The 68,737-nt window shown below is 33.1% G+C and overlaps 1 protein-coding gene across 1 annotated transcript; it reads right to left on the bottom strand.

Moving 5' to 3' along the window:
* Positions 1-17,502: 17,502 nt before the first annotated feature.
* Positions 17,503-55,100, bottom strand: LOC132744278 (uncharacterized). The gene is made up of 19 exons (XM_060732937.1): positions 54,900-55,100; positions 48,452-48,677; positions 47,473-47,583; positions 46,725-46,898; positions 43,602-43,715; positions 41,540-41,665; positions 41,004-41,126; positions 36,835-36,957; positions 34,429-34,551; positions 33,197-33,319; positions 32,662-32,784; positions 31,134-31,255; positions 24,820-25,960; positions 22,926-24,458; positions 22,236-22,358; positions 21,226-21,348; positions 20,764-20,793; positions 20,270-20,345; positions 17,503-18,550 (listed from the first exon to the last, which is right to left on the bottom strand). Exons 1-19 carry the CDS (start codon positions 54,963-54,965, stop codon positions 18,394-18,396), a joined length of 4,737 nt encoding a protein of 1,578 aa, XP_060588920.1. The 5' UTR covers positions 54,966-55,100; the 3' UTR covers positions 17,503-18,393.
* Positions 55,101-68,737: the final 13,637 nt, after the last annotated feature.

Below are 68,737 nucleotides of genomic sequence, written 5' to 3'. Positions count from 1 at the left end.
GTAGTGGTTAAGGTGTCTGCCTTCAGTTTGTGAGGCTGAAGGTTCAAGCCCCCACAGGGAAGGTAATTGAAGTTTATGAATGTTTATCGTGGGACTCGTTCCTAAAAAGCCGCTTCTTGAGCTGCTAGGTAGTTAAAATAAATGGTTACCAATTTCTATCCGCCTTGCGCCTGGCATAGTGGTAGGAGTTGGGAGGTACATAGTATGCAAGCAATTTATAGGTGTCTCATAAGTCAGAAATGACTGGCCCTTACAGTAGTGGTGACACTATAATAAACAAGATATTTCCCCAATACCTTTTATATGGTATTTAACTTGTTTACAGAAAAAGGCAAGTCCTTGATGTAATACTATATTTATTGTGTCACGGTTCAGGGAAGAAAATGTGTTAGCCCCTTGATAGCTCAGTTAGTAAGAGCTCTGGTACGGTATTCCAAGGGTCCAAGGTATGAGTCCCGGTCGGGCTGCACATTCTTCTCACCCTGTGACATTTGGTACCCAATTTGAAGCTGTGAATGAATATAGCCCAGAGTTAAATTCACATTGCTTTGTAACCTGAGAAATTTGAGGATGAATTTAAACAAGATATGTTTGTAAAACATGTATGCCCCCTATCAGCAGCCAATTATTCATGTGATAAGGTAATTATGCATGACTTCTGACCCAGTGATCAAACAATTAATAAGGGTTATCTACTGGGGTATCTACTGGTCATGACCTTGACCTTTGACCCCTTGACCCAAAACTCAATAGGGGTCATCTGCTGGTCAAGACAAATCATCATACAAAGTTTGAAGTTCCTAGGCCTAAGCGTTTTTACTTAATTGATCAGAAACCGTTTTTACTTACAAGGTAAATGTGACCTTGACCTTTGACCCCTTGACCCCAAAATCAATAGGGGTCATTTGCTGGTCATGACTAATCACCATGCCAAGTTTGAAGTTCCTAGGCCTAAGGGTTCTTTTATTATTGATCCGAAACCGTTTTAACATACAAGGTCAATGTGACCTTGACCTTTGACCCCAAAATCAATAGGGGTCATCTGCTGATCATGACCAATCACTATGCCAAGTTTGAAGTTCCTAGGCCCAAGTGTTCTTTAGTTATTGATCAGAAACCCTTTTTACTTACAAGGTCAATGGAACCTTGACCTTTGACCCCTTGATCCCAAAATCGAAAGGGGTAATCTGCTGGTCATGAAAAATCACCATACCAAGTTTGAAGTTCCTAGGCCTAAGCGTTCTTAAGTTATTGATCAGAAACCGTTTTTACTTACAAGGTCGATGTGACCTTGACCTTTGACCCCTTGACCCAAAACTCAATAGGGGTCATCTGCTGGTCACCACCAATCATCATACAAAGTTTGAAGTTCCTAGGCCTAAGCGTTTTTAGTTAATTGATCAGAAACCGTTTTTACCTACAAGGTCAATGTTACATGACCTTTGACCCCTTGACCCTAAAAACAATAGGTCATCTGCTGGTCATGACCAATCACCATACCAAGTTTGAAGTTCCTAGGCCTTAGGGTTCTTAAGTTATTGATCGGAAAGCATTTTTACCTACAAGGTCAATGTGACCTTTCCCTTTAACCCCTTAACCCCAAAATCAGTAGGGGTCATCTGCTGGTCATGACCAATCACCATACCAAGTTTGAAGTTCCTAGGCCTAAGGGTTCTTTAGTTATTGATCGGAAACTGCTTTTACCTAAGAGGTCAATGTGACCTTGACCTTTGACCCCTTAACCCCAAAATCAATAGGGGTCATCTACTGATCATGACCAATCACCATACCAAGTTTGAAGTTCCTAGGCCTAAGGGTTCTTTAGTTATTGATCCGAAACTGTTTTTACCTAAGAGGTCAATGTGACCTTGACCTTTGACCCCTTGACCCCAAAATCAATAGGGGTCATCTACTGATCATGACCAATCACCATATCAAGTTTGTAGTCCCTAGGCCAAGGGTTCTTTCGTTATTGATCGGAAACCGTTTTTACCTACAAGGTCAATGTGACCTTGACCTTTAACCCCCTTAACTCCAAAATCAATAGGGGTCATCTACTGATCATGACCAATCACCATACCAAGTTTGAAGTCCCTAGGCCTAAGGGTTCTTTCGTTATTGATCGGAAACCGTTTTTACCTACAAGGTCAATGTGACCTTGACCTTTGACCACTTAAACCCAAAATCAATAGGGGTCATCTGCTGGTCATAACCAATCACCATACCAAGTTTGAAGTTCCTAGGCCTAAGAGTTCTTTTGTTATTGATCGGAAACCGTTTTTACCCAAGAGGTCAATGTGACCTTGACCTTTGACCCCTTGACCCCAAAATCGTTAGGGTCATCTACTGATCATGACCAATCACCATACCAAGTTTGAAGTTCCTAGGCCTTAGGTTCTTTACTTATTGATAAAAAACCGTTTTTGCTTACAAGGTCAATGTGACCTTGACCTTTGACCCCTTGACCCCAAAATCAATAGGGGTCATCTACTGATCATGACAAATCACCATACCAAGTTTGAAGTTCCTAGGCCTTAAGGTTCTTTAGTTATTGATCGGAAACCGTTTTTTGCTTACAAGGTCAATGTGACCTTGACCTTTGACCCCTTGACCCCAAAATCAATAGGGGTCATCTACTGATCATGACAAATCACCATACCAAGTTTGAAGTTCCTAGGCCTTAAGGTTCTTTAGTTATTGATCGGAAACCGTTTTTGCTTACAAAGTCAATGTGACCTTGACCTTTGACCCCTTGACCCCAAAATCAATAGGGGTCATCTACTGATCAATACAAATCACCATACCAAGTTTGAAGTTCCTAGGCCTTAAGGTTCTTTAGTTATTGATCGGAAACCGTTTTTGCTTACAAGGTCAATGTGACCTTGACCTTTGACCCCTTGACCCCAAAATCAATAGGGGTCATCTACTGATCATGACCAATCACCATACCAAGTTTGAAGTTCCTAGGCCTTAAGGTTCTTTAGTTATTGATCGGAAACCGTTTTTGCTTACAAGGTCAATGTGACCTTGACCTTTGACCCCTTGACCCCAAAATCAATAGGGGTCATCTACTTGTCATGACCAATCACCATACCAAGTTTGAAGTTCCTAGGCCTAAGGGTTCTTTAGTTATCACTCGGAAACCATTTGGTCTACGGACCGACGGACCGACGGACCGACGGACCGACAAGTGCAAAGCAATATACCCCCTTTTTTTCAAAAGGGGGCATAATAAAGTATCTCAATATCTTTTAAGAGAAAAAATGTGTAAAAGGCCGGATAGCTCATTCGGTAGAGACGTGGTATGTTATTCGAGGGTCCTAGGTTCGAGTCCCGATCAGGCTGCACAATATTTTGTTTTGTTTTGATGCTTTCTTCACTTCACTTTCCTCGCCCCCTTGACTGCAACAGAACAAAATAATGAAAAAATAGAGTCATCGATGGGTCACGCACAGGTGACAGTATGATAAAACGCCAAATTTAAGGCGATTGTACGCTAAATATGGGGCAACAAAAAGATTTTTTATTGTCACTGTTCAGAAATGTTCACTATTTAGGGGAGATGATGTGTAAGCGGCTTGATAACTCAGGTGGTAGAGATAGTGTACAGTATTCCGGGGGTCCTGGTTTTGAGTTCCGGTCAGGCTGCACATTTTTCTCACCCTGTGACATTTGGCGCCCAACGGGGGACCGTGACTGAAATTATTTAATTTATAGCTCAGAGTTTAATGAACATTACTCTGTAACTCAGTAAATTCGAGGATGAACTTAAATATAGCAGGGTAGTATTTTACGGTTCAGAACTGTTCACTATTTAGGAGAGATGATTTGTAAGCGGCTGGATAGCTTATATGACTAAGAGCCGCAGTACAGTATTCAGAGGGTCCCGGGTTCAAGTTCCGGTAAGGCTGCACATTTTTCTCACCCTGTGACACTTGGCACCCAACAGGGGACCATGACTGAATATTGCTCTGAGAGTTAAATTTACATTTCTCTGTAACTCTGTGAAATTGGAGGATGAATTGAGTATGTCATGGTTGAGAATTGTTCACTAATAACAGAGATGATGTGTAAGCGGCCGAATAGCTAAGTTGATAGAGCCATGGTACAGTATTCTGAGGGTCCCGGGTTCGAGTTTCATTCAGGCAGCAGATTTTTCTCACCCCCATGACACTTGGCGCCAAACGGGGGACCGTGACTGAATATAGCTCAGAGTTTATATTTATTTCTCTGTAACTCTGTGAAATTCAAGAATGAATTTAAATATAGCAGGGGTCAGAATTGTTCACTTTTTTGGGGAGATGATGTGTAAGCCGCCAGATAGTTAAGTTGGTAGAGAGCGGTATGGTATTCCGAGGGTCCCAGGTTCGATTTCTGCTCGGGCTGTACATTTTTCTCACCCATTGACACTTTGCGCCCAATGGGGGACTGTGACTGAATAATTATAAATTAGCTCAGAATTTAATTTACATTTCTCTGTAACTTTGGAAATTCGAGGAAAGAATTTCAATATAGCAGGGGAGTATGTCACAGTTCAGAAGTGTTCACTATTTAGGGTCCCGGGTTCGAGTTCCAGTCAGGCTGCACATTTCTCTCACCCTATGACACATGGGGAAAAAATGCGTCCCCTCTCATCTTTTTATCTTTTTTGTGTTGTTGCGGTTGAAGGGCCTATATTCACAAAATACTAAATAGGTAAAAAGGTGTGTGACAAAATAAATTTGTTATATATGTTTTCTCATTCTGTCTCTCTTCAAGATTTTGCAACTTGTAACAACCACAACCAAACAAAATAACTAAATGGCACAAATCAGACACCATAGTTAAGTGATCCTTAATTGGCAAAATGGCAGCTGACGTAAATGCAGTAAAGCTGTTAATTGTTAATTTGAATTGTCATTTTTGTCTAAATGATTTGTTGAGTTGGGAAAACGTGTTGTAACATTTTGATATCAAAGTTAATGCAATATAATAACGCATACATACTTAATAAGTTAATAGAAAGTATGTTGATCACATTTTAACAAAATTTGTCCGCCATTTTGAAAAACGGCCGAAGGATACAAGCCGCTTTAAATCGTGTTATTTATATTTATGGCGTTTGTTGATTAAAAACAATCATTGAATTGTGAATATTAAAACATATGACAAGTTATTAGACCTTTATTCTTAAGAATAAATGTGTATGGTAATGAATGACAAGTTTTAAATTTATAGTACCCTTTCGGGCAAAATTTTCGGGTACATGTAATTTGACCAAGTTTTCGGAGAAATTGGCCATCTTCAACTACAGCTAAAGATTAGTTTTAGCTAATTTAGAAATAAAACAATGGACAAGAAACAAGTTTAACACCCCTGACAAGTTTTAAAAGAATTTATTTTCATGAATTTAATGTTTTTAGAACCTTGCAGGTCTTTTCAAAATGCCCTACGAAAGATGCAAAATTTGGCGATTTAGCGCATATATTTTCACGCATATATTCTAGAAAAAATAAATACTGTCAAAATATTCAAATACATGCACCAAAATAACTGTTCTATGCTGAAGATTTATACCAATTTTCACAGCGCTTTGTTTGTAAATAAAGTTACAGGCAAGTTTTAAAAAACTTGTGTAAACCGTGGTAAAATTACGCCCGTGTGATTATTACGCGACACCGGCGCCGGCCTATTTTACCGCCTTAAACGGAATTTCGCTAGATACAATTTGTCCAGTGACCATAAGACAAATTTTCCTAATTTTGAGTGATTGAATTACATGTATCATAAATTTTAGACCATTTTGGGCGTAAGGCATTCCGAGGTTCCGGTTTATGATCCGTGAAAATCGAGAAAAACTCGCCAAAAATGTGCATCGAGTTTTCATCGGTGTGTACCGTTCGAAAATTCCTCATACTCCAGTTAATACGTAAACACCGGCGCAGATAATAAAGTAGACGGAACATCGTAAATAAATTAGCTAATGGCGGGTGTCAATTACGCCACGCGTCGACACACGTAGTCAAGTCGATCATTATCATCAAAGGTGTTAATTGATTAATGGTTGCTATACCAAAATTGAGATATTGATATCTTTGTACGCGGTAGTTCAGACCATACCCCTTGGAATTCGGTTTTTCATCTGAATTCAATTAAATAATTAAAGTCCGTACGGTAATTAAATCATTTCTATGGACAATATAGATGTAGTACATTTGTAATAACTTTTTATCTTGATCACTTTTAGCGGGCTTTGAAAATTTCGTGCAGCTGCTTTTTTACAATTGCATAAGCACGCTATCGGGTCAATCACGTTAATTGACTTAACATTTAAGTATGTTGGTCAATTTCCAGCGGTACAGTTCGAATTCGCTATTCTTTTCATTATATGTTTATATCAATATTGACAAAAAGGAATGTCGAAAAGCATAGTACTGTCCTAGGATGATAATTTGGTCTTAACGGTACATGGGAAAGTCCAAAAACGGGGTTATCTGGATTATTATGCGATATCACTCACAAATTCTATATAGCATTATTCTTACGGTATCGTTTGTGTATTACCGTTATGGCTCTGCCGGTAGATCGAAGTTATTGTATCTTTTAATGTTATTTACTCATAGGTTCGAACCCCACATAGTGCCATTTTAAAACCACATTTTTTTTGTTCTTGCTCTGTTTTTTTTATCAGTATTAGTTATTTATTTTTCGTTTTCCATTTTGTTTTCTTCTTATAATATATATTTTATAGTATATATTTATTATTTTTATTTCTATTCTATATGATCGCATTGTAATAAAATATTCGATCTCATATTCATGTATGTATATAAAAAAAACCGGTCAAACTTGTTTTCTGAACAATTGACTGATCTTAGGAATAAAAAAATGTGTCTGCCACAGTAATCGAACTTCTGCCTGTACGGGAAAGACACCTTACTGACACGGTTGCTCTACCTACTGCGCTAACAAGACATATGAAAACGTGTAGTTTTATTTTCACAAATAGGTATGGAATTAATAGATTACCCAGAAATGAACGAGTATGTCTTTTCTGTGATACAAGAGACATCGATGACGAATTCCACTTTGTATTTAAATGTCCATGTTTTAATGATATACGACGGTTATATATTGATCGATATTATTATAACAGACCAAACATGCATAAACTTATCGAATTGTTTAATTGCAGAGGAAAATGATACTCTTTTAAAATTGGTAAATTTAGTAAGTTTGCTTTTAATCGTAGAAATAAACAAATGAGTCAAAATATATAATCATAATCATCTTCTTAATAACTCATTGGTTGATATAACATTTGTATTGTTTTATATAGATTGTGTGACTATACTTGTGTTGTGTAAATATGTTATTTATGTGCACGATGTACATGATGTACAAGTGAAATAAATGTTCTGTTCTGTTCTTTCTTTATTTTCATTTTTATAGTTTGTGGCATTGATCTGCCTAACCTATTTTTCGCATTGTTATTGGTCTTTGTTATGTAAACAAAGGCTCAAGTTATCATCCGAGGACAGTATTTATCGCCTAAATCTTTTACCACCTAATTATCAATGCGTTTAGCATAGTAGCGCAGTTGTAGACTGGTCGCTTCGTGTTTGTAGAGTTTTTTGTTTTGTTTTTAGGTTATCTACAACGAACTGGATTTTACTTCCCCGTGAATTTTATTCACACATACATTCGCATTCGAATGGTTAAGTTTTAGACAGCACAGTTGTGATAAGGTGATAAATGATCAATGGAAGAAAATACACATAATTTTATATAGAAATGAGCCAAAATTGTTAATAATGTGGCGAATGAAGTTCAGAGCTTCAAACATAATAACATTTATAATACTCTTCAGTCTGCTTAATGACAGTTAAAACTAATAACAAACAATTTTGTTGTACCTCATAAGTTAACTTTTGAATTGTGCAAAACATTATAAAGTTCCGTGACACACAATAAAACGTATATTTTGAAACTATGACTATTCTCAAGGAATGTGCAAAATTGCAGATTTGAACTCGGGGGGGAAAAAAACATTTTCACATTCAGCAATCTTCATAATCTTAACTTACTAACCATTACGCTACTCGGACTTACGTGTATATAGATATTTTCTATATTTCAATAAAAAAATGCAAAATGTAATAATTGTAGAACTTGCACAACCCATTATATCACATTGGTACGGACTTTCTTATTTTTTATAGTTAGATTATAACAAAATAGTTTATATAAAGAGTAAACGGACTATTGATTTAAGAAAACAATAGCCATTCAGCACTGTCAATTTTTTTTTAAACATTAAAAAGGGTGCAAATAAAAACGATTATCGATAATTATTAACAGCGATTTACACAGCAAATTACTACTAACACAGGCAATAACTTGAATTGTGCCCATATGGCACTGATGCGCCCACTTTCCACATTTGCCTGAAGTAATTGATATCCACGAATGGTATCGCTCCATGAAACTGATTTTTTCACAATTATGACTGTGAAAGAGCCGTAATGAAAGGGCAAATAATTTTCTTTACACATTTAGAAACCAATCACTTATTAAGTATTGTTTGGTTTTATTAACCTGTCAATTACATACTGATTACACGGACGATGCACACAGTATATTAATCTTCGGTAGATGTTCGGTAAGTTCCGTGAGATGTACGCTGTACGATCGAATTTAATTTAATTTGTATCTCTAAGGTAAGTGTAGTCAGCGTTATAGCGTAATAGGGTAAATCACGAGTTTATAATCTATGCGCCACACGTGTTTTTAAAAGTTCGAGGCCGCGTTGGTCCATGTTTTTTTCTTAATACTTTCAACATTATTGAATCTATATAATTATGATTATTTTATGTTGTTCGTTTTTTATTATGTTTTACTTAATTTAGTTATGTATATACTCTTTTTAAATAACATGTTTTTAAGAATTCATGTTTAAAATTAAAACGGATTAAAATCAATAAATGTCTTTTCAATGCCGTAAAACACACTACATATCTGTTCCATTAAAATATGCTGCAAAAATAAAGAAAGAGTACTAAAAATATGGCAACAGTAAGGATCGAACCACAGACCTCTCAATTATCAGGCATTCTCTTTACCGACTTTCCTATTGTGAATTAACGAAAACCTTAACATTAATCTTGCGTGACTAACAATTCATGACTAATATTCTCCACATTAATTCTCGTAAACAACACGGACCGAACCGAAGTGGGATCGAATATTTAAATGAGTCCTGTAATGTACTCATAATTGACAGGTCAATAAAATCAGACTATACAACGTGTAAATTCATGTGTACATGCGCTTACTGAATATACATCGTATTGTAAATAAAAATGTTTTTCATGTTTAACATAATTATAGAAAGAGAACGGAAAGCATGTTGCATGAAATTTGCAACATAATCTGAAAATTATAATTTAAAGGCACATTATGCCTCAGAAATCCATATTTTTACAATTCTTAAGAAATGTCAAACATGTGTTTAATAATGTTTAAATAATGGATTTATAGCATATAAGATGTTTAACAACTGAAGACAATCTTGCTAAATGTGCAGTAATGTGTCATAAAGGTTGCAAAATGTAAACAAAGTAGTAATTTGTCTTCCATACAAAATACTTATTCACAATGTAATTGATACTAATTGCCAACAAAGCAAATAAAAGTAAAAGAAGTTAATTTATGTTGCAAACGAGTATTAAATAAAAGTTTCTTGAGAAATAAATATGATAGCATTTCTGAGGCATAACGTGCCTTTAAACTGTAGTTCGATTTTTTTACTTGGAACTGAAGCCAAAATTGACAATTGAAGAAAAAGTTAAAATTTACACCAGCGATAGTATCAAAATGAATATATGTAGGTAGAATTTTGCCTCCTTACAGCAGTCCGGTTGACTTAGGTTCCAGTCTGTCTATTTATTATGTACTTCTGTTCGGCAAATGTTGTTATCAAAACACGATCGGGTCTTTTTGAATAAGCAAAACATATCAACGCCTTAATCCTAGACTACGATCCTTTAAGCTCAATAGGTAGAGCGTTGGACTGTGAATCGAGCGACTCAGGTTCGATTATGCTGTAATCAGATAATGCAAAAAAAGATAATAGCGCGTAGAGTATACAAACAACTTCAAAGGTTTTACAAAGTGTTTGATAAAATGGCTCATGTACTGAAAGTGGCAAACTTATATTTCCCTCCTTAGACTGGCATATATTTCAAACAAATTGATACAGAAATAAAATACTTACGGCTCGTACTTTTCTTTTTTTATACTTAAAAGAGTGCAGAAAATCACGTCAATGTCACACGGTATTGCTAAAATGCGAATATCACCCGGTTTTAGAAAAAAAATCATGTAACTGAATCATTGCATTTATTTGTTATTGAAAACATGCCCTACGGATATCCTCACATACGGCTAGAACTCCCGAACTTAAGGCTAGACGTACGGGCCCGTACCCGATCTATTACATGTATTCTAAATTGAAATGGATTTTAATGAATAAACGTGAAAGGTACAAATGTATATTGAACATTAAGAAAAAGTTTTATCAAACTAGATGAATGATATTTTATTTGGATTTATTAGTTACCATTTTGATAATTATTATTTAACAATATCATAGGCCAGACAAATACTTACAGATATATCTAACTATTTCTTTTATTTGAATAACAAAATATGACGAAATCACTACGAAAGACAGTTGACACTCTATATAAATCTTTTTGTTTGTTTGTCTGTGTTTGTTTGTTTGTTGTTTGTTTGTTTGTTTGTTTGTTTGTTTGTTTGTTTGTATACCATACGTTCGCCGTAAAATGCATCTAAAGAAAGCAATCCTAAGTCTTCGGATATACAATACAATGCAGGACAGAACATTATTTTATTTTGACATGTACATAGTACATAATCATACTAAGTGTGATGATACATTGATAGAAATGCATAAACAATACAATTTCAATTCTTATTTTCAATGATTTTTAAAATAAACTTTGAAGACAATGTCACGTTACATTTTAATGGCGTTATATATAGTATGAGCTTCAGTAATTATACTAGACCGTTATTTCAAAACAACAAAAATTGATATTATAGTGTTGAGGATAAATTGTTTTAAACGTAATTAAATATACATGTTTATATAACAGATATATCATCAGAAAATATCTGAAATATACATAAAATTGTTAAATGGAATTTGAACGTTCTTTTATACAGACATATACATGCATATTCATTAATAAAATTTATCAATACATTATAATACAATACAAAACAATACACTCAAGTTTATTTGCTTTAAACATTATAAAACGTTTCTAGCAAAATATATAGACAAGAAATATTGTTATATGACCATAATTACAACTGAACATTTTGGATTTGTAACAAAATACAAAATACAAAAAGAAGAGACTAGATAAGTTCATTGCCTCATCTTTAAGATGTAGGATATTTCGGTCTTGACAGGTTATATGTGTGTGATGAAATAGAGGATGAAATAGAGGAGTACACTATCTAGTAGAGTAGATGTTAAAGTGCAAAGTAAATAAAAATCAATAAAATTTGGATACTTTTCGAGATAAATATACAATGATAGAAAAAAGTAAAGTTATCTCCTCTATGAAATGCTTAATATAAACATATGTCTTGATTTGATATTTCTTTGTGATGAAATACATGTACATAAATAAAGATTTAAACACAATTTAAAAGAAAATGTTAATTATCATTTCTTTTAAAGGCAAAGTATAAAACTTTAATACATGTGAATCATTTTTTAAGAATAAGGTAATAAATCAGTTTCAAATTTTATGATTGTTGGCCAATGGCAATAATATCTTCGCTAATATCTTAATCGACGCTTTCAAAAATATTGGCGGTAAATAGCAACGTGTTTTTGTTTTGATTTTCATGATGCAAATGAAGGAATGAACTGCTTTTCTGTAAAACTGTCTTTACATAACCTTTGTTAGACACTGGTGAAAATATTAATAAATCTTCGTATGTTGTTAGCTTGAAAATTACATTGGGAAACAAAGCAAGTTCCGATTAATAAACTCTACTTTTCATCAAAAATAGAGGTTAACCATTAATTTAAAGTACATGAAAGGTATATAATGGTTTTCTTTATATACTCCACTGAATTTATTGTAACCAAAAGCGTCAAACTTTATCCATATACTGTGTTACACTCTTTCATTGTAGAATCTACATGAATGCGTTTATGCTGATTTCTTTTTAATTTCACTTTGTATATAGAACTAGTATAAGTTCTAAGCCTTTTAATTATTAAAAATTTAAAACTTTAATGTCATATTACATCTATTTGATTTCATACATGAAAGAATGTGAAGTATTGTTAAACATGCAGCACAAATAGTGTTAGCTTGTTTCGAGATAACACAAATAAGAAAAGTATAATCGCGGCAGCGAGTATTTGTGGGTGTGACTAATCAGTGATTTTTTTTAATGCGTTTATTTAAGGTCGCCGCCGGAAACCCATATGGGCGACCGTACACTCAAGTCGGGCCATCCTAGAGCGTCCGGCCGAGATTTTTTGGCGTTGATTTCTTTTTCCAGCTTTTAATTGTGGAGGAAGACCCAGTGGCCCTCCCGGATATTTCAGGCCGGCGGGCACGCTGATAGAACCCGACCTTCCGTAAGCCAGCTGGATGGTTCCATCTCATGAAAGAATCTCGACCCGAGTGAGGATCGAACCTACAGCGGTGAGGGACCTGTGATCTCAAGTCAGCGACCTTAACCACTAATCAGTGATGTAAAACTGTCTGTTATAAACCCTGAACTATAAATAGCATGCAGTGTTAACCTGCAGAGAGAATGTAAACAAAACAGCTGATTTTACACAGGAGAGGTTTAATGGATGTTTTATATAACTCAAAGATTAATTAAAGACATTATTTTGAAGTCAGTTGTTTTTCTTTTTTTCACTGGAATGCTGCATGTGTCCTTCATCAAGTCAGACAATTATATCCAAATCCAAAAGATGTGCCTTACATAGGAACAACATGCTAAAATGTTCTTGACAGGGATTTAAAATATCTTTAAGCTGTTTATGTATAAAAATTTTATGCTTATATGCAACATTCAGTTTCCTTTACTGAAATGTAGTTTTTGACTACAAGATATTTACAACAAAATATAGTGTAAATGAAATATACCTGGAAGTAACTTTTACTGTTTTCATGAAGGTTAAGCCATTCAAATACAAGTTAAATCAGTACTTTGAAATTTTAAAAAAAATCTTATATTAATGGATTATTGTAAATTTGTTGGATTTGATAAAAAAAAGTCAGTAAAAGTTATTGTTTTTTTTTCTTATCATGTATTCAGCATTCCAATGTGTCGTCTGCTGAAAATCTCCTTCCCTGAAATATACATGGTCTGCTACAATACCTCTCTCCCTGAAATAAACACTGCCACGTGCTTCTGTTTACTATTGAAGGTTCATGACCTGTAATGATCACATGGCTCCTCCCAGGGAAATTCAAATTTCAAATTTGACAGCCAGTATTTTTTTTCCAGAAATACACTTTACAATGTTATATTTTGAATAATTTTGGTCAATCTTTATCAAAAATATCTATTCCTACAAACATGCCAAGTGTTGTTTTAATGTATTTGGTAATTAATCTTAAATCTTTGAAAAAGGGTCCCTGAAGTGAAGCATGCATAATATTAATAAGAAACCTGCCCTAGCGCCATCTGCTGGCTTTTAAAAATATACGTATATTAGTGATATAGCCCTTATCTGTAACTATCAAGAGCTCAATAGGTCGCTTTGTGTTCTCTATGTTAGTTGAAGAAATTAATCAACCTCTTAAGAAGCATTCAAATATATGAGAGTCAAAAGTCGGTCAGTTATCTAAATACTCTAGCAGCATGGCGGCCATTGTCTGCGGAATGAAAAAAACAACATCACTTGCATAAAGATATTTTGAATTATTCTAAAAATCATTTACGGAAAATGCTCACTCAAGATTATTGAGTACGGTAACGTATTATTTTGAAAATGAATGCAGTCATAATGATGATGATAATAATAATAATAATAATAATAATAATAATAATAATAATAATAAATTAATAAATTAACAATAACTTTACACATTAAGACATATACAGATTGTAACACCATATCAAGGACTTATTATCAGGAAAATAGGAAGAAAATACGCTATAAACAAATATAAACTCATAAAAAGTTTCTTGAAAGAGCTTCACACGTTGTTTTTCCTTCAACGAAGGTCTAACGTGTACTCCGAAGTATTCGTTATTTAAGAAATAATATATCCCAAACTGTGATTTTATAGCTCAATAACATCACTGTTTGGAGTTCGGATGCGAGGAATTATATCACGAGGGCGTAGCCCGAGTGATATAATGTTGCGCATCCGAACGACAAACAGTGATGTTATCCAGCGATAAAATCACCGATTTGGATATATTATTTCGATTCTAACACGACATAAACAAATAAATGCTGCCGTACCTGCTATTAAGCAAAATTGCGCCTGATTTGTTTCCGTACTTATTGTCAGCGCGTCGGATTTCATAGTGGTTACGTCACATCAATGATTACGTCACACGTCTAAATATAGAACGTCAAGCATAATAATACACACTTTCGGTTCTTCTATGTTCAATAGGGAAAAATGCGGGTCGTGTTAGAATTAACGACAGTTTAGTTAGAATTTTTGGTATAACGAACGTTTTAGGTTAGAGGGTAAATTACTAACTAGATCTTAACCAAGGCTTAACGATGATCGTTACTCTAACGAATGCTTCTGGTTACTCACCCCTGCTGGTTCGGATTGTACTTTTTTCGCGAAAATAATAATTATTTTCTGTAAGACGAATACATGTATGTTACATTTCTTCTTGACGTAAAGAAATGTAAAGTGTATTGTTGAAATACTAGTGCACTGCACAAGTACATGACTACTGCAATATATACAATACACAGGATAAAAAATATTATTACCGGTATATTAAAATCGATAGTATAACAAAACTACCTTTATTTTCAAATGCATGTGCATCTTTAGTAAAATTGGAAAAAATAGGGAAAAAGTTAGAAGTGAGACTCAAACTCGTTAAAATTTTCAGTTATATTGCTTCCCGATGACTTAACCAACTTTGCCATCAAGATATTTAGAATTCATATTTTTATCTTGAACTGAAAATCCTGTGAACAATAAAGTAAAGGGAGCTTATCAGGACATAAGATCAATAAAATGAAGCGTGCGTGATTTAGTGCCCTTGTTAACCTATTTATAGAAATGATATAAAAGTGAAGGATGGCCAAAGGGAAGCAACCTGTAGATCTTAAATTTATAACTTAATTCAGTTATAAAAATGATAACTGCTTTAAGTTACACCCCTGACTGGTTAAGTATAGTTCAGAAATAACGGCAAAAAACACATACAGACCTTATATCCGAACACCACTCGTATTTGCAAGACAAAGTTTCAGTTTTTCAAAAACATGAATAGAAGAGAGAACTTAAAATAATGGTACAAAGACAATCGTCGGATTTACATAAATGCACCAAAAAGGGAAAACAATAAAATGATTGATAATGACCTCTGAATTTGAAAGGTACTGTACAGGCATTGTCTTCAGTGACTTACCTGATTTCAAAGAAGACTCGAGGACATGTTTATCCGATAAAGCTAATATTTACATATTGACATAATGCAAAGGCGATTGCAATCAAGCATACATAAACTAAACATGTCAAACCTTTACTTTTCACAAATAATGCATTGGATTTGAATGAATTTTTACGCTTGACTTGTTTGAATAAACAGTGTAACTTCTGAGTTCCGGATCTCTTAAAGTTCAGAAACTACTGAAATCCGACGATTGTCTTTGTACCATTATTTAAAAAGTCTCTCTTCTATTCATGTTTTTGAAAAACTGAAACTTTGTCTTGCAAATACGAGTGGTGTTCGGATATAAGGTCTGTATGTGTTTTTCCGATGAGACAAATTTACATTAAGATTATTGCGTTTGTGAAAATGCTAAGGCATATTATTCATCTCTAATCAGTCTTTATAGGTAATATCACAAAGCGGTATATAAGCGTTAAACAATTTCATTCATATCCAGTCTGTTTACTGACATATATCCATACACTGTTATGAAGCGACAGCAACAAAAACTCAGCTTTGTTTTTAGATTTTAGTCTTAAGCCTTTTCTTCCAAACATAGTGTTTGATGATCTAATAAGTATGTTTAATGATTCCGGCTGTGTAGATCATCCTTGACAATGTCGTAAAAGATCCTCAATATAAAGCACCGACCGTTTAATTTATTAACAAGAAGCATTAAAGGGTATTAAGTACCAAGTTTAAGCTCTGTCACCGAGTTACTGCCAGATAAGGCAGAGTTATAATGGTCTAGGGTTTGAGTTGGGTGATTCAGGACATTGAATATTTATTATCCAAGGTCAAATATGTCAAAAACAGTACCTGACAATTATTCTTGCAGACTAACTCAGTTTTGTATAGTACTTTGTGATTATTCCTGAACCGGTTATATTTTACATTAACTTGCCTATTTTTCATTTGTTTGCTCGGCTGTTTAGAAGAAACAATATGAGCTATTGTAATAGTCATAGGGTCGTTACCGTTGCCGTCCGCAAACTTTAACCTTGATCATGTTGTTTCTTTTACTTGCAAACAATTTGTTCAAACTTTTACACAAGACAGTTAGTAGATCAAAATGAATTTGACTCATAAATGACTTGAACTTTAACGTCAAATGTATGAAAACTACTTTATCTTTTGCTATGACTGGCTATAAATATGTTATTTATGAATAAAATGCATTTATACTTGGAAACAATAACATTAAGGACAGACCACAATAAATTCAAACTTGGCATATAAATGACTTTGACAATGAAGATCAAACTTGTGTTTTATTGCTTTTTTAAATAACTGAATGGAATATCTTCATACTTAGACACAAAAATAAGATCTTTATGACAGTTAAGTATCAATTAAGTCATACAAATGTCAATGATTTTCATTTTGTAAAAGCTTTTTACTTTTGTGTCTTGTTACAGTTTCCGAAAAAAGTAAGACATTGACCATGAATCTTAGTCATCGGTTGCCACCTGTATTTCATTCAGGTAAATTTTATACACTGAAGCGAACACAATATTTGGCTGAAAAATGTGTTATTCTCTTACCTTAGCCAAAAGAATATGGCAATGTATTAGCCTAAGTAATTTAATATTTGATATTGTTAAAGGGTATAAATCTATATACATTGAAATTATTTTATAAATTTTACAACGCTGAGATTATATTGTTTTCATCACCAAAGTGTAGTCTCAAGAGTTATTACATAGACTGTCTCTGTTATTTAACACAAATGAGTATGTCCCGGTGTTGACATTGCTATTTAAAATAGGTTTTAATCGCCGGGGAATGATTTACTAATAACAAGATGATAAGTTCTTAATTAAGCATTTATTTTCTTCTTTTTTTTTCTTACAAAATTGTAAAATGTCTTAAAAATACAATTAATATAATAAATCAAAATGTTTGTTTTTCAGACTTTCTGCAGAAGTCTTTTTTTGTTTACATGTACTATGCTATGTATACTCTTGTAAAGATTTAGTAATATGAAATTATCTCATATTGAAATCAATCAATTAATTCATATAATTAATTAATGATAAAACAAGTGAATATGATAACATAAAACAATATGACAGACTAAAAATCATATCATCCAACACGAATGTGTCGTAGTAATATCTTTCATATATAAAGAAAACAACAATTTAAAATAAAAGCACTCAAACAAAGTGATAGACATGTAGCCATCAACACCAAATACATATACAGACGTAGAATAAATTATCACACAAGTGAAAGCACGAACTTTTTAAACTGTGTATTAAATGCCCGCTATAATTCAAGATCAAAGACAAATTACCCTGACTTATGTTTTATACAAAGTACGTATAGGATGATTATAGGATCATTAGAACATGACCATTCTTCAGAATAGCTTACTTTCATATATGCACCTATCTAGCTTTAATTTTTATTTTAGAACTGTTCATCATCTTTTTTGGGTGATATCAAGATAAAAAAAGTCAGTCAGTTGTATAGACGCTGGTCTAACAGAATTGCTACAAAGTGCGTATAAGATACCTTACTCTTAAAAAACAAGCAATCATCAATAGACTCACCTAACTGGAGATTCAATCAAACGTTTACACAATTTAACGATTTGTAAGATATTATAACGTTATATTACTATATCATAATTTGAAATATTTTTCCACTAAAATCTCAGTCATTATAAATCAGTCAATAAAACATGTTTACAACATATTATTCCTTCCCATTGCCAATTGCTTGTACCAGAATATTCTTATCAAACACGGGTTTTGAAGGGCCGTATTCTTGTGTAGGCATAGGTCCGTATGTGAAAGGTTTAACATTTGTCATCTCGACTTCTTTTTCTACCTCAGGTAAGACTTTAGGTGATCTGAAATATATAACATCAATATGATTCATCAATCTGAGTAATATCAGCTCCTGATTAACGCTAAGCATGATGATCTGACGACCACCTATAGATTTTTACCTCGTGACTTTTCAAACAGCCAATCATCGGCGAGTATTGAATTTTGCAAGCGATGTGGTTTCTTATTTTAACCGCTGGAAGCCAATACTGAGTAGGTATTTCACGATTTCGAGTTGTCCATACAGCCGGCAGCTAAACTGACAAATCAATCTTGCCAATTAATTGAGTCTATTATTTCCAGTTTATTTGTTTAAAGGGATACTCAGGCAAATTAATGACAAAGATATTAAAATGATCTTATGTATTTAACTCACGCTAAAATGGCATTTTTAAAGTCCAAGTTTGACTTTCTGTATAACGTCTATATATTTTGGATTTGACGCGTAAATATATCCATATATGTTAACGAAATTTAGAAGCTGACAGAATCACAAAGTAGTTTTAAAGAGCCTGTAACACATTTTCTTTATGTTTTTAAATCATAAATATGATGCTCAAGTTAAGATTTATCAATATTGTAGGTTCCAAAAAGCATAATTTATAAAGATTTTACCGAATTCAACATTTCATGTAAATAAAGGGAGGTAATTAGAAATTTATTTTCTATAAAGTTGAAGTCAAATTTTAAAATAAAAATGAATGCATATATTTTAATGATTACATATAATATGCACAAATATTTTCAGTACATATTTTACATATTCTTCGATGTTTGAAAATTGTTTTATTTGCATAATTATGTACATATATATATAATTTCACTTAGTGTGGTCAACCACTTTGATCAAAACATACAGGCTTGAACAAACACCGGAAGTTACAGTAACAGATATTGTGGTTATTGTATGTTTGGAACACGTCTAAGCCATTCATTTGACATGTTCTTTAACGTTTACAGAGTTCCCTGTGACATTTATTGTGACACTCTAACAAGACCAACGTGGGTCACGTTAGGAAACCACCATTTTATTCTTTATCAGGAGAAAAGCTTTGTTTCTGTGACTGCCTAGTGTACATATATTAATTTTGAGGTCATTTACAGAAAAATGAATGAAAAAATCAAAACGAAGAAATGGACATTTTGCCTGTGTCTCCCTTACTTCAAACATTTTTTCCTTACAAAAAATGAACAATTTCTGCGGACGATATTTTGCAACTCGTTTAATGCCTATCTTAAAGGAAGGTTTGATTGCATGGCTAAAATGGCTTTCTCGGGAAATCCGAATTACAATGAAGGTGAAACAAATACAGTGGCAATCAGATCTACATGCAAGAAAAAAATACTTAAATAGATCTGAACATTAGTCAGATTGTTTAATGTATATAATCTACGATTAGTTGTAATTTCATATAGAATTTTTATTATCCTCGACTCTGTTACAGGTTATACATCAAACCTGTTACAAGTTTGATAATTTAAGGACGAGTTTTAACCAATACTATATGAAGTAACAGAAGTATTAGAGTATTTTCACATGATATCACAAAACCAGAAGATGTCATAACCGATATAATCATTCATAACTGATATGCCATTTTGAATGACGTCATCCATTGACTTACATTAAAGTGACGCCATGACGTTGTCATATAAAGAAATTAAAATAAATCAAAATAGGATGGTTTTATGAACGACTGTGTTTGAATGGTTTCTAAAGAAACAATTATTAAATGACATACCTTGCCTTTATGTAGAGATATGCCCCGATTGCAGCAAATATAGCGACGACAAGAACGCAACATGATACAATCACCACTGTGAATAGAGATGAAATATCAAATTTAGTATAATAACGTGAAGATAGCCGACATCATACGCATCATTCATGATTTGCTTAATTTTATAAGTCTCCGTAGACTGTCATGTGACGGATAAACAAAACAGTAAAGCTTTTTTGCCATAATATTTACTTGTCGTTTCGAATAATGTTTTCTTCCCTGATTCAACGGTAGATATAGTAATTTAATTTTAATTACCATTTTCTATATTCTACAGTAAATTTTTGTAAACATTGTGGAAAGTTTTAGTTAAACTTGTAAGCTAAGAAATTAGGTGATTAGCAAATTAGTATGGACCAAAGTTTTTTTTTCTCATATATTTTTTGTATAATTAAGTATGTTAAAAATCTGATTGTCAGAAATAAAGAATGACAAAACTTAGGTATAATAGTTACCTAATATACGGTCATCTAGTCCGGATGAAACTGAAAGAAAATAATATTGTTTTAAAATATAGAAAAATAAGTATATTTGATCTTCATCTTGTTATATGCATGATACAAAACAGTAAAGCTTCAGCTATTTCACATAATTTGGAAACATGCTAAATACTGTAACAAAAACTCACATAGGTCTACATTATAATTTTTCATATCATCAGCTAAATTTCTTAAATGGGACTTGTCTATCATATTTGGAGATATTCAGAGGAATTGAAAGTTGGTCTGCCTATAGTGTACAGTCTTGCCAGACTGCACTGATTTGCAGGCTGACCTGGCTCTACACTGGTTGCAAAGTCCATACACTTTCTGTTCCAGTAGGGTGTTTATGCATCTATATACTTATTATTAATATTACTATAACAAGTTAATAATTTCAGCATTGATTTTGCACGATTGTGCACTACAAGTACTTACTTTGACAGGAATGACCGTCTTTGTTCAGCTTAAAACCATCTTCACATCCGCATGTAAATGATCCTTGATTATTTGAGCATGTCTGCTCGCAAGTTGACGTACCAATCAAGCATTCGTCTATATCTGTATAAAAAGTATTTCATTATTCTACTTCAATCTGTCAATAATTAATGTAACTTTCATTTAAAGCACCATTATAAGGGTATTATGCTAATAAGATACATTTTTGTACGTTTGAAAATTAAAGCGGCATTCAGCTTTTATAAAGGTTAAATATGCTATTTTCAGATAAATCGTTTCATATGATTGTCAAATCAAAAGAATCTAGGTGGGAAATGAATATTGTCGACAATAAATTTAATTAACTATGAGGGAACCCCTCGATAGATACCTCTAATCTACCGATCCGCTCTCTTTATTCAAATTAGTAAAGCGGTTTCGTTTCCCAATCTTCTATTTTTAGTAACGAACGTTACTCTCGCGTTATGTATAGCTCGCTGGCCATTGTTATGAAGAAGACTTACAGTAATATAATGCACTTTTTAAAATTACTGAAATATTTGATATAAGACAGAATTGTTTTTCCAACAGAAAACAAAAAGCTGAAGGCCGTTTTAAGCTTTCACTAGTAAATACACAGTTTATTACTTTTTAGAATGAATCGAGACGTTTATCTGGATTTTTCTTATATATTTCTATTGTCGTTTGTACTACTATAACATTTTTGAAAGAAATCTTTTACTAAACGATGCTATCTTTCCAACCTTCAACACAATGTACATGATGAGATTAGTTTTTTTAGACAAGTTTTTCTTCTTTTAGTCATAGGTGGTCCATAATATTTATCATAATTGTGTGTTTTCCTATCTATGTAAAAATATTTCATACAAAGATTACTTACACTATGTTAATATGTGTTTTTAAAAACAGTTATGAAAATTGCCATGTTCATACTACATTATTTGGTACAATAATTAAATGAAGGGAATTGTTTTATTACATGCACATACCATCACAATGCTTGCGATCTTCGTTTAGTCTGTAACCATTGAAGCAATTACATATGTAAGACCCAACAAAGTTTTCACAAGTATGTTCACATCCACCATTCTCCGTTTGGCATTCATCGTCATCTGAAACGTATAAATATTAATGAAGATTATTTTCATATCCCATTTAAATCACTTTTTAACTGTTTATTTCACAATTAATACAGCAATAAGCTATGCCAGACGTTTCAACCTTAAACATCATATAAATAAACCTTGATAACGGGCAAGTAGAAGACAAAATAAGATAAAATAAAAACAAACAACTTTTAAACTGTGGAGAAAAATAATGAAGTATTCATGTACATGTAAAAACCTTTGTGAATTTTGCAATTTTGCCATACATTAACATTAAGTATTTGATGCTAACGGCTTTGTTTTTTTTTGTTAAATTTTGCCGTCTTTGGCGATCTTTACAGATTCCACATTATTTCCTTTTACAGACTTACTAAATATTTTTAATTAGCACAGAAGGACCTCTTATTAAATTTCCCCGTAAAATGTACAAGCAAACAGACAACTGTGTAAAATCTATCGATATATCATGAGTGTGACCGAATAGTTTCGGCATGCAAAAACACGTTATGTGTTCTTTATGAACACATAGGGTTGACTGTCAAAAAAAATAATTATGTGATTTAAAGCAATTACCGTATGTAAAGACTTTAAGGTAGGCGTTTGCTGATGTTAAATTAGCAACAACGTTTCCAACCTCACATCTATAAACGCCGCTGTCATTCAATGTCACATTGTTAATCACCAATTGCATATCTGTTTCGTTTGGTAATAGGTTGTCTTCCATAAACCATTTTATATTTGGAAACGGGGATCCGGTAACATTGCATGCAAATAACACATCTGTACCATTAAGTACTGTTTGATTTTTCAACACCGTTAGAAATATAGGTGCTTCTGAGCAGAATGGGTTAGATTCGATGATAAGTGTTATGTATGACATGATTCTATCCATTGCGGCTGCTGATTCTTCAATCAATGACAACTGGTTTTGGAATAATTCTATTAGAATATATTCTAAATCAAGAATAGCTTTTCGGATGTTGTCTATATTTGGAATATCCTCATCTTCAAATGAAGTATATAATTCGGAAATGGCATATAAGACACAGTCTTTGAATCCATTACATTGTGAAGCATTGAAATACTCGCTTGAAATGTTTGACATTTCATCCAACCAAATTTCTAGAAAATTAATTGACTCTATTGACTTTTTTTCTGCATTCATTGACTCCATTGCCATTGAAGCTGACGAATTTATTTCCCTGAGAAGCGGATCATTAGCAAGGGCAGCTTTTGATTCATTTAATGCTCGATTCAAGTCATCTTCTGTCATGTTATAATCTCGTTCTGCATATTCTTTACTTATTCCTGCATTATCTAATGTCATATTTTCCGCCAGGCCTTCGATTGTAAACTGTTGAAGCTGATCGTTAAGAATGGCTAATTCATCCATGTACTTTCTGGATTCATTCACAACTTCATTCAATGATCCTAACGCATCGTTCATAAATTTCATTACATGAGTGGTCGTTTTACATTTTTCTTTGAAAATTATTGACCTACTTTCATAATCAGTATTACTATGATTATTAAATCCAAGAATTTCATCAACAATATCTATGAATTCATTGCTTTCATTTGAAAACTGATAGGTACCGTTGTCAAAATTAGCTTCTCTTATTTTTCTAATATATGCGTGCATTTTAGCAGACGCTTTAAATTCTAGCTCTCTACGTCTTCTTCCGATACCACCAATCAATTTACTAAGCATGTCAATTGTTGCTCTTGCCGCATTCCATAAACTTTGCACTATATTTTTAAAGTTAATTCTTATTGTGATAGTTTTCCAACCTAATCGGAAAGCATTTATGTCGCAAAAAATATCAAATACCGGTAGGTCATGGGTTGACAATTCCACATTGAAGCCACAATTTCTGACGTCAAGCAAATTTTTCAGTCCAAAATCTATTACAAACTCGAGAATTTTAGCAGCAACACCGATAGCGACTTTAACTCCCTCAAGAACTGCATTTGCTGCTTCAAGAACACCTTTTGAAAATTCTAATCCTAATTTGGCAACATCAAGCAAACCAACAGCAACATCCAACACGACACGTGATTTATCAACAACAAACTGGGCTAACTGATACCGCTGTTTTTTGCTCCCTCAAATGAAAAGCATGGGAATTTTTACAAATATTTTTGGCTGCCTAAAAAGCAAAATTAAGCAGCTCCTCGTATTATTCTGCACGCCAAGTTTGCAGCAACACATAAAGGATTTGGAACTTTAATCATGCAGCTTGTAAATCTACAGCACGGATATGGAATCTTAACCCATCCAATCTTTTTTCGGCAAATTCTACATTTTACTCCTGGTATACAAAACTTTCTACAAGATCGAATTTTACATAGATTATCGACCTTCCTCTGAGCAGCACTGAGTTTCCTTAATGCTTCTTCAAATGGTCTCTTGGCAGCATCTAGCTTGTCCTTTGCTCTTTCTAGTGCGGCAACAGCTCTATCAAACTTTTCATTTGCACTTTTACAACTGATTTCTTTTCTTCAAGCCAGTCTTGAGCTTTTGAAAGTCCTCCTTGTGCAGCTTTGAGGCCTTCTTGTGCTTGGCTTAAGCGTTTTGTCGCCATATCTGCAATCTTGTTAACTACTTTTTTCAAGGCATCTAAATAACTGTCTTGAAATGATTCGCTTCTGGTCTGAATTTGACGCCTTTTTCTGCTTTTTGCTAGAAAACGACCACTTACTTTGTATACAATGTGATGCCACTCTGATTTCATTTCTGCAGAAATATCTAACTGTGCCAAGAAAATGTCCCAAACATTACCTTCCATATAGAGATATAATCCTTTATTGGTGATAAATAGGTCCGTTGTTGCTTTCATTCCTAAAAACTGAGCATATGTCTCAAGTTGTAGAGCAAATTTATCTTTATCTGCTGACAAAGCGCCACCTATGCCGGCACCAAGATGAATTTTTATGAATACATAAAAAACAAATACACGTGATGCCCTTCCAATAAATCTTACAGCTTTTTTGCCTTCAAAATGTTTACTGATAGCGTCAAAACGACTACATTTAAAAAGATGCTCGACAGAATCAACAAATTCTAAATCGAATTCTCCTAATTTAAGACCAAGAAATTGAACATAAGTCGTGTACTTCAACCCGAAACCTGTATATCCGGAGTCCGGCGTGTTTTTTATGACCAAAGAATTTGTCACTTTTTCCATGGCATTCTTAAGATTAGTTTTTACAAAATCTATTTCATCTTTTATGATATTTGTAAAATTTTTGAAAGCATTTTGAGCGATAAATTCTGTATCGTCAAAGAATAATTTAATCCTATGTTCCACCTTTTGGTATTCTTGCCATAGCTGTTCAACAAGACGTTTCTTTGCTTTCCAGTCGCCTGATAGAATGTCATTTAATAAGTCATTTACAAGTCTTTTCATAGTTTCAAAGTTTACTTCAATATCATGAGCAAGCATCAATGTGGTGTTCCTAAATATTATGCCTAATTTTTTAAGTTCTATTTTGAAGCGACCTTTAAGTCGATCTAGTATATCCCTAAAGTTTAGAATATCTTCTTTGATATTGATGTCAACAACCGCTTGTGGGGGCTCGTATGTAACGAATCCATAGGCAAAAAACTGGAAAAATTTTTCATTTTAAAACATTAAAATTTCCCCGTTTGAAAAAAGGACCCCTTCCCTGCCTATTTCAGGCACCCAAGGAGCTCCAAAAAAAGAATAAAAAACCACCCGTTTAAAACAAAAAAAAATCCAAAATATTGGGGGGAAAATTTTCAAAACCCTTTCAGTGTGCGGGAAAATGGTTTAAAAAACGGGGAACCCTTAAACCCCTGGGCCCCAAAACTCCAAAAATAGATAAATTACCCTGCCCTGGGTTGCAACAACTGGAATTTTACAATTTTTTTTAAAAAAAAACAAAAATAAAACCAAATAAAAAAGCTGTAAAAAATTTTTTGATAAAAAACGGTAAAAAATTTTAAAATTTTAAAAAATTTGGGAATTTTTAAACCCTTTTTTTTTTGAGCAAAGATTTAAATTTTCAATAAGCCCCAAAAAAATTTGTTAAAAACAAATTTTTCCCGTTTTTTTGGGGTGAATGCTTTGTTTTGAAAAAAATAAATTAAAAAAATTTAAAATTTCCCTTTCCCAAATGATAAATTTCAAATTTCATTTTTGGATGTAAAGAAGACTTTTTAAAATTAAAGGAATATTCTTTGGCCAAAAAAATTTAAATTTAAAATTTTAGGGGGATGGAAAAAAGGTTTATGAAAAAGGTTTTCCCTTCGTTTCCAAAAAAAGGATGTAAGCACTGTTTGATAAAAAAAACAAAAAACAAAAAATTTACCCTTAAAAAAACAAAGGGGGCCACGGTTAAATCGAAATTAAAAATTTGTTTTTTTAAAAATGGGGGAAAATTTTACCGGTCCCCGGGGGGTTTATTTTAAAACCCAATTTTTTGGCCGCCCCCTTTTTTTAAAAAAACCCATTTAAAATTTTTAATTTATTTTTTTAAACAATTTCCGTTCCCCGGGGAAAAATTTTTCCTTTAAAAACATATTTTCTCCTTTTTCCTTTAAGTGTGGTTTTAATATTTTTGGGAAGAATCAAGCAAAACATAGATATTGGGTTTTTTATAAAATTTAAATTTTGGGGAAATGCCCCTAAAAAAATGGGCACTTTTAAACAAACAAAAAGGGGCCCGGCCATCAAGGAACTAGAGCAGGGTTTTTTTTGAATTAAAAGGTTTGGCTGGGCCACTCTTTAAAATTACATCATCTTGCTTTTAAATAAAATTTTGTAACAATCATTAACCTCTAAAATATGCTTTAAAATTTTCATTATATTTTCTATATTTCCAATAGAAAAGCATTATTTAACATTGCTTACAATTTCTATCTTTGGCATCCCGATGAAAATATCAGCACTTGCAAATTTTCAAAATAAAATTTTGGGGTCATTTTTTTAAAAACGTCGGGCCCCCATCCAAAAGTCTTTCCCCTTTTAAAAAACTCTAAAAGATTAAAAAAGAATGAAAGGGGAACATTACAACAAAATTTTTAAACATTAAAAAAAAAAAACACTCAATAATTTTTTAAAAGAAGGCCAAAACCTTGAGAAAAAGTTTGTAAATATTTAGCCCAACCTTTTAAAAAAATGCCAAAAAACGTCCTCTACACCAACCAAAATTTTTAAGGGTAATGGTTTTTTGGGTTGGTTCTGCGTTTCATGAATATTGTTTTTTTGCCTTGTAATCTTCATTACTGTAGTTAGCTCCCAAATAGGACTAAACTAAATATAAAGTATCGGATAAGTAATTCCCGGGTCGCTTTATTTTTTCCTTTACAAGGCCCTAATTTTTTCCCCCAACAAATTAACAAAAAAAGTCTAAAGGTCATTTTTTTTTATCCCTGTTTTTTTATAAAATTGTTGGAGAAAAGGGTCAAATTGCCCCAGAAAGGGAAGGTGGATCTACCGCGAGAAAAAGACAAAAAACTTTCTCAAGTTAGTTCGCGAAAAAAAGAAAAAGAAGTCCAGTAAAAAAAAAGGGCCCCTTTAAATTTTAAACGAATACCTTTTTTAGTTTTATTAAAACATCAGAACAACCAAAAAAACTAGTAGTGTCATTTAAGTTGTTTTACAATGATTTAAACCCAAAAGTCGTAAATTTTTATAAATAAAAAAAAGATAAAATTCCAAACGTAATCCAAAAACATAAAGGTCCAAATTTTTCCCCCAAAAGGGTATTGGAAAAAATTGGTAACCGTTCCTTTTAACTTTTTAAGTTCAAGTTTAAACTTTTTTAAACCCCTTTTATCAAAAAACGGGTTTTTGAAATTCCAAATTTTCCTTGGGGGATTGTTTATCCCCTTAAGTTTAAAATTTTCTTTCTTTTAAAAAAAATTTTGAAAATTTTAAATTTCAAAAATTCCTTTTGGAAACTTCGTACCAAATTGAAAAAGATTTTGCCCGGTTTTTTTTGAACCCAAAAGGCCAGATTTTAAAAAAAAATTTTGAAAAAAAAAAGGGAATTTTTTGGAGGGGGGTTTTTCTTTTGTCCCGCCCCCGAGAAATTACTAAAGAAAAAAACGGGGTTGGGAAAAAAATCTAAAAAAAAAGGGGTAAAAAAAGAAAAAGGGGTTTTAATTTTTCCCCCAAAAAGGTCCCCCCTTTTAAACCAACTTTTTGGGTTCTTTTCCCTGGGGTTGATAAAAAAAAAAGGGGTCTTTAAAAAAAAAGGGATAGCAAGGAAAGGATTCCCCGGGCCCCGGTTTGTTTTCAAAACTTTAAAAATTTCCCAAAAATTGGGGGGGAAGCCCGGAACAAATTTTCAAAAATTTTTTTGTTTTTTTAAAAAAAAAAACCCAAAAACTTGGGTAAAAAATTCAAAAAAATTTTTGTCCCGAAAATTTTCCCGGGGCGGAAAGGGGGCCAAAAATTTACAGGTTTTGGCAAAAAAAAATTTAAAACTGAATTAGTGTATAAAATTTACCTTTCCCTGAAAAGTTGTTTTTGTTTTTTTCCGTAAATTGGGGAGGAAAAAACTTTTTCAGTTTTAAATGTCACTTGGGCAAAAACCCCCTTTTGGTTTGTGAAAAAAAATTTTGGAATTATTTTAAATTTTTAAAATTTTAAAAAATTGGAAATTTAAAAAACCGAAAAATTACCCAGGGTTAAAAGGGAGGGTTTTAAAATTAAAACCCTTTAGGCTTTAAAAAACCAAATTTTTGAAAATTGGAAAAGGGAAAAACCGGGCTTTGATCTTTTTAAAAACCGGCAATTTCTTTGTTGGCATTAAAAAACAGGGGGGCCCGTTGGTAAATTTTCCCCCGAAAATTTTTTTTTCCGTTTTCCCAAAAAACAAATTTTTATTCCTTTGGTTTTACCTTTTTAAAAAAAAAACCCAAAAGGAGTTGGAAAAAACCCTTTAAAGGGTTTCCCAAAGAAAAAGGGGTTTTAACCCAATTTTCTGTGCTATTTTCCAAAATTTAATAATTTTCCCCAAATTTTAAAACCAAAATTCTTTGCCGGGTTTTAAAAGCCCCCTCCAAAAACCCAAGTTTTACTTTTTTTATATTTCCCCCCTTTGGGGGGTTGGCAACCCAAGTTTTCCTAAACGGGGGACCCGGGGGCAAGTTTAAGGGGGGAAAGGGAAGGAAGGGTTTAAAATTTTGGCCCCCTTTTAAGAAGAAGCTTTTGGAAAAGGGGAAAAAGAAAAAAAAAAATTTTTAAAATTTTAAATTTACAATTTTTTTTTTTCCCTTTTTTTAGTTTAATTGAATTTTCCCCCCTCAAAAAAAAATTTGTAAAGCGGGGAAAAAAGCAAAATTTTTTGGAAAAACTTTTTTTTATGTTTGGGGGGGTGTTAATTATGTTTTTTTGAACATTTTAATTATAAAATAAAGGATCTGATAAACCCCCGGAAAAACGAATCCCTCTTTCTTGCAATTTCGACCTCAAAAACATCCACAATGGGACGACCCCACAGTGTTTATTTCAAGCAAACCCCGGAAAACCCCCTTTGAAAGGAACATTTTATTAACAATTTTTATAAATTTGAGAAATAATAAAAAATGGCTTGATATTTTGTTCTTATTTTAAATTTTCTGGGCGTAAAATTGTAAACTAACCTCAACCCGGGTCTTTCAACCCCTTTTTGCCCCCAAAAATTTTAAAATTAAAAATCAAGGAAATTAATCCCTTTTCCCCTTAAACAAATAAGTAAAATTATATCACGTTCCCCCATAATTTAAATTTTATTTTAAAACGGAAAACCCCTTGAAAAAACCGGGGAAAAAGTAAAATTAAAAAAAAAATTAAAAAAAAGTTAATTTAAAAAAATGTTCTAATTAGGGGTTTTTTAATTTAAAACCTTTTCCCGTAACAATTTCCCAAAGGGCAAAAAAACAAAAAAACCAAAAATTTAAAAAAAAAAAAAGTAAAAAAGAACAAAAAAGTTTTAATCAAAGTTTTTAAAAAAATGAATTTTCCCAAAAAAATTTTAATAAGGGTTCATTATTTTGAATAAACTTTAAAAAAGAGTCATATCAAGCTTTTATGATATATACAATTTTAAAAGTAAACATAAGTTTAAAAACTAATTTAAAATAGAAATTTACGTGACTTCAAGTATTTCTTTTTTTTATTAAATTAAAAGGGTTTTCCCTTGATTAAATATTAAATTTTCAAGTTATTTTCTTTTTTTGAATTCTTTTTATTTGAAAAAAAATAAGAAATAATTCAGTTGAATTTTTACTTTTCAATCTCGGGAAAAGAATTTTAAATAAACCCAACAATAAAATTTTTTTTAGTTTCTAACATCTGGATTCAGCCTTTTTTTTTATGTTTTGTCATTTTTTAGTTGGTAAACAATTGGGGGTTTACAATTTAAATTTTTAAAAAGAAGAAACAAAAAGAAAAGTTAAATAGAGACGCACCGTCCTGAAAAAAAAATTTAAAAAAATTTTAACGGTCCCCGTGGTTCTTACAACCCGTGCCCAATTTTAATGGGGTACAGGAAAAATAAATGGGAGGGGGGATTTGGGAAATTTTTTTGGGGAAAAAAAAGTCTGGTTTTCCTTCAAAAAACCAAGGTTAAAGTTTGGAAAGTTACAGTGTTGGTGCGACACTTAACCCAACACCCCAACCCCCGCCCCCAAATAAAACATGGTGCATTTTCCCCATTAAAAAAATGCCCCGAGAAAATAAACGAACATCATCCCTGAAAATTTATAAAAAGATATCAAAAAAAAAAAATTTTTTGTAACCCTTTTGTTTTAAAATAAGAAAACGCCAAAAACCCTTGTTCGCAGTGCGTTGATGTAAAGCCTTCTGCGCAGATACAAGTATATTTGTTCAAACCATCTCGACAAGTGCCGCCATTTTGGCAAATAATTCCTTTGCAGTCGTCGATATCTATAAACATATGGAACATTTCCTTAACTATTTGTTGCTGCATAATGAATAAACCGATGCTATAACTTTAACTTCGATAATGTAGTAAAATCTTGCTTGTAACTTTAATTTTCATTACAGCGCGATTTGTTGTCGTCGATAGCTTTATGTGTCATAACTATTTGTTTCTGTAATGTGAATAAACCGATGCTATAAATTTAACACCCTAATGTAGTAAAATGTCTTGCTCTTTTTTTACTTTGAAAAAAAAAACCAACACCAACAAAAAGAATCAAAAATCAAAAATAAAAATTCTGGTCAACATTTTTCTCTTGCATTAAAAAAAGACGTACACGTATTTTCATACCTATATGTGCAAACATATGCATAGCACAATAGAAATATCTTTCAGTAACCGTTAAAAATATAAGGCTATATATTTTCATTTACGTTAAATGAAATACATGTATCAAACTTGAAACATTACTTGCGAGATCAACATGTTTTGTGCCAACGAAACTTCCAAATCCACCTCAAATAAACATACATTTTGCTGCTTTAGAAATTTTGCTCATAATGATCAAAGGGTGATTATTTTATGTTAATTTGACCCTTATTGGCAAGACAAATTTGCCTAGTACAAGCTGGTCTGATTTTATCATGATGATACGACAAGTTGTCATTGCTTATTCCCTGCGGTCTGGAGACCGCAGGGTATTGGTACGCGTTTAACTTATGAGGCATGGAGGAGCACGTGACCTGCTTTCGGTACATGGAGGAGCATGTGATCTGTAAACCGTACATGATTGGTTAATTGGCCTTTTCGAAAACCTAGCTAAATAACGTTTGCCGGTACGTTACGGATTTACCTGTAGGGAATTAGTCCGAATTACACTTAATTAAGAACAAAAAACTATTGCGTGATATTTCTAATTTTCTATAATTATTTTACCGTTTAAGGTGGAAAAACTTGAATGATGTGTTTGAAAATTATCAATGTTTCTTTAATATCTATCTCAAATTTTACAAACAATAAATTGTTTATACTGAAAATCTACAAAATTAAAATATTCGTAGTGGCATCTGCCATAATAAATAGAGATATTTTCTGCGTAAACCTGTGTGTTTACTTTATTTATTTTTTGCTCGGAATTATTCATAAAATGGTAGGCCTATTTAATAATTTTCTTAAAAAGAATAATTGTTTGATGTTCGACCTTCTCCGGTCTTTAACGGTCACCAGTTTCCATAGACCTTCTTCTATACTGATCGTTTATTCAATTGTCAACTATATTTCAAACGTTTATTTATCCCCCCACCCCCTAATAATGTTGAAAATAGTTAAATGAAATATCTTTATATCATTAAAATGTTCACCGCAGGAAACCATTTTACTTGTAATTATATAGTTTTAAATGTTAACTGACCTGTACATGTTTTTTGATCAACCTTCAACTCATAACCAGAATTACAACTACATTTAAATGATCCTGGGGTGTTAGCGCAATTCTGGGAACAGCCATCGACATTCTGTTTACATTCATCAACGTCTGAAATAAAATATACGTATTATGTCGTAATGTATTTAATACGTTAATTTAAATGTATCTTAACATATTGCAAGGCCAGTGTTCACATAAGTACTTAATGTTTCATGTTTAATTACAAATTTTGTAGATAAAATCATTATTATATATCTGTTTGTTTGGTTGGTTGTCTGGCTTTATGATGGTTTGTGAGTATCCGTTTTTTTCTATTCAATTCATGTTTTACGCAATGTTCTCTATAACACTTCTTTTTCTTACTGATTAGTTATATACGCTCTACCCATCCATGTCAGAATAATTCTTTTTTATTCATTTGGCTGTCATTAAATAACAATTATCTGTTTATATCAGAATTTTATTAAATCTAATAATTTCGATTATATCACGTATATCAAGACAATTTGTTGAAAAATACCTGAGCATGCGTGTCCGTCTGTTGCAAGAATATAGCCTGAATTACATTCACATGTGTAGGAACCAGGCGCGTTCACACACACTTGGTCACATGACCCATTACTAGTACTGCACTCATCAACATCTGAAGAAGAAATATACTGGTATTAGTTATCAAAACATATACTAGTATGTATACCAGAATGCGCCGGAGAGCAAAATATTAAGCGAGCAAACCTTTTCTTAGGGTAATTGCGACAATACATCTTATGATCGTCGGACGGGATAACATTTCGAACCATATGATATAGTGGGTTTTGTAAGTTATTTAATTATAACATTTAGCATTTCAGGGCAATAAAATTTTATAAAAGCAGGCATGGGAGCGAACACCCGAATAGCGAACTGGTAAAAGCGTTCATGTTATGAGATTGTTTCGTGTTCGAATCTGCCATTGCGCACATTTTTTGAATATGATATTTAATACCCGAATATCTTTCTATAGTTTGTGACGTAAGTGTTCTTTTTCTTTTTCATAAACCTATTATCATATTTATCGGGCATCTATTATTAATTTGATATGTTGCACATCAGAAAGTTTAATTTAAAAAGGCTAAGCAAAATTAAATGTGTTTGAATTTTAACTGTCATTTTTAAGATTTGAATAGTATTGTCTTACCATTTGAATTTTGTTTGCCTTATTCTAAACAATTTTGGCACACTTGTGATTATCGTTTTTCTTCCATTGCTATTTATTCAGTCATTTAGCACATATTTTAAGGACTGTGTTGACTTTGATTTCTTAAATGCAAATCTGTGTCAAACTTAATGTTTTTTTTTCTTCTTCAAATAACCGTGTGAGAGGAGGAACTAGAATGTCTTTAATTAAGGAAAAATGAAATAAATTTTTTTTCCAGGATTCGAACCAGGGTTTCTACACTCACGAAGCGAACACTCTATCTCTACGTTATTACGCTGTGAAATGCTGAATGGGAATAAACAAGATAAGACCCTAGTTGTAAAAGGAGATAAATTGTATGTTTTAATTAAATAACAATTATCGAAACCTCAATATGTCAATATTGATGTAAACAGATAATGAAAACAATAGCGAATTCAGGCTGTATATGCTGACAGTTTCCAAGCATCAACAATATGAAAATTGATACAGGCATCTTTATGAATAATGATGAACTTCACATATATCTAATCTTTTCCCTTCTTAATCTTAATTCAAGATGGAGCCATAATTACCTTGACAAGTTTTACCGTCTGCTGCAAGCACGTAGCCCTTCTCGCATGAACAGAGGAACGACCCGACAGTATTTGTACAGTACACTTTACAATGTGCCGTGCCGTCAGTGCATTCGTCGATGTCTGTTATAAATTTGATAGAAAAAAATTACAAATTGAACATATGTACATAAAAATTAGAAGGAATTAAAATAATATCAGGTCACTATAAAAGCGGGACAACGCTTATGGAAATGGTGAAGTCCGACTATGGAACGCCGTGACTGTCTTATGTAATCAATGTTTTTGTTATCTTGTGAAACGATGATATTATTTTGTCGTTTGAGCATGTTATCATGTGCAATTTACATCATGTCTTGTCAAATGAACATGCTGACTTGTACAAACTGCATGTTAACTTGTCAAACTATTATGATGACATGTGCAGACAACATGCTATTTTGTCAAAGTATCGTGATGACTTGTGCAAACAACATGTTAACTTGTCAAAGTATAATAATGACTTGTGCAAATGACATGGTAACTTGTCAAAATGTAATGATGACTTGTGCAAACGTCATGTGAACTTGTCAAATTATTGTGCTGACATGTGCAAACAGCATGTTAACTTGTCAAAATGTCATGATGACTTGTGCAAACGCCATGTTAACTTGTCAAAGTATAATGATGACTTGTGAATAGGACATGTTAACTTGTCGAACTATCGTGATGACATGTGCAAACAGCATGTGAACTTGTCAAAGTATAATGATGACTTGTGCAAACAGCATGTTAACATGTCAAATAACCATGATGACTTGTGAAGACAACATGTGAACTTGTCAAAGAATCGTGATGACTTGTGCAAATGACATGTTATCTTGTACCATGCTGACATGTCAAAAAGCACTGTTAACTTGTCAAAGTATCAAGCTGACTTGTGCAAATACCATGCTAACATGTCAAAATTCAATGATGACATGTGTAAACAGCATGTTAACTTGTCGAATTATCGTTATGACATGTGCATACAGCATGTTAACTTGTCCAAGTATCATGATGACTTGTGCAAATGACATGTTATCTTGTATCATGCTGACATGTCAAAAAGCACTGTTAACTTGTCAAAGTATCATGCTGACTTGTGCAAATACCATGCTAACATGTCAAAATTCAATGATGACATGTGTAAACAGCATGTTAACTTGTCGAATTATCGTTATGACATGTGCATGCAGCATGTTAACTTGTCCAAGTATCATGATGACTTGTGCAAACGACATGTTAACTTGTCCAAGTATAATGATGACTTGTGCAAATGCCATGCTAACTTGTCAAAATTTCATGATGACTTGGCAAACAGTATGTTAACTTGTCAGATCATCGTGATAACATGTGCAAACAACATGCTAACTTGTCCTAGTATCATGATGACTTGTGAAAGCAACATGTTAACTTGTCCAAATTTCATGATGACATGTGCAAACAGCATGTTAACTTGTCAAAGTATCGTGATGACTTGTGCAAACTACATTCTAACTTGTCAATGTATCATGATGACTTGTGCAAATGCCATGTTAACTTGTCAATGTATCATGATGACTTGTGCAGACAACATGTTAATTTGTCAAAGAATCGTAATGACTTGTGCAAAACACATGTTAACTTGTTAAGGTATTATGAGCATGTCATCACGATAATTCGACAAGTTAACATGCTGTTTGCACATGTCATCATGAAATATTGACAAGTTAACATGTCGTTTGCACAAGTCATTATGATATTTTGACAAGTTAACATGTCGTTTGCACAAGTCATCATGATACTTTGACAAGTTAACATGTTGTCTGCACATGTCATAATGATTATTTGACAAGTTAACATGCTGTTTGAACAAGTCAGCATTGTCTTTAGACAAGATATGATGTAAATTGCACATGTTTATATGCTTAAATGACAAAATAATATCATCATTTCAGAAGATAGCAAAAACATTGATAGCATAAGACAGTCACGGCGTTCCATATCCGACAAACAGGCCAATAATCATGGGCCGGATGAACTAGAGTCCCATACAACTTGAATTATTTTAAGGTAACCATTTCCTGTTCAAAGCACCATGCCTCCAGACCCTTCCTTATGTTGATGAAATTATTGAAAATATATATCAAAGTTAAATAGACTAAGTGTGAATTGAACGAAGACAGTAATTGACAAATTGCAAACGAAATGTTGAAATATGATTTTTTTTCAAAACGGCTTATATTAAGTTTTTTTGATATATATGATCAGTACATGTGCTGGGATTGACAAATATGCATTTTATTTGGATTTTAAAGGCGTTTTGAGCTCCAAACCCCAAGTGTCTGTGCAATAAAGCATTTTGTTGCTTTCACCATTTAAGCAGTCTACGGACATTTTACTTACCCGAACACGACCTTCCGTTAATTGCGAGTTGGTACCCGGTCTTACATGAGCACGTAAAGGAACCAACTGTATTAGTGCAAGTGTGTTCACAACCGGAAGTTCCTCTAGCGCATTCGTCAATGTCTGCAAAGAAATTTAAAAAAAGAGAAAGAAATAGAGAGACACTGCCGGCAATAAGCAATTGCTTGCTAACACGATAGTACTTTTCTAAGTATATCTATAATTAATGTTGCCGAGTACCAGACACCTACATATTCTTGTAATTACAAGGACAATCTCCAACTTAGGAAAAAGTTTGACAACAACTGAGTAAACAGCACAGGTAATATGTGCAGTATATCACTGCTCAGTATTGATATTATCTTAGTATTTTGGAGCAATGTGTGACCAAAAAAAAAACGGTAATTTAAAGTAAAAAGTTTACTTCGACCGAATGTTGTTTTTAAAAAAATTCTTATTGTTCCTTGAATATTGAAGTTAAACAGTTTGAAATATATGGAACAGAATTAATGCATTTATTCTATCTTGCTTGATGACATTGGAACTTGCATTATGCTTAATTCCATCTTGCTTGATGACATTGGAACTTGCATTATGCTTAATTCCATCTTGCTACATGATATTAGAACTTGCATTATGATTGATTCCATCTTGCTTTATGATATTTAAACGTTGCATTATTCTGGATTCCATCTTTCATTATTTCATTCAAACATTTCGTAGTGACCAATTCTTTCATTGAGTGATAACTATTAAACTGGAACAAGCCATTTGGAATACTAAAATGTTAACGTCTTATACCTTTATGTATAAGCTACCTTTCTTCATGCTCTATACAAACCATTTACGGTTTAGTTTTTTTTGTATTACTTTTATGAAGAAGTCATTTAAAATTGAATATTTTTTGTTCCCTGATGGATTTTGTTAAAATGGGACTTATTTGATTTACAGCTCGCATGGCGTGATTACTTTTAGCTTTCGCTTATATCCATTATTCAGTGTTTATGCTTAATAAAGCTCGGTGTCTGAGGCTTTGTGGATTATGTTTGATCATCTTACATTATGATAAACAATTTAAACAATGTCTAGCGATTTGTGAACTGTTAAGGGGCGAGAACTCTGTTATCGATATCAACAGATTTTTTCCATGATTCGCCTATCATCGGAATTTTCCGTACATGTATATATTACGGAATACCGTTAGGGCCATCGTGGTTATACTTTAAAATACAGAGGGCGACAATGCTATAAATACGTACCAAGCGCTTAATACATAAATTGCAGTGGAAATAATATAAATACAAGTAGTAAGGATTATGCAATATAATTTTATACATGTATATGTATACAGTCTAATAGAAAAAAATATGCTCGTAAACAGTTATTCAATGGGGCAGTTATACGTACAGTGGCGGATTCAGGCCTTGGCTTAAGGGCTGCACCTACCCCCAAAGATACGTTGATGAGCTGGGATGGAATATATACGTGTAAGTTTCATGCAATAGTGGTCATAGTGTACTCCCTTATCAAAACATATAATGCTGTCTTTCAGTTGTTAAGCACCTGCCTACGATTGCGAAGGTCTTTATCTAATGACTTGGACATTGAAAAGCAAAACTTATTAATAGGCCTTTTAACTTAATAAATGTCTCAGTCACTAATAGTGGCGAATAGGTATGTAACACATTAAAATATACATGTATAATAAGGAAAGAAGGAAGTTGTTTATTTTTGTGACATGTGCATATATAGTCAATTACAAATGTTGGGCATATGTGTGTCTGATTATAGATCAGACATCCCGCACACACCACCACATTCACATACATTTGTGCTTAAAGATATACTATGCACATCTTTCAGTAATATATTTTTATCACAGAAATTTATTGAAATCTATAAAATTCTTACTAAATATGTTTTATTTAAATAAAAACACATACACATAATGTATAGGAATCTGCTTTCCTTATTACGGGTCAAGTAAAGTTGTGCCTGTCTTTAAAAGAAACTTCCATATATATTTTTGTAATAACACTATACATGAATATTCATACTGCCCAATTACAGTGTAAAGTATTTAAAGCACAATGTTTGTGTGAAGCCAAATTATATTTATTTTATTTTACAAAAAAAATCAAGTTTGTACTGTACTAAGTCGTGGCCACGAGTTACTAAGTGACATGTGTGTGTGTTTTTATTTATCTCATTAGTTATAGCCCTTTGTTGGGACAATTCTATGATAGAATTGGTCATTTTGTACGTACAAAGGCCTGTTAACATTGTTTATACCATAACTTGAGAGGGACTTAGTCCTGATTTATTTTATTGGGAAGGGACATTGCCCATGGACAGTAGATATCCTATAAGGATGTTTGAGGTCACAGGTCAGATAAACATGACACTTCATGCAAAATCCTTGTCTGATGAATGATTTAGAAAAATAAGCCGTAGTTTATATAACCTAAAAGATCAGTAGATGACACCTAATAATTTTTAGGCAATTTAATCAAAAATCAGGGTCACAATGACGCTAAATCTTTGATCAATCAATAACTTGTATAAATGGCACTTTTACGGACAAGTAAAGTAGGGGCATCCTTGTTAGGAAAATTCATATAAATAGTGTAATTTGATTGGTTATTTATCTCGTTCGCACGACTTAACTTTTTCGTGGCCACGACTAAACTTTCTCGTGGCCACGACATAATAACTTGTTCCAACGACTTATTTATCTCGTGGCCACGACTTAGTAACTCGTGGCCACGACTAAGTTATCTCGTTCCCACGACTTAATTACCTCGTGGCCACGATTTAGTAACTCGTGGCCACAACATAGTATCTCGTTCCCACGACTTAACTATCTCGTGGCCACGACTTAGTAACCCGTGGCCACGACAAAGTATCTCGTGCGCACGAGATAAATAAAAACACACACATGTCACCTTCGTGCCACCTTAAGTTTGATAAAATTCAATTTCACTTATCACACACGCTCAAAAAGAAGTGTAAACAACTGTATAAGAGGTGAGTTGCCACTTGTAGTATGAGTTATTAGAGACATATATAACTTTTTTTTTCCACATGCTGGCGGAATCTTCAAAAACACGCACTTTTCATCTGTCGCATCGTGTTCTCTTGTTTTTTTTAGTAAATTTACATGTCAGTCCCCAACTAACACTGTTCTGTATACGCCCCTATATAAAGTGGACGTAACTTTGTTTACTCCACGTGCCAAAATACGGGATCATCCGGAAAATAACGGGATGTACCGACAAAGCGACACCTGCTGTCATAATATGAACACAAATTATTGCAACTCGCATTATGCTTACTGCCAACTGCTTAGTGCGTACTGTCACATGCGACTATAATATCGCTATCGTTGTCATCTTCGTTGTCGATGCGCAGTGATCATGTATTGCATTATATTTGTAATCAGTGAATATATTGAAACATATGAATGCTAAGACACATCAAATCAGCCAATTATTGATCAAAATGAATAGTTTAATTTGACATAATGTCGACAATATAAGTGGCAGATTTATAGCAAATTAAAGATACAACTACCATGTTACATATAGTTATAAAGAATGTTATCTTAAACACCAAACATAATACGTTGTCCTTAAAAAAAGATGCAATTAAACATATAGCATATTAAAATATGTGAGTTTGATGGTTTAGTAGGGAACACACAAGGTTGCAATTACATGAAAGTGCATTCAGTAATCATAAGGCATGATTGAATACAGCAAAACGCAGGTTTTCATTGTCATAAAGAAGTATAGAAGCAAGCATAATGTAAGTTCCGATATCATAAAGCAAGATGGAATAAATGCATTAATTCTGTTCCATAGAAATAACATTCTTTTTTTCTTTTAAGATATATAAAAGATGTTGATAAAAAAATCTCTTAAAACAGATAATTGTCCGCTAAACTATATGGTATCATATACTTTGGGGATGCGAAGATTCAGCCAGCGGTAAAATGCGTGGTCAGACAGGCTGGCCTGGCTGTTTACTGGTAACAAAATCAAACCAGCAGGGTATGGCTAAATTAACAATTTCATTCGGAAATGTACGCCTAATAGCAAGTGAAGTGTTACAACTTCTTTGTTGTGCGAGGTTTTCTTTTGAAGTTACATTTACAAATAACATCCAACCTCGACATGATTTTCCATCTGATGATAATTCGAATCCATTCCTACAGGAACATTTGAAAGATCCAGCCGAGTTTGCGCATGCGTGGTCACAGCCGGATGTTTTCTCTGCACATTCGTCAATATCTATAAACAATCATAAACAAGTTATCAGTAAAATGACTTATAATCTCAGGAGGAATAAATTTCTTTTAATATCATCTTTACTCTTAAATTTGATCGGCCTTTGTGCTACCTTTTTGTACAATGAGAACATTATTTGAGAATGTCTGACTATCTACTGTCCATAAACTGTCTTCAGATCATACAATCGTATAGATGTTCCCATAGAATTACATAATGAGAAAATTTATGTTCCCGTAACATACTTTAAAACGAAAGTGTGATTTTTCTAGGAGAATAAAATGTCTGACATAAAAATTTATCTTGTGACATTGGGGTAGCCAACCAAACCTTTTGCAAACTACCTTCAAAGCACCGCACGAAAAGTAGGTCAACGACTAAGTCAATAAGATACTTTTCAGAACGGTATTTCTTACCTATGCACGTGTGCCTGTCTGGGAGCAGACGATAACCGGTGTTACAGGAACACGTGAAAGATCCGTATGTGTTGCTGCATTTCTGGTTACATTTGTTCAGAGACGATGATGCACATTCATCGGTATCTGAAATCACCATGAGCTATAAATATACGAGCTGTGATTGGTAAAAATCACCATGAGCTATAAATATACGAGCTCTGATTGGTAAATAAATGCCATGGGCTATAAATATACGAGCTCTGATTGGTAAAAAGCACCATGAGCTATACATATACGAACTTTAATTGGCGAAGCTCTGTAACACAATGGTCTCATTGGCCTCCCGTGTATTATCTCATTAATAACTCTAAAAACATTTGCATTCTATTTTGGCTCATTCAGTGAATTACTGAATTTCAATCAAATAGGTCACCACTTTAGAACTATAACATACTTTAAGGGCGTGACTGGTGACATGTCCGGGGTCCGTACTCGACAGCGAAAACTTTGTAAGTCCTACGTAGGACTTTATAAGTCCTACGTAGGACTTTATAACTCCTACGTAGGAGATATAAAAACCTAATTAGGAGTTTTAAAGTCCTACGTAGGACTTACAAATTCCTACGTAGGACTTTATAACTCCTACGTAGGAGTTAAACTAGAAATGTGTCCATAGGACACGGATGCCCCCACACACCACTGTTCTGTCAATCTTATGACTCTAGGTCACATATTTTTGGACTACATGTGCTACAAGTTGAAAACTAAAAATCAACAAAGGGCCATAATTCTTTTAAATTTGGTCGCAGCAAAAATTCCTTCCTTTACTACCATCTACACATTAAGGTTGTTCATCCCAGGAAGTTTAAGCAAAATCTGCCATCCGGTTTTTGAGGAGTTGCGTTCACAAAATTTCTACATAGTATATAGTGAAAAAATCAACAAAGGGCTATAATTCTGTTAAACTTGGTCGCAGCGAAAATTCCTTCCTTTACTACCATCTACACATTAAGGTTGTTTATCTCTGGAAGTTTAAGCAAAATCTGCCATCCGGTTTAAGAGGAGTTGCGTTCACAAAATTTCTACATAGTATATAGTGAAAAAATCAACAAAGGGCCATAATTCTGTTAAATTTGGTCGCAGCGAAAATTCCTTCCTTAACTACCATCTACACATTAAGGTTGTTCATCCCTGTAAGTTTAAGCAAAATCTGCCACCCGGTTTAAGAGGAGTTGCGTTCACAAGATTTCGGGACGTACGGACGGACGGACTGACTGACTGACTGACAAGTGCAACGCTATATGCTCCCACATTGTGGGGGCATAAAAAGTCTAATTAGGAGTTTATAACTCCTACGTAGGACTTTATAACTCCTACGTAGGACTGTCCTACGTAGGAGTTATAATTCCTAGGTAGGAGATAAAAAACCTAATTAGGAGTTTTAAAGTCCTACGTAGGAGTTTAAAAGTCCTACGTAGGAGTTTTAAACTCCTAATTAGGCTTTTTTTATCTCCTACGTAGTCCTACGTAGGAGTTACAAAGTTACGCTAGGAAAGTGTATAGTCTATGTACCTCAGGTCCGTGTGTAAGAACCAACAATAACGTCTATGGATCTCAGTTACTTTGTAAGAACACTGAGTTTTCTAAAAGAGAGTATGTACCTGAGGTTCGTGTTATGCTGGATGCATGTTCTACCATAAAAAATTGATAGACAAATAATATGTCCAATTCTAATTGCCGCTAAATATTGATATAAATATTTTGTTTTGAAATACTGTAGAAAAAAGGTAAGTACTTAAAAGAGAATCTAGGGGAACTAGCTAGGTAACTGTATGGTCGGACATCAATAAATCTGTTTGCGATATATTGAAACAAAACACAAACTGAGTGAATGAAATTGACCAAATGTATATGTTATACATACCAATACTTGGCAATGAAAGTGTTCAAATTAGTTCAATAAAAATGAAAAGTTTAATATTCCATAACATAACTATCCTAAAGGCATATAACAGTTGATTATTCTTCTAGAAAAATAGCACCCACTATTACAAATAATAACGGAAATAACAAAAATTACCTATTTCACATCTTGAACCTTTCCAAATGCTCGGACAACTGCATGTGTAAGAATTTGGGATGTTACTGCACGTGCCGCCATTTTTGCACGGGCTACTGCTACATGAATTCATATCTGAAACAAAAGTAACATTGTGATACCAGTGTACATGTTTTTTTTTTTCAATTTAAAATTCTTAAAAAAAAAACAAAGAAGAATCAAACAAATTTGATACAACTTTCAAGTATCTTTGTGTTATCGCTTTTCCGCATTAACGGTGCGACAATGCAGACGAAAAGACAAAATAAGACCAAAAATAGGACACATTAAATCATGGAGCTTTATATAAAAGTATCTGACTCAATGTGAAAATGTAAAGTTATTTTGCATTTTCGTGGTGAATGCAACATGGTGTAAGTCGGTCACCATAAAATCACTTTAACTGTACTTTCGAAATACGCAAAAAGGGCTTAAAATGGTTAAACTATTTGATACATGATTTTTTTTTAAACTTTAAAAAGAAGACGAAGAAGAAGAAGAAAAAATACATTTCCTTAAGCTAAATGGGCCTTTAAAGAAAGCTGTGAAACGTTACGCGTGAGAATGTTCAAGATTAATGTACATTTGTAATCATTTTTTTCTGCGTTTTAAAATATTTTATCGCAGTATGCACAGGCCAATCGTTCACTTTAATTCCACTTAAGACATGACCATATGAGACAAAAATCAAAAATATGATGTCGTATATACATAATATACATAAAGACAAAAAATGGTAATATGAGGTACATCCGTTTACAATATATACGTATTAAGTAGGTATAGTAACTTTTTAATTAATAATAAACAATTCAATTAGAAAATAACACTTATCGTAACCCCTTTTTGTGTTCGTACAACACCACGTGCCGGAAAAGAGCAGTTTCAGTTGCATTTTTAAGTCACATCGACACTTTTTTTATAACTAACAATGACAAATATATTTTAAAGTGTATAAAGTTATATATAATGCCTATTTCACTGTAGCCAACGTTGACTTTCTGATATTGTTTATGTTGTATATAAATATATAATGGTAAAATAAAACCAGAATCCCCAAAGAACGTTTAAAACGCTAAGTTGAAAATAATGATTGAGCCTGTTCATGAACGGTACTGGAAAATGCAAGTTACCGTCCACGCCCAAAACTTCAAAATTGAAAATGTTGCAGGCTTGGTTTGATGAAAGGTACTGGAAAAATACAAGGTATGGTCCAAGCACCTTTGCGCCCGCTTAGACAGAATACAAATGTAAAAACAATATCAGGAGATTTAAGAATAAATAACACACAATTCAAACAAGAGTTAATTTTATTCATTGCAGAATAAAGTGTTTTTATGATTCGAGACCCTCTTATTCACAATTGTCTGTCGTTGTCAGACATGTAACCTTTATTCGGTTTTTTTGTTGTTGTTTTTTTGTGTTTTTTTTGCATGCGTGCTGTGCATCATTTCATGTTGGATTTATTCTTATTTTATTGATAGATTATCATTTGTGCATGAAGTAGTTGATGGGCTTATGGGTAAAAGTGCCATTCAAAATCTGTATATTTACGTTTGTAGTTGTTGATTTTCTTGATTGATCTGATCTACAAAGTTTGTCTAAATGCACTAAACCATAGCAACACTCGTATTGCTTGTGATGGGTGGAGAGATTAAGAATACAGGCAAATAAGTTTTGATTATTGATCTGTTTAGAAATTGATAAAAATTCACGATTTAAGGATTAAATATTTACTTACAATTTATAGCATAAACATGCTTTATCTTAATATCTCAAAGTTATCTAGCATCAGTCTTCTAAATGTAGTCGTAAGTTTAAAATTTTGAGTTTTAAAAGTGTGAAAACTATGACGTCACAAACTCCCGAGTCTTTGATAGAGTTTATAAACAATATCCTTTATGTTATATTCAAAAATAAACATAGTCATAAGCTGAGTAATTCTAAACATTTTAAGAAGATTTTTTTAAAGTGTTTCACGAACAAACGACATTACCAGTCGTAAAACACATAGTCGTAAGACAATGTTTGCAGACGACAAACATAGTTAAAAGAAATCGTAAGTTATTAAAAATGATGAAAAAGATAGATAAAGATATAAATTGCTGTAATTATGCTTTCTGTACGCATTTTGTTTTATTAGAAAGTTTTGAGGTAATAATACATCACAAAAATTTAATATAAGTCCATTATTTTCTTATCATAAAAATGTCTGAGCCATACGTTATCACAATCACATTCACGGAACAAATGGGATATTACGAAAGAATGATAATATATGTCACCACTGGGTCGCTCACGAAAATACGACAAAGTGTCTACGTTGTCGTATTTTCGTGTGGCGCCCCGAGGAGCGTAAAGACGACATGGCACAAATGAGCCGCCATACTCCACACAGCGAAGTGATGTTATGCTAGTGTTTTCGTGCTAATATTTGAATGGGGACATTTATGGTCGATCTTACCATTTAGTCCGCATAGGAATAGATTTGTTCAGGCATTTGCTGGTCACAAAGTTTAAAGTCCTGCAGATAGGGTGTCAGGGTTGCAAAAACTTTATACACGTATACAGGGTATAACGTTAATACATTGTTTAACAAGGGGGAGAATCACGCCGTTCGTTACCCAAACAAACAAGATGGCGGATGCAGCCAAAAAGTAGGTTTTTTCCCTTTTTTCTCTGAAATTCGTGATGTTCTAATGTAAAGGTACATATAAAAACCTTCTCCACAATTTTCCTGGCACACAGGATTTTATTTCATGATGTTTTGTCCCGTACTTTATCTGAAATGTCCGTCACCAGATTCGAAGCGAGAGAATTTTCCATCGGTTTGATCGTGGTAACGTACGGCTTTTTCTCTCAAATTCACTGTTTCTTTTACATATATCTATATTAACTGAAACCACTGACTTTAAAAAGTTGTAATATGTCGTCATCTAAGCATACATGTCCATTCTGGCTAGAATTACTGCTGTAAATATTAGTATCGGGCATTTTCCGGAAATGATAACGTAAATGTTTAACATCATAAATGTCTAGTTTTACAATGTCTAGAATTGATACTGTCTGTGATAATGAAAAATGCCTCAGTTTCATTTCACTTACATGAACATGTAGGAGGACTACCGGACCATTGAGCGTTGGACTGGCAAACACGCCTCAATGTGCCGCCTGTATGTCCGTATCCAGATTGGCACGTGTATGTAGCCACGCCCCCTTGTGAAGTACTGGTTACACTCAAACTTGTATGCGCAATGGTACCCGGCTGTCCACAATTGGCTGAAAATAAATAAAAAAAAAAGCTTGGATTTATATTTGTTTATGTTGTTTCTAGAAATAGATGATAAGATGATAAACTAGATGATAGACTCGTAACCATATTTTATATTTAAAGTTTCATAAAAAAAACAAGAAAGTATTATTGTCATATGGTGTGCGCTTTAAAACGTAAATAATCAGAATATATTAATAATAAACTTTGTTCTTTAAAGGCCCATTATGCTTCAGAAGTACTTTCATATTTTTTTTTCAAAAGCATGCTAATTTGCTACGTACATGAACCATCTTTTGCATCTTCAGCTCTGTTTGCAATTGGTATGTTTATAGTGAATTAGTATTTTGTATGGAAGTCAAATACTATTTTATTCCTTTGCGACAAATGACTGCATGTTCACCGCTACTTTTTCAGATTTAAAAAACCGAACATGCTATTAATCCATAATACATTATTAAACACGCGTTTGAAATTTCTAAAATAAATAAAGAAAGAAAAAATATATGGATAACTGAGGCATAATGTGCCCTTTAAAGAAATGACCAGTTTACAGATACAGAATATTTGGATAAAACTAACGCGGAGGAGGCGGAGGAGGAGGGGATCGACGTCGTCGTCGTCTGCGAAACCAACCCCTCTTAACTCGAACTTTCTTTTCTTCTTTCTCGAACTGAAACTCTTCGTTGTTGCCTGTGTAAATAAATACAAAGGAGATTTAAAAGTATAAAACATGACATATAAATATATAAACTGTATAAAGTATGATTAATTCAGATTCTTGCTATTTCTATGAACATGTTGAAAGTGTATTTAAAAGTAAAATATTGTGTAGTGAACAAAGGAAGTAATTAACACATTGCATTTAACGGCATTTAAAATCCACGTAAATTACCAAAAAAGAGGTCAAAATATGCAAATATAGCCCTTATTGCGTTAGTAACACAATATTAATATGGTGATAAATACTGAAAATCCATAATTAATTTTCTATTAAAATCTCTTAAAGTCTAAGTGCATTTTTCTAAAATGTGACTTTCTTTTACGTTTCAATTAACATATTTTAATTTGGTAAACAAATTGTATGTTTCATTTGTATTTTGCAGCTTATGTTAAAGTGAAGAAGTCTTTTATGTAGGTGCGAATAAAAACCCCATTAAGTGGCATGATCCTCTAACCTCTTTGGTAATGATACCAAGTATATGGTCTGTTGTTTTCTGGTATTATACAAATACTGTGTTAAAGTCATTGATGAAGGGTCACTATCAGGTCATGACCTATACTTCCGTGTAGTTAACCTTACTAAAATGAAAAGTTTTGTGCATGCATTCAAAATGAAACGTGAGAAACTTAAGTTGGATTTAAATTTTAAAGTTACCATGTAGAATTTTTCATTCTTAAAAATATATAACCCTATCCCTCATACAAAAACGTCAAATATCTCTTCAGCATAAATCTAATCAATGATCATATACATTATTAATTGTGATTGTTTCTGTTAAGTTGGTGTCATGTCCAGTTGTGAAATAGAAAAATGTCGATCATTGACAGTTGTACATACACTCCTTTTCTACATTGCTTTTCACTTCTTTCCCATCCGGACCGACCCATCGGCCTCCTATTGTACACTCTGCAGGTTTGAGTAAACCACACACTTTGTGGATGCAGATGGTTCCCTTGGAAACCAGTGTTCGAAACTCGCCTTTACAATCCAAAGGCACGTCTTCAGTGCACCTGCTAATCTGCTTTAACTCACAAACATCACATTGTGTTTTCACTCCATTTACCTTAAATTCATCCAAAATAATTAAATAAATAAGATACACACTTAAAGTGAATATACTTTAATATAACACCAAAAATGTAAGAATTGATGTATACAGGGGGTTTCATGACATGTTAACACATAATGACAAGGGTACCATCTAAGTAAAAGTTGATTAAGCATTCTCGGGTACATTAGGTATTCGAGTACATGCAATAATGCAATATAATTATATGTATAGGGAGTTGCTAAAACAGAAACGGTGTTCCTTTAGCCTGTATATTTGCAGGTATTTTTTGCCAGAGGAAGGAAATGTGTTGTTTTGGGTCTCGGGCCACTGTAGATTTTGGGTTTCAACGGAATGAATTGCAACTTTTTTTGACTGCCTGCCTATTGTAGATGGGATAATTTCTTTGTAGATTTGCAATCTTATGTCATACATGTTCTCAACAAAATGTGTTTTCTTTTTCCAGGTTTTGTAGTTTGGTATCAGAATTAATAGACGTATTGCTTGTAGGACATTGACAGCAGGAACCTGAAATTAACTGTGGAGTGCTACCTAAGACACGTTCAAATTCTCGAAGCACAGATTCGGGTTTTAACTAAATATCAGATGCTGGAAGAAAAATTTGATTCGAAAAATCAGTGTATGGACAGTAAGTTAGACCGTCTATTTAGTATCTTCCAAACATTTCCCGGAAATGCATATTCTGATTCTGATAGTACAGATGACGATTTTTCGGATAGAAGAAATTCGGATAAGAATTTAGGTCTATCAAAACGTGATGACATTATTAAAATTCCATCAGATAAGGATGTTGATAATTTTTTGAATGACATTGATCCAGAAGCTTCTACTTCCAAAATACAGAAGTCGCATGATAAAAGTGATTCAAATTCAACGTTGTCTGAAAAAACAAAAAGTTGTCTTGTTGAATTATAAGGAGAAGACGCTCTTTTACCAAGTAAAGAACCGGAAGAGAATGGTATATTACTTGATGATGCTAAGAAATCTGTAATTTCATACAGTTATAGGACAAAGAATCCACATCATTTGTCAGCCTATAATGAAAATCTACTTGAGGAATTTCCAGTTAGCAAAGAAACAGAAAAATTTCTTCAAGTACCTCAAATTGATCCATTATTTGAATCTTTACTTATAAGAAAACATGGTGAAAAAGCATCCTTTGCAAATTCTAAACACAAAGGGATGACCAGTTTATATTCTCAACCTTGCAAGAGTGTAGAAAGAATTGCCTACAAGGGCTCCCACGCAGCTCGCATAGGAATGATAACTCAGGCCTATGTTCAACAAGGACTAGGGAATTTATTACAGGCACTTCTCACAGGTAATTTTGATTCTGAAGATCTAGTTAAACAAGTGAGAAATATTTTTGCTATCACTACCAGAAGTATGGATCAGTTTGGCCGGACAGGAGCCTTTTTCCACATAATTAGAAGATCTTTAGCTATGTCTGACACATCTCTCTTTGAATTACATGATCATGGGAAATTCTCAAGTTTACCATTATCAGGTGAAGGGCTTTTGAGTCCATATTTTGAAACTTTGTTAAAGCAACGCAAAGAAAGAAAAAAAGCAAATAGATGAACTTTTGACAGATTTTCACAAAAAAGATACAGTGTATGAACGCAAACTGAATTCAAACTCAAAGGCTAATGAACCACCTGCAAAAAAGCCATTATATGACAGACAGTGCAGTGCAACTTCCTCCAATAGTTCAGATACTTTTCGTATTCCAAAAGTCACAGTATCTGCAGTCAAGCCCTCCAGGGAGACAGGTCATTCAGCTATGGTAAATCAAACCGTCCCGATACCTCCAAATCTGTTGGCAGAGGACGTGGACGATCAGATAAAAAATGACTCAGTAAGTACAATAGCAAAATTTCCAGAGATACCTGTTGGGGGAAGACTCAGTCATTTCTTTGCAGAATGGCAGAAAATAATTAACACCAATGAGTTTTAGATATTATTCAAAATGGCCACAAACTGGAATTTATAATAAAAAAAGAACGTTTTTGGGCATAAAACATACAAAAGTAAATTCAAGAGTTTCAGATTTAATCGGTATAGAAATTCAAGAGCTTTTAAAAAAATTGCTATAGAAACAGTCCACCCGACTATGATAAGAACAGGTTTTTACAGTACATTATTTCTGGTAACCAAATAGAATGGGGATATGAGACCAGTATTAAATCTCAAACCCCTCAACAATATCTCAGGAAAACACATTTCAAGATGAATACTAAGAAAAAAGTGCTGAATCTAGTTCGAAAAGGGGATTGGGCTTTTAGTCTAGATTTAAAGGATGCTTATTTTCACATCCCTATTCACAAAAAGCATCGGAAATATCTCCGCTTTTGTTACAAGGGAATAGTTTACCAATTCAGAGCACTGTGCTTTGGACCAACAGTAGCTCCAAGAGGTTTTACAAAAATCACAGCAGTAGTAGCTGCACATCTTCGAAAACAAAGCATAGACCTATTAACTTATCTAGACGATTGGTTATCAGTAAACTCAGTCCAAACATTATCTGATTCAGAATCGTACAACAATGCTGAATCTTCTTTTCGAGCTAGGTTTCATAGTCAACAGAAAGAAATCCAATATTGTCCCTTCACAATCAGTAACTTATACTTAGTGGGTCAGTTTGCTTTAGACAAGGGGTTAGTATTTCCAACTCCAGAGAGAGTTTCGGGCCTAAAAATGTCGGCAAAAAAAATAACTTTTGGGTCAGAATACAGCCAGGGACTATTTAATATTTATAGGGAAAATAGCTTCTTGTTTGGATCTGATACCAAATGCAATGTTGTTCATGCGTCTGATCCAACTTCATTTGCTGCAAAATTGGAGTCTTTTTCACATCTAATACCAGGTTCACCTTCGCTAAATTATCATCAACAATGGTGGTTACAGGAAGTGAACAGTCTCAAGGGCTGTGCTTATCTACAGAGTCAAACAAATGTGTCGATAACCACAGATGCGAGCAGTACATGGGGTTGGGGTGGACATATGAACAACCTTACTGTGCAAGGACGTTGGACTCTTTACAACAACTTCAACACATCAATTGTTTGGAGATGGAAGCTATGATCAGAACAGTAAGACATTTTCTACCCCGCCTGAAACACAAAAATGTATTGATACGCTCAGACAATATGACAGTTGTACAATACATCAACAAACAGGGAGGTACCAAATTTCTGAATGTCTGCCAGAAAACTTTGGACGTTGGCACTAGCCAATGGCATGTCACTGAAAGCAGCTCATATAGCTGGAGACAAGAATATACTGGCAGATGCTCTGAGCAGATACAGAGTAAAGGAGACAGAGTGGTCCTTGAACAAAACAGTTGTGAGGAAAATTTTCAGCATCTTGGGTTTTCCAATGATGGATCTGTTGCGACAATAGAAAACAAACAGACACAACTGTTTTGTACTTGGATTCCTCACCCAGGGGCATATGCAGTGGATGCCCTCTCAATCGCATGGACGAACATGTATGCCTATGCATTTCCATCGATAAAGTTGATACCGCGTGTTCTGTCTCACATGCAGAAATATCAGTGTACACTAATTCTAATTGCGCCGAATTGGCCGCGTGAACATTGGTTTCCGATTCTACTGCAAATGTTGATTGCAGAACCACTGATACTAACCGTGCAGTCGGAACTATTGTCTCAAGTCAAGGGGAGAATTGTACATCCTCGACCCGAGATTCTAAATCTGACCTCATGGCTCATATCGACAGATACTATGAAACAAGAGGCTTTTCAGAAAAATCTAAAATATTACTGGCAGCCTCATGGCGAATGGGCACTAAGAAAGACTATAGATCTAAGTTCAAAATTTTCAGTCATTGGTGTAGTGAACAACAAATTGATACATACACAGCATCACTAGAACAATGCATAAATTTCTTATCTGAAACATTTTTGCAGGTTCTGCATATAGGACTTTATCTGGCTATAGATCTATGATGTCTTCTGTTTTACCAAGGGTTGATAATTTTGCTGTTGGACAACACCCTGTAGTCATAAGGCATTTAAAGGGTGTATTTAATGAAAGACCACCTTTAAAAAGCTTGTTCCCGAATGGGATTTACCTTTTGTTTTACAGGCACTAACAGAGACTCCTTTTGAACCGTTAAAAAAAGCGTCCCTGAAGCATCTTACATGGAAAACAAGCTTCCTTATTGATGTAACATCTTTCAGACGATGTAGTGATTTGCAGAGTCTCAAGCTTGTTGAGGGAAATGTAAACGTACAAAATAAAGGTATAAGTTTCATAAGACAAGGCCTTTCCAAGCAAGACAGACCAAATCATGTTCCTACACCTGTGTTTACTCCGGCGTTTCCAATAAACAAATTATTAGATCCTAAACGCTGTTTGGCTGTGTATTTAAAACGCACTGAACAATTTCAAAATATAGGTACAGAATCTGATGTCATTGAACTATTTCTTTCGGTTAACAAACCTCATAGACCAGTTACAACACAGACAATTTCAAGCTGGATTGTCAAAGTTATCAAATATGCATACAAAGAACATTAAAAATGTGAAAGGTCACTCAACGAGAAGTATAGGTCCTTCTTGGGCACTTTTCCACGGTGCAACAGTGAAAAGCGTGATGGAGTCCGCTGACTGGTCTAAGGAGACCACTTTCGTGAAACATTATTTCACTACTGTAATTGCAGATTTTCTGAAAACTACTTGTGATAAATAGATGAACTGTCAGTCGTATCTTGGCGAGTCGGATTAGAGGAAATTTCACAGTGATTACAGTTTTTAAACTGATATACATTTAAGTGTTGTGCATATGGGTTGTACAGGATATATACTGTAGATTGTATATAACAATGGGATGTACAGTATTTGGTTTTTTAAGGTACTTTTGTACAGACAGTGGGTTGTACAGGATATTTCATATCATATGTCACCAAGTTGCATTCAAGTATTTAGATATTCAAGGATGCCTTCAGTACTCGGTAAGTACATTTTAGAGTTTATAAACTTATTATTATTATGGGTTTTTATTGTTTTTAGTATATTGGTAAAACTGAAATCCACCTTCCTGTTTATAATATTGCTTCCAAATCAGATTAAATTATGAATGTAGCATTCTAGGTAACGTATTGTATGAAATAAAATTGATAAATTTGAAAATCAAGTTATGATTTTATGAATACAATACTTACCTAGAATGCTACATGAACCCATCCTCCTTCCCCACAGGACTTCAGTTTTTCCATGGCGATTTGTAGGTCGCCAAGAAAGCGAAGTCACGTGGTCTAAACGGAAGTGCGTGCTTGATTAGTTATCTGAAAGTGAGGTTGGGAAAACACTCAGTAACCAAAACAAGCGAGTCAAAAGTAGGTCGCAATTCTGAATGTAGCATTCTATGTAAGTATTGTATTCATAAAATCATAACTTGATTTTCAAATTTATCAATTTTATTGCGTGATTTTGACAAGTAAACTTAATTCAACCTGTATCTTTTATGGACCAGTTTGAACATTTAATCAGACTTTTAAACAGACTTTTGATGTTCATATATGATTCAATCTTCATAATGCATGATTTTACCGAACTTTAAACTAATAACCAACTATTCTTTAATGCATTTCACTGTTCAGTATTATGAACTCTGCGAACTGGTTAGAAAAAGGCGATTGAATAAAAAAAAGTTTTGCTATAAGTGTGTGGTAATAACATAAATTCATCCTTTCTAAAAATTATGAACATAGTTCATAAGATATAGCTTTATAGGCGTTCTCTCATCGGACTGGGTGACAGACACTTTAACCACAATGTCACTGCTAACCTTTTCCTTTGGAGATATATTTCATATTATATTTTCACCACATAATATTGCATTTATGGACTTTTTTTAAAAGAACACTTTTGAAGAGCAAAATCTAATAAACATTTAAGACCATAATACTATGAAGACACAACTGTTGTTGTCGTTTTATTATTATTATTATTATTATTATTATTATTATTATTATTATTAATAATAATAATAATAAAAAAGTTATTGTTTTTATTATTATTATTATTTTATTAAAAATTATTATTATTATTGTTATTATTATTATTTTATTAATAATTATTATTATTATTATTTTTATTATTATTATTATTATTATTATTATTATTATTATTATTATTATTATTATTAAATATTTATCAATAACAATTAATAAATACTTTTTTAACATACCTTGTTTTTTGTCAGTCCAATAATAAGCGCGGCAGATGTAATTAAATAAACGACCCTCGCCGACATTTCACTTGAAACAATTACTTAGAAGCAATAGAAATTCATATAAGTGTTCTTTCTTTAACTTTTATCAATGGATTTCACAAACACACATACACACAGTATACAAGCACAAAATGAAACTAGAGTCTAGTTCACGCTCCAGAGAACTTAATAAAAGTTTCGTTCGTAGAAATATTTAAATAACAACATGTCTCTTCCGCTTTTCTCTACCAATCAGAATGCTTGATTCAGATTACAAAATAAGCAAGCTATCCATTGATGTTTACTTATATTGCCGGACAAATGTAAAGCTGAACAAAACAATATTTGACAGTAAACATTTTTATCACTTTATATAAACGGTAAGTATATGTATTTATTATCGGAATCATACACGTAACTTAGTATTTCCTTATAAGGAGGTAATCGGAAGTTATGTTTTTTGGCGACAATAGTGCACGAGTTTCTTGTAATTAGTAAAGCGGGCATTCCAGGTTTATTTGTCAAGCCGTTTAGATGTGAAATTTCCAAAAATATTGAAATATTTTCGATCATATTATACAGAAAGTTATGTAAATGTTTCTTACAATTGTTTTCTCTTTCAGGATTATGTACAGCTCAGAGCAAAGTAAACGTGTGTCTTTATACGCAAAAAAAAAATAATAAAAAAATGGACTTTCAAAATTGATGAGGCATATTCATTTAATTCCGTTTTGATTCATTGTGAATTATTATTCTGTTTGCATATAATTATGTACATGAAATGAGTTTATTTCAGTGACAAATTATCTGTGTTTTTGTCTATTTATAATTTTCAAAATTCGTTTCCTTTTTCCATTATGACAAAAAAATTTAGACCTCTAAATTTGGGTTTTACGTCAGGTAGGTTCGAAGGAGCCGCTGGTCTTGAGCCTGGATTAATCCTTCAACAATACCTCCCCCTCCTAAGCAACCTGACTTTTCGAACATTTCCAAAAACTTCTGTTTTTACAAAACTCTATTATTCAGTTATATTGGAAAGTTTATATTTCTTTACTTTTACACGAAGTATTTGGCATTTTTTAACAGATGAATTTGCTTAGTAAATTTATTACTATAAGTCATATGGAAGCTTTTTTGGACTTTTGTCTTAACAAAAATTGATATGTAGATTTATATCCAGAATTTTGTTTTTGTTGGTTGGGAAAATAAACGGTTAGTGGAGACGGCTTACAAATAGTCCCTCTAGCCTCTTTAAACTCTGTGTTGTGTTGCTTATTATTTCAAAGGTGTATTATTAAAGATTGTAAATGATTTATGCTCGTTTGAGTGTAACGAATTAGAGCATAATTACACCGAATGAGTGTGTACATGTACCGGGTGAGACTTGTCAAGATTTTCAGCAGAAGTTTTTAACATACCCTTTCCAAATCAAATTACATATGTATAATTATCTGGGTTTTTATTTATAAAAAAAAACAACAACAACAACACCCCCCCCCCTAAAAAAAATAAATAAAAATATAAAAAATAATACTGACATCTGAGTCTTTCGTTTTCTGTATTTAAGCTAAATATCAGTCGGTGTAAGTTCTCAACCCAGTGTTGTGATCTCCACAAATAGATCACAACTTCTTAACAACAAATATAATTTTATTATTTGTAAAGAAAGCAGACGACAACTAAGAGTCCAAACAAACTGAACGTATATACAGACTGGTTTAGTCCTATATGTATTAGAGAGGTCATTATTGCACCTAGCGTTCAGATAGTTAAAATATAACAAAAAAACAAAAACAGCAACAACAAGAAAAACACAACAACAACGACAACAACAACAATAACAAATAAATTGCCATATGATAAATATATATATATATATATGTGTGTGTGTACATAATCAATATCTATACGAGAATGCTTAATGTAATGTATTCAAGTTTTTACGTGTGTAGGCATACTAAGTTAATTAAATAAACGTAGACAACGACCACATTATGTAAATTCTGATATACGCCACATTGTCAACGGACATATTTATCAAAACTTCATATACTTAATATTTCACAATATAAATAAATGTTTTATTAATGTTAAACCGCATCGATAATGCAACAGTTTCTCTTAAAAGTACAAAATACGTCATGTCAGAAAAGGACTTATATCCGTGAAATGACTACTGCACGTCAAAGATAAATGTTGTTTATTTGCTTGAGTTGATGTGGTCCGCGATATGTATGTATCTAGAACATGCTTAATGATGATCTATCCGCCCGTTAAAGCACAAAAAGCAGCTTCCGCTCACACATCTCACCATTCAGCCTTTAAAGTGTTAAATTTTACCAGTTCATGTTAAATGTTGAATTCTGCTTAAGCCGGTGCTAGGGGGCGTGGACGGTAGTTTGCACTTGACAGTACCGTCCATGAACAGGCTCAATCAAACCGAGCATGCAACATTTTCAATTTTGCCATATTGGGCTTTCTTTGGGGATTCTTATTTTCTCTATTGAAGCATATAAATTAAGTGAAGATTATTACTTACGCACAATTTTCACATATTATATGAGTCGAACCCACAGCGATGAGAGGGAAATGGTTTGAAGTCAACGATCTTAACAACTCGGCCACCGACGTCCCCCATAGGTTCACTACATTCTTATACACGGGGACATGGAACTCAATGTATAGCAAACTCAGCGCAACAGTTACGCAAGCGCCACTAATCATGTAAGGGACTGTGTGGAATATATATTGATTGTTCTCGTTTATCATTATTGTTCCGTTAGGGCAGATAAACGCCCTGTCTGTCATTTATTATCGTTTGCCTTTGTTAGTTTAAGCAAACACGACTTTTAAATTGTAGGTTACTATGGAAAGCCATGGCTGTCTTATATTGTTCTTTTCAATTTCGACAATATATAAATTGAAAACACCTTCTTATTCAACCGGAAACCATTATATAAATCCAAAGTACAATATATGAAACCATGCCGATAGTGTATGAAAACAAGGTAGCTATGTACAAGTTGATTTTATCAATATATGATACCAATTCTTCAATATATGGTACCAAAGTAGCCATATATAAAACCAGATATCCTTATATGAATCTGAATTATGAATATATTTATTCATTTTTCAATATATAAAATCAAGTCGTCAATGTATGAAACCAAAGTATCAATATCTAAGTTGATTTCACATTATAAGGTACAAATTCTTTGATATATGGTACTAAAGTAACCATGTATTGAACCAGATGCCCTTATATGGAACTGAATTATCAATATATTAATTCATTTTTACAATATATGAAACCATTTAATCAATGTATGGAACCAGAGTAGCAATATATCAGTTGATTATCATATTATATGATAGCAATTTTTCACTATATGGAACCAAAGTAGCCATGTATGGAACCGAATTATCAATATATTAATTCTTTTTTACAATATATGATTCCATTTTATCAATGAGTTGAACCAAAGTATCAATATTATACAATATATAAGTTGATTATCATATTATATGATATCAGATCTCCAATATATGGATCCAAGTTAGTCATGTATGGAATCAGATGTACCTTAAATGAAACCGAATTATCAATATATTAATTCAATTTTACTAATATATGAAACCATTTTATCGATGTATTGATCCAAAATATCAACATTATAAGTTGATTATCACATTATATGGTACCAGATTCTTCAATATATGGTACCAAGTAAATCATGTATTGAAACCAGATGTCCTTATATGGAACTGAATTATCAATATATTAATTCATTTTACAAATATGAAAACCCAGTTTATCAATGTGTATGCCGAACCCAGCAGTAGCAATATAAGGGTTGATTATCACATTATATGATAGCAATTTTTCATTACTATGGAAAATTAAAGTAGCCATGTATGGAACCCCAGGTGTTCCTTATATGAAAACCCCGATTTATCAATATTATTAATTCATTTTTACAATATATTTGAAACCAGTTTATACAATGTATGTAACCGAAGTAGCATATATTAATTGATGAAATCAATTATATGATACCAGTTCTTCAATATATATGGTAACCAAAGTAGCCAATACATGGAACCAGATGTCCTTATATAAAACCGGACTTATCAATATATTGAATCGTTTTTACAATATATGAAACCATTTTTATCAATGTATTGAACCCCGAAAATTAGCATATCTTACCATGTCACCAGTTTTTAGAACTGACTCAGGCAATATATAAGTCGATTTTGACATGTTATGAATCCAAACTTTCAATCTATGATAACAAACTAGCCATTTATGTAATCAAATATCCTTGTATGAAAACAACTTATTAATATGTTAGTTTAATACAAGTTAAATGTTGATGCTGCACATCATAGACGCCGCCAAAAGATGTGAACAGTCAATCAGCATTGAAAATCGTTCTCTATTACAGTTGAATATCCAAAGCACAAATCAATTTTTTCTCCATGTTCTTGGTATGTGCTCGTTGTTTAATAATAAAGTTGCATATTTTTGTAAAAATGAGAACTTAATGCATACATTCACAAAGTAATGCCATGTCTGAAATTTTAAAATGTTTTTATGTTGCGACAAAGATTGAAACGTCTGGTCGAAGTAAAGTAAATTGGATTACAAGTAAAATTGAAATGATTGGTATACTTAAAATGAATTCAAGACAATATGTGCCGAGAATATATCCATTTAAATATTGGTACGAATTGCATAATGTTCGAATGATTTTGAGGACGAACTGTTCTGCAGTGATCTCCCCTTACTGGCCGTAGCGTAACGGTTATGGAAGAACCGCCTCTCTTATAATGGGCGTGGTTTAGGCTTTAATGATTCGACGAGTGACTGAATGCTAGCATACGGAGCATCATTGTAATTTTTTGCGACAATTTAAGGCGGAGCCGAACTTCAACAGAGGCGGAGCAAATGAAGTAAGTGACACTTCCTCAGTCGTAACCTCTTTCAACGGTCAAGTTTTAGAACAATCGACTATAGACTGGCTCATTGGCACGTTATTTATTATGTAGATTAAATTAGATAATGATAAAAAGAATATGATATTCAAACATGGCATTATCATTTCAGTTAGACGTTTATTCAAATCCCTTAAAGCTCCGTGACATGCTGTACATCAGAAAAGCTATTTTTATTAGAAAATTTGAGAACAGTGTGATTTTGTTAAAAAAAATACAAAAAATCAAGTCTAAAGTTTTCCCCATTGCTGTATGGACAAATGCATATCTACTAGACGCCGCTTGCATAATTACAATATATGAGAGCATTTTATTAATGTATTGGACTGAAGTTCCCATATATATGTTGATTTTTACATTATATGACACCAATTTCTCAATATATTGTCATAGGTTGCTAGTATATGAATCCACTTCTCCAATATATGGAACGAAATGAGCAATGCGTGGAACCAAAATGTCATAATATTGACGGGACCTTTTTTAAAGACTGTATTATATCCTTGCACCGGTAGTACAGTTTCGCACCAATATTCCTTGTAGAACTTTCAAAAGACCAGCGTGCTTAACTGATGGCATACTGCATAAGGAAATATTTGAATTTAACGTCACATTAACTTTGGCCTTAAAATGGGCTGAGCAGGCAAAACTTATCATTATATATATGTATGTAAAGTTTCAAAGTCGTACTGACCATTAACAAAAACATATTAAAAAAATAAGTTCATCTCGACCTTTACCTTTGATCAAAAATGAGCATGGCCAGTAGGACACGTCAAGGTTAATATACAAAGTTTGAAAATAACCAGTCAAATAATTGATTTCATGAAAAAGTGTATGCTTTGTAATAGCAGAACCCAGTGACCTCGGCCTTTGACTTGTTGACTTAAAAATAGGCTATTTTGATTCCATATAATGAAAATTGCTATCATAGAATGTAACCTGCTACTTTGGTTCCATACATTAATTAAATGGTTTCATAAATTGTAAAAATGAAATAATATACTGATAATTCGGTTTCATATAAGTACATCTGGTTCAATATATGGCAACTTTGGTACCATATATTGAAGGATTGGTATCATATAATGCGATAACCAACTTATATATTTCTACTTCGGTTCCATACATTGTAAAATGAATTAATATTTTGATAATTCGGTTTCATATAAGGGCATCTGGTTCCATATATGGCTATTTTGGTACCATATATTGAAGAACTGGAATCATATAATGTGATAATCAACTAATATATTTCTACTTTGGTTTCATGAATTGATAAATTGGTTTCATATATTGAAAAATGAATTAATATATTGATAATTCGGATTCATATATGGATATCTGATTCCATACATGGCTACCTTGGTACCGTATATTGAAGAACTGGAATCATATATTGAGAGAATCAAGTTTTATATTGCTACCTGGTTTTCATAAACTGACGGTATGGTTTCATATATTGTAACTGTGGATTAATATAATGGATTCCGGTTAAATAAGAATGTGTTTCAATTCATATATAGTCGATGTGAACTTATATATTATCCAAATGGTGAAATAAATTGAAAAGACCAATATAAGACAGCCATGGCTTTGCATAGGTTAAAGTGTGTCGGACGCTGGTGATTCAAGAATTGACTGAACACCTCAAACGACCTCTAACGACTTTTTACATTGTATTTATAGCATACTGTATAATTAATATAATAATGATATAATCATAAGATACATGGACACGTGCAATACTCATAAATTTTATACCTGCTTATAAAAGTAGGCAATTTAAACTTATTAAATATACAAGAAATAACAAGAAGCGAAAATAGTTGTAAAGAAGAAGAAAAAACTTCTTACGAATACTTGGGATTGCTTTGGGTGTTTTTTTTAAAGGTAAATGATAATATACGAGATATCATTTAACATTTTTCGGTTAATAACCTCACAACTTTTCGGCGCTTTCCGTTGGTAATGAATAATTGGCGATGATTTCCGATTTTAAACTCCTATAATTTAGTAATACAATATTACCCTCGATTCTTTTACAATATAGCCAACCTCGAAAATGAGAATTACATTAGACAAGTTAATACGTTTTAGAATATAAGTGAATTTACCGTAATTTCTTCCAAGAGAGAAACTTAAAAACCGAAAGTCAGTGGGATTTTTTTGTTTGTTTAATTTTCTTAAAATGTTTTTGTTTCTGCGGAATAGCTATGTCATAATGACAAAAAAACAAACGCGGTATATACGCATGTGTGTATGGGATAGTATATTTGTGGTAAATATTATCGTTAATCTTTTATAAAAACCGCAACAATGAGGAAGTTGGTGAAGCATGGTTAAATTGTATAAAACAATTTCTCTTTTAAACTTATTGTTATGTGGTTGATATTTGTGTTTTGTTATTTATTACAAATATTGTTTTTATGTATTATTTTGTTTTTGTATTTGTATATATATTTTGTGTATTTGTTTGTTATTTATGTTTTTTACAGTTCAATATACAATTTATTATTTTATATTATTTCTATATTATTTTATTTTATTATTTTTTTATTATAACAACTAATTATATATTTTTTTTTTAACATAATTTGCATGCCGGGCCTTAGATTTTACAAACTTTCCGAAAAAACCACCTCACGCATGCGCACTTTAATATAAATATTAATATTGCGCCAAAAATTGTTAGTGTTGTTTATTTATTTATTTATTAAGGCGTATGTTTTTATGTCCTTTACAGGTCATTGTTGTTATTTATTATGTTTTATTATTATGCATATTTTATTAATTGTTTATGTATTTTAAAATTGTATTTATGCACTTTGTTATAAATATTTCTAAGGTTTGCGCCAAAAATTGTTTGTGTTGTTTATTTATTTATTAAGGCGTATGTTTTTATGTTCTTTACAGGCATAAACAGCCATTCCTTTATGTAAAAAATCCATACGACATTGGTGGCCAGTGTGGGGGCCATAATTTAAATAAAGTTAATTAATTATTTTCAAGTCTTTGTGTTTTTCTCTTGAAATAAAATTGTTTTATTTCTATTGTTTGTTTTTTATTACATCTATATAAACCTAAACTGGTTACTGATGTAAATCACTTTTTATAGTGTATGGTGTACATTTTGGGCCATTTAAAATCCTAAATTTTAAATCACATTCATTTTTTTTTTGGTCCAATTTTTTTTCCACTACATCATGGCAGATGGTACAACTCAGTCCATAAACTTTTCAAAAGCAGATCTAAAATTTTTAGTTTTTTTTTTCAAGTTAATGCAATGGCAAGTACACCTCATACAGTACACTCAAGTCATACATTTAATGTTACACCTACTCCTAGTATACGGAAACATATCAGCAAAACAGGTACACATCAGGTTCACTTTCCTCCACCCGTTCATAGCATTCCTCCACCCATGCCTAACCCTCAACCATACTTGTCTTTTGTAACAAATAGAAACTTGGTACATGCCCGTATCCCTAAGTTACCTTCTTTATACAACTCGTCAATGTTTAAAATATGGCGCTATGATGTCAATTGTGTCATTAATAAGGGTAATTATCCACCATTTATCATCAGGAAGGCCATTCGTAAATCTTTAAAAGGAAGTGCCAAAGGTGTTCTTTTGCATTTCGGTAAAAATGCCACTGTTCCTAAAATCTTAAATAAGTTAAATGGCATTTATGGTAATGTTCATTCAACTAAAAGGTTGAAGGAACGATTTTATAATAAACAGCAAAAGGTGAATAAGCCTGTTGCTAATTATAGGTTGCGTCTGAAAAGGTTGCTTAGCAAAATACCGTGCAATTTTAATAAATATCCAAGGATAAGATGATGCGGGTTAGGTTGTGGTCAGGCCTCCAAAATATAAAGCTTAAAAATGCCTCTAAATTTCTTTTTCAAAAGAACCTCAACTTCAATACTCTTCGTAAAAAGTTAAAAGCCATTTAAAAAAAACTTGCGCTTGTCCAAATTACCATCTTCTCCTCCTCTTCCACCCAAGCAGGCAACCCCTCAGGCCAATATTTCTATTACTTCTTCTAATACTCCCAATAAGTCTGTTCCTGAACAGCAGTGTGTCACTACTGTACATAGTAAACTTCTCCAAAAAATAAGGACCCTTTCTAAACAAATGGAAGGAATAAAGTCTCAAGGAAACTCAAGGGCTTAAAACAAGAACAATCTTCCACTCAGAATGTCAAAGCCTCTGCCAGTCCTTTAAACTACAGTCAACCTCTATTCCCTCTAAAACTTTAACTTCTAAACAACAGGTTAAGGCAACTTCCTTCTTCAATCAGTAAAAACATATTTTCTCCTCTGGGCCTACTAATCTTGGTTCTACTAACTTGGTCAAACATAAAATCAATCTGTCTAATCCTACCCCTTTCAAGAACCCTTATCGGCAAATACCACCAGAAATGTTTAAAAAGGTACGTAAGCATTTACAAAACATAATTTCGGCAAAAGCAATCCGTAAGTCCAAAAGTCCTTTTTCTTCCAATGGTGTGAACGGGTCTTTGCGTTTTTGTATCAACTACCAAAAACTAAACAACCGTACAATCAAGAATGCTTATGCCCTTCCTCGCATCAACAAAACTATCAATTATCTCATTGGTTCCACTATTTTCTCTAAACGCAACCTTCGCTCAGGTTATTGGCAGGTCCCAGTCAAAGAATCTAATAAGCATAAAACTGCCTTTAGTGTTGGGCCTCTCAAATTGCAACAAAATGGCTTTTGGTCTTACCAATGCCCCTGCAACGTTTCAGCGTCTAATGAAGCGTTGTATGGGCAAACTTCACCTTCGTAACTGTTTAGTTTATCTCAATAACATTATCATCTTTTCTAATTCTATTAATTCTCATTTCCGTCGCCTTCAGTCTGTCTTTCAACGTCTTAAAATGCACAATCTTAAACTTAAAGGGTCAAAGTGTCAATTCTTTAAGCCGCAGGGCCAGTATTTGGGTAACATTGTTAGTGCTAATGGTGTAAAAACAAATCCTAAAAAAAATAAAGCACTCAAAACATATCCTGTTCCTACTTGCCTTAAAAAGTTGCGTAGCTTTTTAGGTTTCTCAGGTTATTACAAAAGGTTCATTAAAAACTACGCACAAATCGCCAAACCTATAAATAACCTTCTTACTGGTATTCCCACCTGCAAAAGTTCTTCTAAAAAATCTAAAGTTCCTTTTAGTTGGGGTCCAAATCAGCAAAATGCCTTTTGTTCTTTGATAAATAAACTTTCTTCTCCTCCAGTCTTAGCTTTTGCTTACTACAATAAACCATTCATTCTTAATGTTGATGCCAGTACTAGCGGTTTAAAAGCGGTTCTTTACCAGGTTGGTGCTGATGGTAAAAAAACATGTTATTTCCTATGCCAGTAGGGGTTTGAGAGCAGGAGAAAAACATTATCCTGCTCACAAACTAAAGTTCTTGGCTCTTAAGTGGTCTGTCTGTAATAAGTTCCATAATTACCTCTATGGTAATTCTGTGAAAGTTAAAACAAACAATAACCCACTTACCTATGTGTTTTCATCTGCCAAGCTTAATGCTACCAGTCACAGGTGGTTATCCTCCTTGTCTGCGTATAACATCAACTTGCGGTACAAAGCTGGTAAAACAAACACCAACGCCAATACACTTTCTAAAATTCCTTCAGCTTGCTTCTTCTCTTCCTAATTCTAACAGGTAAAAAAACATACGACATTATTACACTGATTAAGGGTGTTTTCCCCAGTTTTAAACCATTTCTATTTATATATGTATATATGTAATAAACCCACCGTAGGGAACGTGTTACAGTATCGCGTTTTTCGGTTACAGTATAGAATTTTCAAGATGGAGGATTATTTATGAGAAGAGAGGTAGGTGATTTTTATTCAGGTCCATACTACTAGTAGTGTAGTTTCTAAAAGATGTGTTTGTGCTTTGCTTGTAAGGAAGAGAATCCGGTATCTAGTCATATATTTCTTCAGACCCTGCACCGCAGATTTATCTCTATATTGTGTCACAAATGTGCAGATTTGACGGTTTAAAAATTTGAATCGAGAGACCAACGCATTTTTCTCCCATTCCGGCATTATTTAAGCATGCCTAGATAAAGTAAATCTACAAAACGTTAGTCCTTTATGTTTAGAAACGTTTATAAAAGTAAATGACCAGTTGAACCTTTTTTTCCTGGTCGTAAAATGCGTTTGAAAAAAAAACAATGTTACAGTATAGAGAGAGGTTAATTTTGAAGGGTTACAGCATAGACCTAGCGACTTTGATCCAATTTTGTTACAGTTTATACCCAGATTTCTGTTACAGTTTAGATACTTGCCAAATTTCAAACAAAAGTTCGTGTATCCATTATTTTTATGAAATAACTCATACCTTTCTATTTAATACATTCTTGAAAGGTTGTATTACTTTTTTTCTTCAGCAGAAAAGTTATAGTTTGCTATTTTTCTTACTTAAAGTTTCAGATTGACTTTTTGCAGAATAAGTAATATCCTAAGTAAGGACTGTTTTCACGACAACAACAGTAACTTTTATCGAATTGTAATGAGAGAAGAAAGATTATTGCTTGATTTCATTACACATTATAATCATGCTTATTAGTAATAAAATAGAGAAAAAAGAATCCTTAACAGAAGTCCAACATGGAAAACACGAAAATGTTGCAGGCTCAGTTTGATTTAACCTGTTCATGGGCGGTAGTGGTAATTGCAAGCTACCGTTCCCGCCTCCTAATAATGGCTTCAGCAGAGTTCACATTAAACATGAACTGGTACACTTTAGATTTTTTAACATCTGTGGATGTGTTTCATATGGCGGTTATCATCGAACCTTCAATGTGACACGTTTTTTGCCATTCTAAATGAAAAGCGGCATATACCCCCAGGTTAAAAATTGCGTGTGCCCTAAACGAGAATGCAATGAGTGAACCTAAACAAAATGAAATTTTGAGAGGGATCGGAGGTTATGAAGCCTGCATACCATAGATAAGCTGTCAAAAGACACAATTAACAAGCAGGCAATACCCTAAGAATGATTAAAAAGTATTTATGTGGGCAATACTGCAACCTTAAATTTCCATTTTAAGTTGGAATTTCCATATTCCATAATGTATTTTGTAAGTATTTAAAAGGGTTTATGAAACATTTTTCAATTTTGTTGTGTTGGAATTTCTTTAGGGATTCTGTTTAACTCTATTTTGTTACGTTTGGCTTTCTTGGATTTTAAGTTTCAACGACACTGAGGTCATGTGAAAACATTCCTGCTTTATTGTAAAGAAAGACCCCAGATACCCTTTGTGAAACATTTCAGACACGAGCGCCTGACTAGAACCACCGACCTTCCGTAAATTAGCTTGATAGAATCCAAAGTCATGATTGGCTTTCACCTACAGCAGTTAATGAAAGATGATTTGAAGTCGACGGCCTTATCCGACTCTGCCACTATTATGTACCTCCATCAGGCTCACTAGAGAAGATATTGTAATTGTCTGACCTTAATTTATACTCTATAACTTTCAATATTATTTTCTTTTTTTCAGAAACATGAAAACTGCTATACAGGATGTCTGAAATTAAAAAAAAACGACTTTAATTTAATAATGACAAAATAATCGTAACTTCAGCAAAGAACCATTTCGAAATGACGCCATGATCATGAATTTGATTTGAATGCTTTTGGTTCGAGATGAGAAGGGTCTTTAAACATTGCCTTTTTTCAAAATCTATGTTTTGGGTTTTCGTATCCCCGATTGCAACCGAAACCATTTGAACAACTTAATTGGTAGAAAGTCATGTAAATTTCATCACATTTAGTCAAGTAGTTACTGAGCGGATGAGATTGCACACGCATGTGTACGACAGACGGACGAATAGCCATCGGGCCAATAAGCTCACAGAGATTTAAAAGTCTATGTAACATTCGTACATTTTACCTAGTATAATTATATAGAAAATATCGAAGTCTAAACTGTAACCGAAATCTGGGTATAAACTGTAACAAAATCGGATATAAATCGCTAGGTCTATGCTGTAACCCTGCACAAATTACCTCGCTCTATACTGTAACATTGTTTACTTTTTCAAACGCATTTTACCAACAGGAAAATAGGTTTAACTTGTCATTTACTTTTATAAACGTTTCCTAATATAAAGGACTAACGTTTTGCAGCTTTACTTTTTCTAGGCATGCGTAAATAATGTCGAAATTGCAGAAAAATGCGTTGGTCTCTCGATTCAAATGTTCAAACTGTCAAATCTGCATATTTATGAGACAATATAGCGATAAATCTGCGGTGCAGGGTCTGAAGAAATATATGACTAGATACCGGATTCTGTTCCTTACAAGCAGAGCACAAAAACATCTTTTAGAAACTAAACTACTTGTAGTATGGACCGGAATAAAAATCACCTACCTCTCTTCCCAACAAATAATCCTCCATCTTTAAAATTCTATACTGTAACCGAAAAACGCGATACTGTAACACGTTCCCTACGGTGAAACCAGAGGGTCAAATAGTGAAAAGTGAATTCAACAAATGGCCGTATAATAAAAATCCGTCTCTATTCTTCCAATCAAATAGAGTTTATGTACTATGATTTTGCGTCAGAATTGCCTCTACCTCGGTCATATACCGGAAGAATTTCTGATCCAACATCCGCAAAATCTGGGTGTATACTATTTGGTTTCTACCTACCTACCTACCTACCTATTAAATAAATATTTTCAATTAATTGACAATAGATTACCATACAAAATTTCTTTTTTTCTATTAATACTGGATAATTTTCATACCAAAAGATGGAAA

This window comes from Ruditapes philippinarum, unplaced genomic scaffold (genome assembly GCF_026571515.1).
Source record: "Ruditapes philippinarum isolate M1 unplaced genomic scaffold, ASM2657151v2 ctg4090_1_1_1_1, whole genome shotgun sequence".
In the NCBI taxonomy this organism is placed as follows: domain Eukaryota; kingdom Metazoa; phylum Mollusca; class Bivalvia; order Venerida; family Veneridae; genus Ruditapes; species Ruditapes philippinarum.
Note: the sequence above shows the minus strand (reverse complement) of the source record. Positions and strands in the feature narration are given on the sequence as shown.

What these genes read in the sequence shown, in the direction of transcription:
- LOC132744278 (XM_060732937.1), bottom strand. Translation starts at nt 54,965, where the DNA reads ATGTCGGCGAGGGTCGTTTATTTAATTACATCTGCCGCGCTTATTATT. An exon ending in TCCTCCTCCGCCTCCTCCGC is followed by an intron (nt 46,899 to 47,472) that starts GTTAGTTTTATC and finishes ATTTATTTTCAG; the next exon opens with CCAATTGTGGACAGCCGGGT. An exon ending in AGACGGTCATTCCTGTCAAA is followed by an intron (nt 20,794 to 21,225) that starts GTAAGTACTTGT and finishes ATTTTCTTTCAG; the next exon opens with TTTCATCCGGACTAGATGAC.